The sequence below is a fragment of the Triticum aestivum genome, chromosome 1D (genome assembly GCF_018294505.1).
Source record: "Triticum aestivum cultivar Chinese Spring chromosome 1D, IWGSC CS RefSeq v2.1, whole genome shotgun sequence".
Lineage (NCBI taxonomy): Eukaryota > Viridiplantae > Streptophyta > Magnoliopsida > Poales > Poaceae > Triticum > Triticum aestivum.
The window spans coordinates 5,877,786-5,949,874 of NC_057796.1; the positions used below are offsets into that span (position 1 = coordinate 5,877,786).

General features: G+C 45.1%; 3 protein-coding genes, 1 long non-coding RNA gene and 1 pseudogene across 4 annotated transcripts; 4 read left to right on the forward strand and 1 right to left on the reverse strand.

Moving 5' to 3' along the window:
- The first annotated feature begins 9,782 nt into the window (after positions 1-9,782).
- On the forward strand, positions 9,783-10,793 carry LOC123162148 (RING-H2 finger protein ATL70-like). The gene has a single exon (XM_044579943.1). The coding sequence runs from the start codon at positions 9,942-9,944 to the stop codon at positions 10,464-10,466; it is 525 nt and encodes a 174-aa protein (XP_044435878.1). The 5' UTR covers positions 9,783-9,941; the 3' UTR covers positions 10,467-10,793.
- A 1,298-nt stretch (positions 10,794-12,091) lies between these two features.
- Positions 12,092-16,019, forward strand: LOC780602 (60S ribosomal protein L2, mitochondrial). Its single transcript, XM_044591705.1, has 2 exons — positions 12,092-12,248; positions 14,885-16,019. Exon 2 carries the CDS (start codon positions 14,885-14,887, stop codon positions 15,842-15,844), a length of 960 nt encoding a protein of 319 aa, XP_044447640.1. The 5' UTR covers positions 12,092-12,248; the 3' UTR covers positions 15,845-16,019.
- Positions 16,020-17,564: 1,545 nt separating this feature from the next.
- LOC123179814 (uncharacterized) lies at positions 17,565-19,685 on the forward strand. Its single transcript, XR_006490595.1, has 2 exons — positions 17,565-17,775; positions 19,213-19,685. It is a non-coding gene; the product is annotated as an uncharacterized lncRNA (long non-coding RNA).
- Positions 19,686-20,124: 439 nt separating this feature from the next.
- On the forward strand, positions 20,125-23,620 carry LOC123162159 (uncharacterized). Its single transcript, XM_044579953.1, has 13 exons — positions 20,125-20,341; positions 20,750-20,820; positions 20,945-21,004; positions 21,110-21,188; positions 21,392-21,462; positions 21,630-21,731; positions 21,844-21,933; positions 22,419-22,493; positions 22,579-22,611; positions 22,717-22,797; positions 22,927-22,980; positions 23,108-23,179; positions 23,304-23,620. Exons 1-13 carry the CDS (start codon positions 20,305-20,307, stop codon positions 23,397-23,399), a joined length of 921 nt encoding a protein of 306 aa, XP_044435888.1. The 5' UTR covers positions 20,125-20,304; the 3' UTR covers positions 23,400-23,620.
- Positions 23,621-32,343: 8,723 nt separating this feature from the next.
- Positions 32,344-33,288, reverse strand: LOC123162167 (wall-associated receptor kinase-like 2; annotated as a pseudogene).
- Positions 33,289-72,089: the final 38,801 nt, after the last annotated feature.

A 72,089-nucleotide genomic window follows, 5' to 3' on the forward strand; every position in this document is an offset into this window, starting at 1 on the left:
GGCGGAGTGCAATGCGAACACCCATTGCTTCCTACAACCCGCACGGGATGACCCCATCGATGGATCCGGACTGGTCGAAGTCAGATCTATTGTCCGCCATGCCGGAGATCGCCGGAGGTGAGTTTGGGTCGCGGAGGGGAGTGACGTGAAATGGCTAAGGTTTGATCCGCCCAGCGAATGTGAATTCGGGTGGCCTAGCATGGGACGGGTCTGATTCGACGGACGCGTTCAGACACCCCATATTTGCGCCCCGCCCTGACTCGGGTGATGCATCCGGTGCGCCCCGCCCACCCTCGTACGTGGTGCTACCACTCCTTGGGATGCATCAGCACATTTCAAAATATCTGTTTTTTCCTGAAGAAAAAAAAGATCAAGCGCATCGAGACCGCATGTCAGTGTGTGCTGTCACAGAAGTTTTATGTGTGAGAAAAATGTTTGGGAAGCGATGTTCGAGATGCAGAAAAATGACACTGGCGCTACAGGGGACTGGGATCAGGTGACATTGCTTCACGCAGTCACGCCGTAACATGCGGCCGTGCATCTACCATTGAAGCAAAATCTAACGTCTCACAATGACCCAACTGAAAAAACGACTCGGACTTGGCTTTTTCAGTCATTTGACAGTAGCAAAACAGCGATCGGTTTGCCAAATAGTAGAAACTACATTCGTACACGTGGTACCAATCTACTCCCTCAGTTACCACGTGATATACGTGGTTAGCAATTCAAACTAATCAAAAAAAATATACTCCCACGGTTTCTAAATATAAGTCTTTTTAGAGATTTCAATATAGACTACATGTGGATGTATGTAGACGTAGTTTAGAGTGTAGATTCACTTATTCTGCTTCGTATCCAGTCCATATTAGAATCTCTAAAAAGACTTACATTTGGAAAATAAAATATTTATACATTGAGATTGAGAACTTGGACCAATCAAACTTGCATCAGCCAATTCATCAATGCATCCACCCATTAGAAACTGAAAAAATAAATCATACTTAGAGCATCTATAGTCGGGTGCCTCAAACCCTCTTAAACGTCCGGGCGAACGACCCGGTAAAAAAAACCCGACCCATCCGGACACCTCAAACCGGTCTCAGAAGCTCTGGCTGACCGGCACATCTCATATCCAGCCCATATCTGGGGCGGCCCGAGCGTGCCTGGGCGCATCCTATGTCGCATCCAATCCACGTCATCCTCCGTCGCGTCATCCGCCATGGGCGCATCGGTGTTCTCCTCCGCTACGTCCACCATGGTCGCGTCGGCCTCCTCCTCCTGCTGCTGCTCCACCACCACCTCCGCGTCGGCCTCTTCCTCCTCCTTGTCCTGCTCTGGCGATTCCTGGGAGCAATCTGGCTACGATCCTGGCTCCAAACAGAGCCCTAATCTCCTCGAGTAGCTCGAGGCGCCACTCCGGCATCCGCATCGCCTACGTGGTCACCCATTGCCTAGCCATGGCTATCGGGACCGGCGAGCGAAGAGGGAGGTGCGGGGCCGGCTGGCGGCGCGGAGAGGGAGGCAGAAAGGGAGATAAGTGGAGAATCAAGGGCTGCGGGTCGCCAATCGGTGTTGCCCCTTGGAGAAGATGCCCGTCGGACTGTTGGGTTTTCGAACGATTTTGCGTGGGACCGCAACGTCAGTCCGATGTGGCGGACACGTCCAGGCGCGCCCATATCCACCCCAGATATGGGCTGAATATGATGGGTGCCAGTCAGCCCGGGCGTTTGACCCTAGTTTGAGACGTCCAGATGGGTGAGGTTTTTTTGCCCGGGCTGTCCGCCCAGGCGTTTGAGGCGGGTTTGAGACGCTCGGCTGTATTTTTTTCTCGAGTATGCACGGTTAGTGCCACCAACCGGTACTAATGGGCTTTGAGGCATTAGTACCGGTTCATGGCACGAACCGGTACTAAAGGTCCCATTTTCAAACTCTACCCCCCCCCCCCCCCCCCCCCCCGTGGACCGCCTTTTCAGTTTTAGAAAAAACAAAAGAAAATGATGGAAATGTTAAAAAAATAAGTTTCCCATGTGATATGAGGTCTAGTTGTTGGGAAAATTTACAAATATGAATTTCGACTTTATTTGCAAAATCTCTCTGGAATTTGTAAAATGGGCATAACTTTTGCATACGAACTCGGTTTAAAAAGTTTTTTATATGAAAAATCATCTACTCGAATAGTTACATCCGAATTTAACCGGGGGAACCCCGTTAAACATTTTCAAAATCCTCAAAAACCTAACAGAAAAAAAAGTTACGGGGCTTTTAAGATCTAGAGTGGAAAAAAATCAAAAAAAAATCAAACTTACTAGTGGCGCACCATTTGCTAGGTGCGCCACTAGTAACAGAAAAAAATATAGTTTCAATTTTTTTTTGGAAAAAATGTGGTCAAACTAATTATTCTAGAATATTAGTGTTATTAAATAATTATTTCAGTTTTTTTGAATTTTGGTCAAATCTGGTCAAACTGTGGTCAAACTAATTATTTAAGAAATTTTAGTGTTACTAAATAATTATTGTTTTTAAAACTATAGTTTCAAACTCAAACAGTGAAATGTGTCACTTCATGCTCAAGCTAAATTATGAGGGTTAATAGGATTGACAACTTACTATTGTCAGGAAAACAACAAGTGCAGACTTGGAAACGGGGGTGAACAGAACCCGGAAGTTAAGCGTGCTCAGGCTGGAGTAGTGAGAGGATGGGTGACCGTCCGGGAAGTTATGCCCATCAGGCTGGAGCGGCGACATCTGCCTTGCGCCAGGACTCCGCGGCCGCCGCCCGGTCTTGGTCTGCCACCCCCCCCCCCCCCCCCCCCCCTAGCCTGCGGCTGGGGGTTTGAAGCCTCAGTACCCGCGCCCTGGGAGATCGGCCCGAAAGGCGTGCCCAGCACATCAGGGACGAGCACAAGGGAACGGAGCTGGGGTCGCGCCGGAGGGGGACGGGACGGACGCGGGGAGTCCGAGGAGAAGGAATCCGCGGAGAGGGAGACCCGGGAAGCCATCTGAGCGGGACGACGAGCGCCCTGTGGACGCCGGCACCGGAGTGGTGACCGGCGGTTGTGGTGGCCAACGGCGCTCTCAGAGGCTCAGGGCGCAGGGGAGGGGCAGCCTGTATCAAATGTGCAAATGGCACCAACATCATTCAGTGAGCTATGCCTGGTCGTTATTGGTGTCATTTGAGACGCTCGGCTGTAGACGCTCTAAGTACGAATGTTTTTTCAGTTCTCTAATGGGTGGATGCATTGATGAATTGGTTAATTTTGCTTCAATGGTAGATGCACAGCCGGATGTTACGGCGTGACTACGTGAAGCAATGTCACCTGATCCCGCTACAGGACACCACTGCAGGCAGCCCGCGGGTGATGATGACACGGTGGTGCTCTGGCTCGCCCTGGGATTTCGTGAAGAGGAGGCACAGCCGCAGGTGGCAGAGAGAGAGAGAGAGAGATCGACCACGGAGTGGAGTGGGAAACGGAAGGAGCTGCGGCTTTCGTTGAAAATGCATGCGCACGTAGACTGACGGGCGGACGCTCTTTCCCCTCTCCACCGCCCTCTTCACTGGCTTTTGGGTTTGCTTTTTTTCTTTGAGAATTTTTCATTCATATCATGAATCAGTATAAACAAGTTGATCCTTACAAACACACTGAAACGCAACACAAAGGACCATCAACACCTAGAGTACTCTAAGACAACCATAACACAAAAAGATCTCCGAAGCCCTGAATCTTGAGAGAAGACCCCTGCAGCACAAGGATCTGCAACCAGTCGCGAGCAGGTCATCATCTTCGACCACGGTACAACTGCCGCCACGCTGCTTCCTCCTTTTTTGACACCAGCACTGAGAGAGCATGGACATCAATCCAACACACCTGCAACAGCCGTCGCCATCTTTGGCTTTGAGTACCGCGAAAAGTATCCCTTCCGAAAGGAAGAGAACCCGAGTCATCCGACCGGTCCAGCACCGCGGTCGGGCCATCCGCCCGGACAAAGCAAGATCTCCTACCAGCATCAGCGCAGAGAAAGGAGAAGAACAGCAGCAGCAAGTCATACTAACAAGGGAACCCTCGTCGCCTCCCTTGATGGCCTCATGCGATCCTACTTTTCAGGGGGGTTAGAGGGCCGCAGGCTTTTGGGTTTGCTTCCTTAAATGGAGGCCTCTGCTGTTTTTTACCGTGTCAGTCGACCCAAGATGATTTTTTTTCTTTACCGCAGCAAGGACGCGGCCCAAAAGCCTACGAAACCGCGTGGTCGCCACAAATATCCCTAGGTTTTTAATTAATGTTTTTTACTGTGCCTGCCGACCAAAGATGATTTTTTTACTTTACAGCAGCAAGGACGCGGTAAAAAGGACTGTGCAACCGCGTGCTCGCCACCACAGCTGGCTCTAGCTGCTAGCTGCTAGCGCCATCGGCCTCGCCTGGGATTCCCGCTCTGCTCTGCCTCTCGGTGAGCGTTTTACCTCCCTCCCGTGCCATCTTCTGGCTCTGCCTGCCTGCGTGCGTCAAACACGCACGTGATCCCAGCCAGCCGCACGACATCCATTGCTGCGCCTGCACGGACGGATACATACAAGTTGGATTTTTTTTTGAGTGGTACCGACAGCACTAGGTGAGAACGCGGGCCGCGCCGGGCTGGGGTCTGGGAATAGGAGAACATATCCTGTACTCCCAGCGATGGAGTACTTCACCTCAAAAAAAAAAAAGCGATGGAGTACTCCGACTGCACCGTGCGTATCAGCGCTTTTGGATGAAACATGTAGGTCCAGGATTGAATGCCAACATCCCATCCTACAAAATTTGCAAAAAGCCCCCCATGGGAGTACAGAATAACTGTGACATTCCAATCATGCTCCAAAATATGTGCCACCCCAGTTTTGGAACAGAAAGAATATATACATCATGTACCTCGATAGCCTGTTGTTTCATGACAATGCAGTAAGCTTCATCCAAGCGATATAAAGTACAGTACAACTGCAGCTCGATAGTGCAGAGTATATCATGGATTTTCCGAAATGATAAACATGTGTTCCACAGGAAGTGCACACCACAAACATTCAAATAAGAGGGCAACGCATCAACGGCCATCTCGGCATTTCATAGCTCATAGTACGACAGTAATATCATCAATGCTTTGTGAACGGCACTCATGATAATATATAAATCTGCCATGATGCACATAACTAGAGTTGCAGCCTAATATTTACAACCCAAGGTAGGTATAGCAGAGTAGCAGGTGTACATGACTACATAGCGCCAACGGATTCAACTAGGCGTACTAGTTGTAGTAGAAATCATATAGGATTAGCTACATCTAACACATTCATCACATAGGGATGGTGGATTAGAAGCAAAATACACAACAAAACACAAGGTTGATACATCCAAAAGGATACCTGAAGGCTGGAGTTCCCTTCTCCGGTGTCCGCGAATGGCGGAGCTAGGCGTCGGGCGTGGTGAGGTGTTGGCGCCGAGGTGGAGAACGGCGGCGCGGGGATGGGGTGGTTTATCTGCTGGACATTGGGACACGGCGGGGTCGCAAGGCAGCACACGGCGAGGTTCGCCGCCGGAGATCCGACGCGACGCCCTATCTCGTGTTCGTTCTGTTTCTAACCTGGGGCAGCACATTGGAGTAACTTTTGGGCTATTTTGTAGTTACGGTGAGGTGATCTTTGCAAATTCTGAAGGGAGGGGACGTCCCGGTTCCATCCTGTCCCCATATTTTGCATCTAACGTGTGGGCTATGCTGGGTGCAGCCGGAGCACCGAATCGTTCGGAGCACAGGATATTTTCCCCTGGGAATAGAACCAGCAATGATGTGGTTTTATATTTATTCATTGACCAAGTTCACCAAACGAAAGCTCCTACACCTGTAAAATGTACAGCCTCAGTACGTTGTTTTTCTTTCAGATGGAAACCATACATGCACCTGCGAAACATGAGTGTTTACCTACGGGTGGGGTGGTTCCAAGCGGGGCCTAAAGCGCAGAAAAAACGATCCAGTAAATAGTCTCGAAAAACAGAGCGTGCTCCACCCTTGTCTTTATTATTCCTCAAGATTTAGGGGATGTTTGGTTCAGGGACTTTTTAGTTTCAGAGACTAGAAAAAGTCCCTAGAAACCAAACGGGAGGGACTTTTTCTACAGGGACTAGAAAAAGACTCTACTAGAAAGTCTTTTTCGATTAGTCCTTGGTATTAGAAAAAATTCTAGGATTCTGAACCAAACACCCCCTTACTACTACAGTACATTGTTTGTTTCCTACGTGCGCTGCGCTTTTTCACCTGCGCATGCATGCACCCGCGACTATTGTATTCTTCCTTGTGGCGGGAAGCGGGTTCACCTTTTATTTACCCCTCGTGAGCGTGAGGTCGCCTCGTCTCCGTGTCGTCTCTAGCCGTGTCCGTGTGCACTTGTGCGGTCCACATGGACGCATGCTCTATATTCTCATCGTCACTCATCAGGACGAACGAACTGAACCAGGCAAATACACTACTACTAATGGTTGGGGCGCCACTCTGTCCGCATGTTTTCATTTTAAAAAAAACATAGAATCCCTGCCTCCGTTTAAAAAAACATTTCAAAAAAAATTTCTCACATCCATCTAAAAAAGAAGTTAAAAAAAGTGCATAACCTTCATTTAAAAAATATCAGAGGTCCTCACCCTCATCTAAAAAGAACAAGTGCATTTAAAAAACAATCCACGCCTTCATCTAATTTTTTTTAAAGATCGGCCAACCAGCTTGCCGCGCCAGCCACATGACATATATAGCTGGTTGCCCACCCTTCACGTGTAGCTTAATGGGTTTATAATTTGCAACGACACCATATATGCTTTCCCTTGCCTTTGCCTACCTGGAACCTCCCTTTCCTGCTTCCTATTTCAACTAAAACCACGATAATAAACAATTATGAAACAAAGAGACTACAGTACAGTACAATATCCCCTCCGTTCTAAAATACTTGTTAAAAATGAATGTACCTATACATTAAAACATGTCTAGATACATCTATATTTTGACAAATGTGCTTTTGAGGGTGCACGGCTGCTGGCAGTATGCACACGAGTGCACTGAATTGAAATTCATTCAAGTGTGCCGAGCCGCGACCGCTCACGCTCCCTGCGTGCTCGCATTCATCTCATGCCGCCTCGCTGGCCAGCGTCCTGTTGCAAATTTGTTTTTTCCTTTTTCTTTTTTAACGTCCTGCTACAGCAGAGAGTGAGTTCGAGATGGCGTTTCTTCGGATGGCGCTAGTATTTTATTTCTCGTAAAATAAAGTGTATACTGCTCCCTCCATTTCTAAATATATGTCTTTTTAAAGATTTCACTATGAACTATATACAGACATACTTTAGAGTATGTATTCACTCATTTTACTCCGTATGTAGTCCGTAGTGAAATCTTTAGAAAAACTTATATTAAGCAAGGGAGACCGGGTACTGCCAAGAGGCCCACAAAATTCCATATGCTCACATGCACGCACGCATGTTGGTTGCTGCAGCTCACAAACTTCCAACCACGTGGATCCAGGAAACTTTATTCGCAGTAGCTGCATGACTCTGTCTAACTTTTAAATTTGGGTAAGTCGATTTCAGATGAAATGGAGGAACAGCCGGAGGGAGGAACGAGCTCACCGGCAGGTTATCGTTTATCTTAGGGTGGGTGGGGCAAGTTTGCTGGGAAATTCTTCGCCGAAGCCAGGGCTAGAGTGATGACCGGGGGCAGCGGCAGCACGTCGGTGGGAGGATGTTTCGAGGAGGGCAGGGCGGCGAGGCTGCGCGGACGGGCGATGGTGCCGGCGGTTCGGCCGGTCGTCCATGAGGCGGTTGGAAGAAGATGTGCCGGGAGGAAAAGAACGGTTGAAGGTGGAAGATGACTTGGTGGCTGTTAGATCGGAGATCGAGGGCAGAGAACGATCAGCAGACGCAAATTGGGATTTTCAATTTCTCTCAAATCAATAAAACGTCAATAAAATCGAAAGCCGTCGCGTTGGTCCTTAGTACTCCATCCGTTCGGAAATATTTGTCATCAAAATGAATAAAAAGGGATGTATCTAGAACTAATACTCCCTCCGTCCCAAAATTCTTGTCTTAGATTTGTCTACATACGGATGTATCAAGTCACGTTTTAGTATTAGATTCATCCGTATCTACACAAATCTAAGACAAGAATTTTGGGACGGAGGGAGTATAATTTTAGATACATCTTTTTTATCCATTTTGACGACAAATATTTCCAGACGGAGGGTGTAATAGGTACTTGAAAGCAAACAAAACCAGCGATTTCTCCAGACAAAGATTACAAATCCAGATGTTGCGCACATCTCATTTTTTTTAGAAAAGGAGGATGACCCCCGGCCTCTGCATCTGGGCGATGCATACGGTCACTTTATTAATTATTCTCACAAGACTTTACAAAGTCATACAACAGTAAGATTAAAGCCGCCGTCTAAGCAACAAACTGGCACTACACCTATCCAGTTGATGAAGGGGTGCAGATAGTCTGGGCCTAATACCAAACAGACATCGCAACCAAGCCTAACATATAAGACATGAGACCCCAACCTAGCCACTTGCTGGGTCTGGGGCACACACTGATCCGGCGTGCTCTCAGAGGCCGCCGCCGCCGCCAACTGCCACCGCTCCATCTTCAGAACTATACTGATGCATCAACCTTGCCCGGTCTAGCTATCGTCGACGCCACCACGGCGCCCAACGGCACCTCCTCCCTGCGCGCAAACAGCTGTACACGTCGCGGCGTCACTGATACACCTCAGCGCCATGCTGCCACGTACCACCAGCCGACACAGCTTGAAGCCCTTGGAGGATCTATCGTGCGTAGCACCTGCCGACCAGCCATGACCAAGCGTAGCACCTGTCGGCCAGGCATGACTTGACATCTCCACCGAAGCTCCGTGCAAGACGAAGCCGCTCCACCTCCTGCCTCTGACATCCAGCGCTGCTCCACAAAACGACGCTCCCAAGAGAGAAACGACACCGCAGTGCCGCCATCGTCCGGCCTGGAACACCAGATCCTAGGGTTTCCCTCGGAGCAATACGAGTGGGTCAACGGTAGTCACATGACGGTGCCTTCATCAAGGTAACGACGTGGAACGCCGCCATCGTCCGCCGTCGGCTCGGTTTTCACCGGCAACTACGTCTCCCCGACTCGCAGCTGGTGTGAGATGACGGATCCCGAGATCCGAGCACCCAGCCTCAGGCCGACCACCTCTGACGGAAGAGATGACCACCACCGCCGGCTGCACCGGTCAGAACAGATCTGATCGGAGGTGCCGCCGTCGCCAATCTGAAGGCAGCATGCACGCCACCGCAGCCAACGACCGCCGCCCGAAGGGCCATCCGCAGCGCCCGCAGCCCTGGCCTCCGCCGCGCCAAGCCGTCGCCGTTCGAGGACGGGCCGGCCTTCCGCCGCCTGCCGCCATCCGCCGCGCCGCAGATCCCAGATCGATCGCGCCACCACACGCCTTGGGGTTCGCCCCACCCCGAAGACGCGCGAGAGAGGAGATCCCCCGCCACCGCCGTCGGCCCCCGGGCTTAGCCCGGCGGCGTCTTCCGGCGGCGGCAAAGGGAGGGGAGGAGGGAGTTTGCGGCTAGGTTTCTGGCCGCCCGAATCGCCCTAGGGGGAGGAGGACGCGGGCTTCAGGTTCACTTTGGCTAGGCAGGGTAGCTATATCTCATGTCACCCTGGAATATCAAATTTGACTAAGAAAAGCCCAAGTAGACGAAGATGCACTTCCAGAAGCAAACAAACGTCAAATTAATCGAAACGCCGATGAACAAACCAGCCACGCTACGCTGACATTGACTAGACACGCCACGTCGTCCCCTGCGTCTCCACGCCTTCTACCTGCCCTGCGCCGGTCCTCGAGCTCAGCTCGCCACGCAAAAGCTCCTCCCCGTTGACAACGCCAGCATCCACGAAGAGCGATGAGCACCCGTGACCCGGCTTCGTCCGGCGCCCCGCACGGCCTGTTCGGGTCGAGCGGCGTCGGCGGGTTCGGCTACGGGCTCGCCGTCTCCGTCGGCATCCTCCTCGTCGTCTCCACCATCGCCTTCGCCGTCTACCTCTGCTGCGCCCGCGCCTCGTCCATGCCGGTGGCCGACGCCCGCGGGATTCCGGCGCCGGCGCCGCCCCGCCGCGGCAACGGCGACGTGGAGCTCGGCGGCATCGACGCGGCGACGCTGGAGGCGTACCCGGCGGTTGTCTACAGGGAGGCGAGGAAGCCGGCGTCAGAGGAGCAGCAGGCGGCGTGCTGCGCCGTGTGCCTGGAGAGGTACGCGGACAGCGACGTGGTCCGGGTGCTGCCGGACTGCGGCCACCTGTTCCACCGCGGGTGCGTCGACCCGTGGCTCCGGCAGCGGCCCACGTGCCCGGTGTGCCGGACGTCGCCTCTGCCCAGCCCCGTGCCGACGCCGCTCGCCGAGGTGACGCCGCTGGCGCTGGCGAGGTAAGGCCGGCGTGAGGCGATCGAGCGCCTGGTGTCTGTCCGCGCACGTGGCGTTCTTCAAATTTTCTTGGCTTGCTCTCTGTTTTCTTCCCATCTACATTAATTTATTTTTATACGGCTAGCTAGATGCCATATGTAATTAATTAGAAGGTGACACAGTAAGTTTTATAGCTTAGATGTTAGTGAAGGCTGTTTTTGCTGATGTAAATTCGTGTACGAGGTTAGTTTAGTCAGCAAATCGGTGATACTGTCGAAGAAGAAGACAGATTTGATCAGCCATATTTTTAAGATTCAGTAAATTACGGACTAAAGGGACATTGGAAGACATAGACACAGTAAACAATCAATTGTCTGCGAAATGGCAAATATCAAGTTTGATTTTTTGATTTACTATTTTCCTTAGATCTTGCAACTGGCACTCCTACGACCGTTGTGTCATCCAGATCGCCGTCTCAACCCCGTATCTCTATTATTCGTGAATCTCAAAAGATGATGTGTCGACTCAGTACCTTGTAGATGCTTTTAGAGGTAATAAGGTGTGCGTGCGTGCGTTCGTTCGTATGAGTGAATATATATGTGTATGTATGAGTGTATACATCTGTGCTAAAAAGTAAAGTCGTATCCCTGTCGGGTTCCTCATTACTCCTAAGACGGAATACATAAAAGCAGTTGAAGCAAATATCCATGTGCCGAATATATCACACAAGCTAGCATTAGGATTGCTATTGTCCATACTCGGAGAATGGCTCTCGTCCTGCTTTATTTATAGATAAAGCAATGACCAACATATAACCTGACTTATACAACTCGACACCACACCACAAACACTCAAGACAAGATACAAGCTTAAGGGTGTTCAAGAACAGCTACACAACCCCATACAACGTCAAGCAAACGACAAGTAGAAAGAAATGGCACCACTTGAAGTCATCGGAACCCTCAACCGTCAACAAATCACCGCCAAGGGAGGAAGCTGCACACGGCACACCATATACTCCATGGCGACGCCTTCAAGAAGCGCACGACAGCACCACATCGCCCGATCCAGGGATCAGGGTTTGCCCCGGAACAACACGGAGGACAAAGAAGACCGCGTTGACGCCTTCAAGAAGAAAATGACGCACGTAGGTGCCGCCGACGAGCTCGAAGGTTGGCCTGCCTCGGTGCGGACCTGATACCGGACGTCCGTGGCGTGTACATCCACAACAATTTTAGCCACCAATCGGCACGACCTGCCGCCGCTGCAGATGGTAGCAAGTCCGCCCGTTCCGTTCTAGCGAGTCTCAACCAAAGAAAACCGGCGCAACCCAACTTGCCGCCACGTGCGACGCCGGCAGGGCCCGCCACCACAGCCTCACATCGCGACACGCGGCATGTGTCGCCTGGCGCCAACGACAATAATTTTCACATGTGGCTTTTTCTGTAAATAAATTCGCGCATGTGGTCCAAGACACACACAAAATCCAACTCAACAACCCATGACTCCATGAGTGCAAAGCTACAACTCTCTCTTTTTTTTCTTCGAATGTTTTTTTTTCTTGAGATCCGAATGGAAATTTGGGTTTTATTTCGGCAGTAGACGGGCCAGAACGAGAGAGGGAGAAAGAAAGAGGTCGGGACGCCGCCGAAGCCGAAGCCCACTACCATAGAACGAGGAGGCCCAGCCCACCACACGACACACAGTCGCACTCGCACCACGGGGCTTCCCTTGCGCCTGCTTTCTCCTCCTCCTGCTCCTACTCCTCGCGCCGCCGCCGCTGCTCCGATCCCTCCGTCCGGCAGCCAGGTACCTCCTCCTCTCCTCCCCTCCGCTCCGCTCTTGTCTTCTCCCTCCCCGCGCCACCTCCCGGGCCACCGACGGCCGCACGCAAGCGCGCGCGCGCTACCAGATGCGCATTCTGCCCTCTACCACGCCCTCAAGATACCAGGCGCGTATGCTTGATTTTGAGGGGGTCTGCCCTGGATCCACGTTGTTGAGGGGTGTGATGGATCCGGAAAGCCGACGGCGTCCTGGGCTTCTTGTCCTGTCTGTTACAAGTCTCCAGCAAAACAAAGCAGAAGAAATTAAGCGAATTGCCAGCTTGTCTGTGACCTGTGAGCTCAGATTTTGCTATACAACTCATTTTATTTGCTGTCATGAATGAACCAACTCCTCCTTTAGAACCTTATATTATTTCTACTCCGAGCTCCCTGTGTGATGTGTGAACTCGGTTATGTCAATGTTGTTCAACTCATTTTATTCTTGTCAATCTTATGTGTGTGCTTTGGAACGTAGCAATGAAGTAGTCTAGGTGTCTTTTTGTTTGAGAACATACATAGCAAGGAACCAACTTGGGGGGTGATCAACAAATCTCCTGGTCATGTCTTTGGTGTCGACCTGTTCGTAGCTGTAGCGTTGCTGAGTTTTTTTTTCCTCTTCTTTTTCTCTTGTGAAAACCTGGTGGAACAATTAACCCCTGACCTAACCCTTTGTGCTTGACCTAATGCTGCCCAGCTCGAATTCCACAAGTAAATGGTTTTCTTTTCTTCTAGTCTTACTTTACTAGATATCCAGTTTCTCTACTTCTGCTTAGCTCTTAATTGTAGGGAGTTAAATGTTTTCTCTAGTGTAATTTGGGCAATTATATTGTAGTGTTCCTCGTCCTGCCAATCTGTATGTTGCTGAATAAGAAAACTAGAAGTTTGTAACTTCTCTTATGAATTTTGCCGCCAATCTTATTGGTTTGGGCCATAATCGAATTTAGTACTAGCTTGTGTCTAGTTTGGATTCAAACCTAAGCTGCTTGATCTTTTGCTCTGGATCAGATGGAGTAACATGATCATGATGTCTCTTTTTCATCAGCAAAGGCTAGGTGTTCGTCACCTGTGGTCTTAAGATCGATAGAAATGTATGTCGCTCTGTTTTGTTGATTCTTTGTGGTTAGTTGGTTCGTCCTTTAGGGCTTGATGACTTGATCTATGGAAGCTTATCTACGTGCTGCTAATACTTCCCTTAGGGCTTTATTCAGTTATATGTCACGATGCAAATAAGCTATGCTATGAGAAAAGAAACTGCATCACGTGTCTCTGAAATGCTTCCACCATTAGCTAGCGATGCATTTAGGTTTCCGTTTCGAAGTTGAGAAAATCAAGCTGGGCCTCGCTTGCTGCATTTTGCGTTGAAAAGCTCACCCAACACATGGCCCAAGCGAAGCTCTGAAACAGTGTGTTCTCATTTCCATGCGGTTTAGCTTGATTTTTTCTTTCTCCGGACCCGCCTAGCACCCTGAAATTGCTCACAAGAATTTGTGCAGACCTTGAGAGGCAGCTGATTGTTCGGGTTCGATACTCGAATTCTTGTTAGAGTTTTTTTGTATAGCTGAAAATCATCTCAGTAGGTTCTAAACAATATTTGTTTCAGCCGGAAAGGCTACTTGCTAGTAAATTTGTATTTTATATCTGAATTGCTGCAAATGGGTGTGAAATTGTATTGACGCCAGGGGTAATCAGGCTGGAGAAAGATACAAACACTGCATGCTTTAATCTCTATATTTCCAAACTGTCCCTGTAATGCCCAGGTCGAAATTGCACATAGACTGTATTGTGAAGTGGTGCCTTTGTAACATAGTACTAAAGAAATATAAGAGCGTTTAGATCACTAAGTAGTGATCTAAACGCTCTTATATTTCACATCTGTGTCCTCCGTTTAATTTGATACCATCATGTATTGGGGATGTTTTGATGTCTACCTGTTCATAGCTGTATTTTTTTCCCTTTTCTTTTTCTTACTTATGAAAACCTGCTGGAGTCATTAACCCCTCACCAAACCTTCTGTGCTTGAAAAATTGATGCTGCCCAGGCCAAATTCCGCATGTAAATGAGTTTCTTTTCTTTTATTCTTACTTCACTTGATATCCAATTTCTGTACTTCTGCTTAGTTCTTAATTGTACCCGAGCTTTTCTGTTGAGACTGAATTATGATAAGTTCTCTGGACTCAGATTGAAGGGAGCTAAATGTTTTTTCTACTCAATTGGGCAATTATATTGTAGTGTTTCTCTTCCTGCTAATCCGAGTTTTGCTGAATAAGAAAAATAATAGTTTGGAACTTGTCTTGTGAATTTTGCTGCCAGTCTGAGTGGTTTGGGCCATAATCGAATTTAGTACTAGCTTGTGCCTGGTTTGGATTTAAACGTAAGCTGCTTGATCTTTTGCTCTGGATCAGATGGAATAACGTGATCACAATGTTTCCTTTTGATCACTATAAAGCTAGGTGTTTGTCACCTGTGGTCTTAAGATCGATATAAATGTATGTCGCCACTTTCTGTTGATTCTTTGTGGTTAGTTCGTTCATCCTTTTAGGGCTTATCTACTTGCTGCTAATACATGCTGTTTTATCTCTAGTCCTTGAAGCTTACCATCTCTTTGGCTATTCTTATCTGCAGATGCAGAAGTTCAAGACCTTGGCCAAGGCCTTGACCGGCAAGACCGTCACCGCCGGGAGGAACTCTTCTGGGCGAATCACTTCTTTTCACCGAGGGGGTGGATCCAAGCGATCGCTTAGGGACATTGACCTCAAAAGGAACACTTGCTCGGTTGGCATTGTGGAAAGGATTGAGTATGACCCTAACCGTTCTTCTCGGATCGCTCTTCTCCGATGGATCGAAGGGGTACCACAGAAGGATCCAGCATACAAGGCCGAGCGTGCACCTGTCAATTACATAATAGCCAGCCATCAAATGGAACCGGGCAGCATGGTGGTGAACAGCGACTCCTCCAAACCCTCCACGACCGGCTCCTTGATGCGGCCTGCCCACAATGCCAATTCCATCCTTCGGTTCCAAGAGCTGTTCCGCAAAGCCAGCCAAGAAGGCGAAGAGGGCACTGATGATCAAGCAAAGGATGCGGCGGTTCCTGCAGCAGCACCGCTCATGCCAGCCGATCTACTGGACCTCAATTCCAAGGTGGGAAACTGCATGCCGTTGTCCGACATCCGCATGGGAACATGGGTGCACAGCATCGAACTGCGTCATGGCCAGGGGGCGAAGCTCGTCCGGGCCGCTGGAGCCTACGCCAAGGTGGTCAAGGAGTCGGCCACGCAGTGCCTTGTGCGGCTGCCGTCGGGCGTCGAGAAGCTGATCGACTCCCGGTGCCGAGCCACCATCGGCATCGTCTCCAACCCCACCCATGGTGCACGGAAGCTGAGGAAGGCGGGGCACAGCCGGTGGCTGGGCAGGCGCCCGGTTGTCCGTGGTGTCGCGATGAACCCGGTGGATCATCCCCATGGAGGAGGCGAGGGGCGCACCAAGGGCGGCAGGCCGTCGGTGTCGCCCTGGGGGAAGCCCACCAAGGCTGGGTATCGGACCGTGCCGAAGAAGCCAAAGGCTCAGCTGTCCCGGGACTGACGGTCTTCATGGAAGCAGCTTGTTGCTCCGAGGGAAAGGTACCGCATCTTTATGTGGCTATGGATGACAAAGCTGAGGATTATCATGCTTGTTTTTTTGTTTTGCAAAAACGGTTTCCGCCGCAGCACTTTGACTTTATTATTATGTATTAATAATAACAGGTGATGTTTGGACCTGCCTGCGCCCAGTTTGCATTCCTTCCTGGCATTTTGACATTAACTTGTTTAGGCATGTTCCTTGTGATTGATAATTTGCTCTGTCTGGTTAATCTAACTGGGAGGGAACAAAATGATGATGTGCATATATTTAGTTCCAGTTTCTGTAGCTGCTGTTCGGCCATCACAAGCATGCATGGGATGAGCTGCATACATATACAGTAGTTTATTCAGTTTATCCGAATTAGCTGATTCAGATCAGTGTAATTTCTGTTGGTGTAAAACCATTACATATGTTGAAAGTTAGCATGATTGATTGATTTGCCATTCATACTCGATACTAGGAATGCCTCTGGACCGAATGAACCCTGGTGGTATTCAGTCAGTCAGTACATTACCTTGCAGCAGTGCGTGTCAAGTCCAGTTTTGCAGAATTATGGCAGAGTTTAACTTGGCTGTTTGCTTTTTTTGCCTGGAGGGCCCAAATTTTTCATGATTTGTATAGCTGCTGCTGCTGCTGCTGATATTTGCTTTCTAGTGTCTGTAGCTGCTGCTCCGTCTTCAGAAACACGCATGCGTTGAGCTGCATATTTTTATTCAGTGCATCTATCTGAAGCTGATTCAGATCTTGTGTGCCTTTGCTAGTGTAAAACTGTAAATCCATCATGTTGAAAGTTATCATGATTAACTTGCCACTCATATGTCCTACTCCCTCCGTCCTTTGACACGCTCTTTGGTTGTTGCTTTTCCCTGGTTTATGATTTTCTTGGTTTTTTACTTTTCATAATATTTTCTGGCCATGCATCTGTAGCGTGTACTGTAGCCCTGGTGAAACACTAGTTAAAAGGAAGCACATGTGTGCTCTGAGAGTATGCACTAGTTGGCAATGCATGGTGAAAGCAGTCTGCAATTTGGATGCACGGTTCAAAAGATATTTCATTTCCTGTTGTAGAAAAAAAAACCCGCATCAAAGCTCTCTAGTGATGACGAATGGAGCATATGCCACTTGTTATCACCAGAAGCGTTGGAATGGCATCCCATAATATTTTTGGAGAGAGAGAGAGAAGGGCACACCGAAACTATTGATTTCATGGAAAATTTTCGAAAGCACTCTTCTACTCCTGAACTCAAATGCACTCGCCGATGAACATTAAAATATAAAAAATCTGAAATTTTATGGCAGCAAACATTGTTGAATTACAAATATTCTCGCGACGAAGGATCCTTCCTAACGATTTGAAAAAAAAGGGCAAAACATCAACGCGCCAAAATGCTTTTTAAAAAGCAGTCTTTTTTGGAGGATTGATTTTGTTCTATTCCCAGAGCATTACAAATATTTGTTTTATTCGCAGAAATCCGCGTCTGTGTGCAACGTTCAATATTTGTTGCGAAAAATGTTCAGTTGTTTTTTAAAAGAAATTGCCATTCTTTTTTATTTACTGTTCACAGGGATGCATTTGAGCCCCGGATCAGAAACTTCATGTCCAATATCGTTTTCCTGGAGCTATTTCGTTTTATTTTAGGCAGTGGGCCGAAACGAGAGGAGGAAGAAGTTGGGGGTGCCACCCGAGCCCACTACGACGGCCGAGGCCCAGCCCAGCCCAGCCCAGAGCACCTACCAAGACCGACCGGTTTTCCCCTTCCCTGCTCCTCCATTCCAACCCTTCTCCTCCTGCCCTGCCCTGCCCTGCCGCCGTCGTCGTCGCCGTCAGCCGTCGCCGCCGCATCTCCCCCAGCCGCAGCCCTCACGCTCCGATTCGTCCGTCCGACGGTCAGGTACGCCCTCTCCTCTCCGCCCCGATTCACCCCTTCTTGCATCAGGAGCGAGGGAGCTCAAGGCAGAACCAGGGGCAAGCGCTTGCCCGTGGAGAGGATCCTTCCGCACCCCGAGCCTCGATCCCTTATGGCGTAGGAATCCCTCTGCCCGTCTGCCGTCGCCGAGCTCCACGGTTGGTCGCTTGGAGATTTTTGACGGCGGGAATGAAGGTTTCAGTTGATAGATGATATATTTGTGGTCTTATGATCCAACTGCAACCAGTACAGCACATACATAGTTAACTGATGATCCATGTAGCAGCTTGCACTCCATAGCAAGGGAAGGGGGGAAGTAAATTGGGCTGAACATTTGATGACCCTGAAATCGTTGACGGTGGGGTGGGGTGGGGTGGGGTGTGGGGGGACTGTGCAAGGCCAAGGCTCGGCCGATGTGAATAATATAAATCCATGGGATTTCAGCCCAAGGATCTAGTCCTGTTCTGCACAGAGTACAGACACTAAACAGCCATGGAAGAATTCCACCTAGTACTATTATGAATCTTGTAACCTCTGGATAGTACTAGCACAACTTAATTTCAGTACGCTGGCTGTATCAGAATCCCAGTAAGCACTGCCAAGAGAAATAAATTGCGTTGCGTGTCTTTCAAACACCCGTGCAGAGCGTTGTATATAGGTTTTTTCCTTTTCAAGTTACATGTGTTGCATCGGAAGGGAGCTCCCTTTTCTGCACTCAGCTCAGGCAAAGAAAACAATGGAATTAAGCAGGGTGTAAACTGTTGCATTTTTTTTCTTAAAATAAATCACCCAACATGTCTCACACATATCCGTAGAGAATAGTTTTGCAACAGCAGTCTTCTTGTTTCCAACGGTTTTAGCTTGAATGGATCTCCCTGTGTCTCTGTTTCTGGGATCAGTGCATCATTGTCTCCGACAAGTCCCAGCACCAGATAGACAGGCCTTGTGAGACATAGATGATTGCTCAGGCCCGATGTTCTAGTGCTTCCTAGAGTGCTTTGTATGGCCGAACGAAGCCTCAGTAGGTCGTGCTGTGATGTACAGACAATATTTCGTTCAGATCGGGAGGCTACTCGCCATTGACCCCTATGTTTCTTGTTGGTGTGACAGTAATCGTCAGTTGTCGCAAAGCTGCTGAATGCCAGACTGCATAAGAACGAGAGGGGAGTCAGATTGTAGTATAACACAAATCTCTACATCTTCAAACTGCCCCCGCAATGCCCAGTTTGAAAGTGTAAAGACTGTATTTTCAAGTGGTGCCTAATTGTATATAACATATTTTCACATCTGTGCCCTGCCTTGAATTTGATATTAGTATAGAACCAGTCACTCGTCTCTTGAGTTTGCCAGAGGACCATTTTTCATGTCCCGCACCTTGGATTGGTAACTAGATGTAACATTTTCCACATTTCTGTCCTGCAGCAGCAGCACAACCGTAGTCGTCGTCGATGGCAGGGTTCGGCAGCCTGGCGCCCAAGACGAAGAACGTGGTGGTGGCGGGCGGGCTGACGGGGTTCGTCTTCGGGGTGTACTACTACACCATGTGGGCGGTGGGCAGCACCGACGAGCTGCAGGTCACCATCGACAAGTTTGAGGACCTGAAGAAGAAGGAGGAGGCCGCCTCCGCAAGCTCCTCCACCCCAGGATCATCATAAACAAGCACGCCCTTAACTTTGAAACTAGCTACTGCCTGCCTCTCCCAGGACCATGGGTTCGGTTTGTATTTGATAATAATGGGTGCTGTTAGTTAGATGGAGCATTTTCATTCATGGCATGGATGGAGCTTGGAGTTGATGATGCTTTTTGTTTGTGTGAATCGTAGCTGCGGTGTCTGGAAATTATGATATGATATTGCCTCCGCTTCAAAATATAAGGCGTATTGTTTTTGCCCCTCAGAATCAGGCTTTTCTATGTTTGATTGACCTCAGTTTTGCAGCGGAGGGAGCAGTAGTACCTGTTGGAGGCAGGGTCCTCTGGTCAGTCGTTGAAATATGTTGCCCGTCCCTCTCTCTCCCCGTCAGTTCGGTCTTTTGATCGGACGATGGTTGAATTTGGTTAATTCAATCGAAAGCCGATTTGCCAAATGGCCATCCACCTGAATAGTTGTAAAATAAATAATTTAAGTTTAGGGCACACGAATAGTTGTCGAAACAAAAAAGTTAAGGGCTTATGGAATTTACCGCTTTGCCCGTCGGATCGCGCGCGTCCGTCCATCTAAAACCCAACGGCCAGGGAAAATCCCGAGGGAAAAAGAGTCTCGTGTGATTGAATGAGTGAACGAAAGAAACTAAATCCAACGAGATTCTGCTTCCGTTTATTCGTTCGTTGGTTTTAACCGCCGCCAGACGACACAGACACGTACGTACGGCGAGAGAATAATAAACCAGCAGGGAGCGGAGTCGCCCACCGCCGGCCGTACGTGCGCGCCCGATCTCGCCGTCGCCGTCGAGGGCCGCCTGCTAGCTCCGGTGCTCGCTCCGGTGAGGTCCCGTTGCCCGGCTTGGCTTGGGCGCCATGGCGCTCGCCAACATCGCCGTCGTGCTCGGCTCCGGTGAGTTCCCGTGCTCATCACCCCTCGGCTTCGGTCCACATCTATCTACCATGCATCGATCTATGGTGCTCTCGGCTCTCGCCGCCGCCGGCGACTGTGGCGTCCTTTTGAATCTATCTGATGTGCTGCTCATGCTGGGGTTTAGCTTACATCTAGCTTCCTGCTTAGGGTTTAGCTTGCCTACTCGCTGGGTGGATACATACATACGGATTAACGGATCACTTTCGTTCCTAGTTTGCTTTGATGGCTTCAAGCAAAGCTTTGCAGCCTTTTTCCCCACTTTGATTGAGAATTGCAGCCTCTGTTCTTGAACAATCTGCCATTAGCCTTTAGGGGAACGCCGCAGGTTCTTGTGCAAAGCATGCTAACGGATTGCAAAAACTTTGTTTCTTCTCGGTCTGTTGGCAGGATATCTCAGCACTATTCTTACGGGAGGCGACGCCAAGAAAGTCCCTATCATCGGGGACACGCTTGCCCATGTAATTAGCTAGCTACTTTCATCGCTTACCTTGCCTCCGTGCCTTTATTCTTGATCAGTTTGATTCATTCGATTGTATACACGCCGCGTGACAATTTTGTAACTTTGTTTGTCTCCTCCTGTAGTTTGTGAAGAACAATGGAAAGCACGGCAGAGACGGCAGCAGCGATCAGTTGGCGTCTCAGGTTTGTTGTGGATGTGTTTGATAGTTTTCCGTGTCGGCCAAATTAATTGGTTTGACAGACTCTAGATCTAGAATGGCGGTGCTTGACTCTGCTAAACATTTTCAGCTCGACAGTATCAGGGATGAGATACAGCGAGCCGTACGCCGCAGAGACGAGAATGTTACGGTTATCTCCGACACATCAGGTCAGTGCTCGCTTGTTTTCTTGTCTCGATTCTCAACCAAATTGATTATGCAAATGTCTTATGTTGGATTCGATCAATTGTTTCATTATATGATTTTGGCCCTCTAGTTTGTACAGTTCTTACCTGAATATGTGAATTCTTATATCTGGCACATATTTAATATGTGAATTAATATTGTCATATCTTACCTTCTTTTTTTGTAGGGTCCGGTTCGTATACCATGTCAGCAATTGTTGTTGCTGGGCTTATCGGCTACGCATACGTCAGGTGGAAGGTAAACTCTCATTCTTTTAGGCGATCCAAGATCACGCAACACCGAGGCTGTAATACTATATATCCTAGATTATGTTCTAGTTGCAGGTCATTCTGCTTTTGAAGTCATATCCAGAATTACTTATTAGTCACCGTGCCAGTATCTAAAGTTCACGCATAAGTTTACAGGGTTGGAAGATTTCTGACATGATGTGGGTGACGAAGCGGGGTCTAGCCGATGCCTGCGATGTCGTGGGAAAACAGTTAGATGGTGTTTCAAATACAGTACAGGTAAGGTCTTTTTTTTTTTTACTGATATTACACATCGCTGTTGTGCCGAACCATGCTATACATCCATCTTGACCTTTTTATCTTACATGAAGAACATTTACGTCCATTTCAGGTTACTAAGAAACATCTTTCCGGGAGGATCGACCGGGTCGATGCTAATCTAGACGAAACACAAGAAATTATCGAAGGGACAAGGGATGAGGTTGGAACATTCTGCTGCATAAATATTTCCTTTTCTGGTACTTTTAGATAGCGAAACAAAACAACGATACCTCTAAAGAACCGTACATGAGATTTTCACCTCAAACGGCTCCTCGGTCAATTCTTTCGAAGGGATCCTTTATTTTGTTCAAGAGTCTCCGCCCTTCTTTCACTCCACCCCGAAGACTAACTAAGACCAACTAAGTCACGCTTTCATGTTCTAATTGAACACTTCCCATTTATTATATGATCAAAGAAGAAGATTGTTTACCAAACAAATGCAGATCAAACACGTCTTCTTGTAATAAGAAGAAATCTCTCTCGGTACCAATCCCCTTGCCCCTCATTCTCTGAGAATCAGAATGATCCTTTTCGAGTTTTCATTTCTTCATTTGGAATCTGGGCTCTTCTATCTTTGACTTATTTTGTTGGCTTTATTTCTTATTTATTTCATTTTGATTTTGTGCTAAATTTACTGTCTTGTAGGTCGCAGTGATCCATGTGGATCTGAGCGCCTTTCAGAAGGAGCTCCAAGAAGTCAGCCGTACTGTTGAAATATGGGTAGGTGCCTTGTACCGAAACATGTATACCTTGCTTAATGGAGCTACATATCACTCTGAAACATGTATTTATCTTGAATACGCAGGGGTCAAGGCTGTCCGGTATCGAGGACACCCAGGTAAGTACATGTCCATTATACACCCTAACCCTAAACCCTAACCCCCCCACACACCGGTTTTTCTTTACATGTTCCTGAAATTATCTACTTTCAAACCTCTATTAGGATCGCACTGTCCGTGCGACAGAAGCGTTGGTTGGGTTCAGCCAACAACTGGAACATGGCCAGAATCCCAATATTCGCCAGGCAAGTCGGCCTAGCTTATGCAATACCTGAGGGGCATGCATGTTGCTTACATGATTTGCTAATAATGGGTCTGCATCAGCTACCGTTCCTTCTACATTCTTACCCTGAAGAGACATTTTCAATTTTCAGGTCTCATCGTTCCTTCCAGCTCTAGGATCCTCATCAGAGCAAAAGATCAAAATTGTAAATAAGACTAACCTTTCTTTTCGTATTAAAAGTATTTTTGGTAAAAAAAAAGGCTCTGCCTTTCCAGCTCTTGCCACCGGGAATCTAATTTATGCGTTTCTTGCTGCATGTTACTTTCCTGCAGTTGCCGCAGTCTCCTCTTGTATCTCTTCAAACGGTCGCATCAGTAGCCGAGCCTAGCGAGGACGAAAGCCAGGTCTGGTTTCAGTTTCCGAACATTGCAAACAATGACCCCTTTTATCGATGCACTCTGTTTACACAAATCAAGTTGGTTTTGCTGCTTTGGATGATGATTTTAATTGGCTCTAGTTGCATTCCAGGACAACCACAAGGCGTTGCCCTCGAGTGAAGGAAGCATGAGGTGGAAGCTACCTGGACTTGGGCTTAGCTTTCTAAGGAGTTCATCCGATGTATAGATGATGTTACTGGCATGAGCTGTAGAACTCCACGGATTTTCTTTTGGAAATGCTCATCTGTATTTCCAGCGAGATAACATTTGTAGCGACAACTTGGATTTCACTTATAGTTATGTGTGGCCTTGTGTAAATAGGTATACTCGCAATAGTTGTCTTGATTATACATTTACACCATGGTAGAAGATGTAATCTTTTTATGCCAAGGGAGAATGATAAACTCATGTCGTTCCATTTACAGATGTAATCAACTAGTTAACTTTTTCAGTTATGCAATGAAGTGCCAATAGATTTCAAAAAAAAAAAAAACTAGTTAACTTCCAAGTTTGGATTTCGTGTCATTCTTGTTAGTGACTTCTTTTACTGAGAGGATTTGTACATTTTTTTACTAATCGTTCAGGAACTTCACACCATGAAAGCATCTTTTTCATTTCGATTGAGTTGCTGGCCAGAGATTCTGCAGTGTACTGATCACTTGCTAAAATGCCTAGCTTAACACTGTAGCATGGATGATATGCTGTTCTTGAAAGGGAGCTGGAATCTTAATTAAAATGTGTCGGTCGGTTCCAATTACACACTTCTTTTAGGATAACCGGAGTAAAATGATTACACATATATCATGATGCAACAGATTTGGACTACTCTCTGCACTATCTTCCTAGTCAAGTGATGATACACATAGCATACCATGCATGCATATTAAGTTCGTGTACTGCTTGAGGGATGGCTTATTTGGATCATGCAAGAGTAACCTACTTGTAAATCCGATTGCCGTTCAACTACTCACTCATTTAGAAACTTCTCGACATTCTTTTAGTGTGATCTCAACAACAAGAACACAATATTTCTCTTCACTTTGTTTTGTGGCTACGAAAACATGATTAATAAGACATGGTAAACAGATCTTGAATGACCTGCCCAACACATATCCCATGCTCAAAATTTATTTATTTATCCTAAAAAGAGCTAACAAAGACGAGATGTATATATAGAAGACCTACATATACTCCATTGTCTTAGGATGTCAAACTCTCCTTTCATGTGACGCTGCAACACGCCAACACCCGCCTCCCCCCCAAGGAGGCGCCGCACTTCGTTGATATGCCGACGAAGGCCAAGAACGCTAAAGCGGTCCTCTTTGATCTCTCCAAGGTGTTATCCAAGCTTCATGACGTTGTTGGTGCAGTTGGCGTTGAGCCACAGAATAGAACTCGCCGCCGACAAAGAAGACCAGCTACTGCCGCCGCTGCACACCCACCACATCGCCGAGAAGCCCACTGCCCACCTAGCTCCCCCAAACGGCGCCTTCAGGAAGGACACGACGCCGAGGGCGCCGCCGCCGCCCAACAGAGTTGAGGTTTTCACCCGGGAGACTAGAGGGATGGGGGGCGTCGGATCTGACCTGAACGGCGCCTCCAGGGAGGGGAACGACGCCACGAGCGTCGCCGCCGCCAAGACCGACGAGGCCGGCCTGGAATTTCTCCCGGTCTTCGAATCCCCGCCACCACCACCCAACGACGCAAGATCCGGGGGCCCGCAAAGAAGCCGGACAGATCTGGCCGGGGCGGAACTCTCGAAACAGGGGGGGCAGGGGCGGCCAGATCTGGCGCCACCGCGAGCCACAGCAGCCGCTGCCGGGGCTCCCGTCCACCGGGGCACCCGCCATCCACACGGCCAGGATCGCCGGCCCACGCCCGCGCCACCGCCTGTCGTCGGGCCGGTGACACCTCTCCGACCAGGGGCGCCGCCCTGGGGAACACGGCCCCCCCGCAGCAGAGGCAGGGGCGCCAGGGCCCCGCCGCCACCTTCCTCGGCGACGCCTCGGGCTTGCCCAGCGGCGGCGAGGAGGAGGGGAGAAGAAAGGGGAGGCGACGGAGCTAGGGTTTAGGGCCCCCGAGTCGCCCTAGCAGGGGCGACGCGAGGGGGGGGGAACTAAGGTAATATCCCCTTTGACTCTACTTCTGGGAATTAGTGAGAGCTACATTTGTTTATTTATATTTAGCCGCGCCGCCGGGGCCGAGGCCCACGCTGGCTGCTGGACGCGGCACTCCGCCAGGGCCACCACCCGCGCTGGCTGCGGGGGCGGTGCCGGCCGCTGGGCGTGGCGGTCAAGGCCTCAGGCCACCGGCGCCGGCTGTTTCGATGACGTCTACAGCTGCTTTGGGGCGCGGTACTACTCCGCAAAGACCGCCGACCCCCGGTGCGGCCGTGGTTGCACCTCGCAAGCAGGCTTCGGTGCCGGGGCAGCAGCCGCAAGCCGCGCCTCTGCCACATTACGTCGTTAGGCCGCCTCAGAAGCGTGCTGTGCCAGCGCAGATTCCGCGCAACCTGTGGCAGGCGAGGGAGGTGCGGATGCAGCTCGGGCGCCGGCTAATCGCGGCGGTAATGGTCCACCCCGAGGAAAGTGGGGTGATGATGGATACAATGCTTATGGGGACAGACAACATCGTGGCTCATCGTCTGCGGGTGGCAGGCGTGGCTACGCATGGCAGAGTGATGGGTCAGCTGAACGACCTTTCTACGGCCCTCCGGGAGGTTTTGTCGAGGGGGCGTCTGGCCCTGATTATAGGCAGCGAGGCGGTACCGAGGTCATCGTGGTGGTCGCGGTGGTAGGAACCGTTACCGCCAGCCTCCACCGCCTACTGTGGTGGATCCGACGGCATCCTCGGAGGTCGATGCTTCTGGTCAGGCGCAGGAGCTATCTGGGCAGGCTATGGAAGTGGTGACTGCACTGGCTTCCGCTGACGTGCCGCTGACGGAGCCCTTTGTGACGGGGGCTGTCGGGGCTACAAGACCGACGCGGATAGAGCTTCCAAGTGGGCGCATAAAAAGGAGAAGATGTTGTGCTACCGTTATGGAGAGCTTCCAAGTGGGCGCAGTAGATGTTGCTCACTGAGTTAGTTCAAGGTAACTTCGAGTGGGAGCTCACTCGTCTCGAGAATAACACTTATAAGGTTGACTTACAAAAGAACCATGTTTATCTTACTCGCAAAAAAAGAAGAAAAACAGAACCATGTTTATCTTACAAAGAAAATTAAGTAAACATCAGTATCGTTATCTTTTTTGGTGGGGTGTGTTGTTATCTACCTAAACACTAAAAAAATAAGCATAATGTAATTTAAACAGGAAAAGTTTGAAACATACATGCTTTGCTATCTTGATCTGATGAAAAAAATATGTATTTTGTGGCAAGTTGTCAAAGTCCAAAATGTGGCTAAAATTAAAATCGCCGGAAAAACTCATAAACCTAAAAACCTACGAAGATGCAAATCAGTTACACGACTACTACATGTTAAGACTCATCGAATGTACAATCGAAGATTCATTTCCCTGCGATCAATACCAATATTGGCAGTAGTTAAAATTGTTTAAACAGATGAAGTTTATAAATCCTATATTTTTTATCCACATACCAATATTACGATATATTAACTTTGCTCATATAATTTTTGTATTGAGACTTTTAGCGCGTAATAGGCCTGTTCAAATTCACGAGCAGCCAGCGAAAGGAATCCACTCGCCAATCATATATTCCCTCCGTCCCAAAATATAAGAACGTTTTTGACACTAGTGTAGTGTAAATAACGCTCTTATATTTTGGGACGGAGGGAGTACAATATATTAGACTGGGCCCATATAATATACAGAGCTGAAAACACACTAATGACTAATCGCACCTGCAGTATCAAGTCTGGCAGGATTGAGAAATAGCGTATGTTCTGTGGAGGAAGTTGTGGAATAACAATATATACCCATTATGCCACCTTACTATATATATAATCAAATTAGAGAGCAGCAGTCACTGAATAATCCTCCTGCATTGCCAATCGTTTTCTGGGCTCCTACACCAATAAGTAGGAAGAAATGAGTCAAATATTTCTCCAATTAGAAATGCAGAAACAACGGTGCAGCAAACAAAACCAAAACCAAACAAAACCAATTAGAAATATTTCTCCTCGCACGTATAGCTCCCTCTATCGCTGGAGATTGGGTGGATGGCCCCGATCCAAAGACTGAGCCATTGTTGTTGCAACTAGATTTTTTTTTTGTTTTATAAAAAAAAGTGTACATTCCAATGAAAAAAACAAGAAATTTTGTTTTTTGAAAGTTTTGGTTGAAAAAAAACATGAATAGTTTTTGAAAGTGTGAATATTTTATAAAACATGAACATTGTATGAACCACAAACATTTTATAACACACAATCATTTTTTTAATTGTGGAAAAAACAGGATATTTTAAAAAAGGAAAAAGTCTAAAATAAACCTTAAGTTTGTAGACGGAAGCTAAATAAGACCCTGAACTTTGAATCTCTGAAATCAGCACACCGAACTATAAGATCCTGGTCTATTTTAAACCTTAAGCGTCTTTTCAAGGGGATTGTCGACGTGGCTGGTAAGGCTATGGCTGGGCCAGCCCATCAGGCGCGAAGCATCTTTTTCTTTTGAGTATATCGCGCGACTTAAAAATACCCAAGACAAAATAAATCGTGAACAAAGATTTGAACTTGGGACCTGCTGCTTCCAAGCTCATACCGCCAACCATCCTAGCTAATAAATTTTGTTGTAATTTGGAAGCGCGAACATATTTAATAAGACACTGCGGGGCCGAGATTTGAAACATTTAATTTCGGAACATTTTCTTGGAAATGGTCAACAATTTTGAAATGTTCTTAAAAGCAAAAAAGGAACACAAAGAAATTTTGAAAACACGAACCATTTTTTAAATCCCCGAACATTTTTTGACGTGCGAACACCTTTAGAAAAGCAAACAAATTTTTGAAACCTAAACAAATAAGTGCGAAGAATTTTCCAAGACGAGATTTTTTTGAAACAGAAACATTTCTTTGTAAAAATGTGAACAAATTCTGAAATCTGAATAAAATTTTAATGTGCGAACACTTTCTAACTCTTTAAAAATGGGAACAAATTTTCACAAAACTGTTCGCACTTTCATATTTTGTTCAGCTTCCGAAATTATTCCTTTTATAAAAGTGTTCGCACTTTAAAAATCGTAGGGGATTTCAAAATGGTACACGTTTTCAAAATTTGCTTGTGTATTCCACATAATTCCAAAAAATGTTCGGATTTCAAAATTGTTGACAATTTTCAAGAAAATATATCTAAAAATTTCAGAAATCTTTTCAAATCTCGACACTACTGTTTGTTGTTAAATATTTTCGCGCTTCTCTTTTATCATGAACAACTACGAGGTAGTGATTCTCAAAAGAAAAACAGCTACGAGGTAGAGTGGCTATCCTGACAAGGTCAGTAACGCGAGGTTGAAACTACGATTCCTTTTTTTTTGACAATGAAACTACGATTCCTGACAACATCTCCATTGTTTTGGTATTTTTAAGTTTACCTGGTGGGCTGGTCCAGTGCCGTCCAGCGGCAGATTTTAAATTCGCCTAGTGGGCCTGCCCAGTACAGTCCGCCTGTGGTCAGAAATCCCGGGTTTCACCTACATATCAACAATTCTTGTCTGGGAATGCACTCAAGGTTTAAAATAGACCGGAATCATATAGTTCGGTGTGCTGATTTCAAGGATTCAAAGTTCAAGGTTTTTAGCTTTCGTGTACAAGTTCAAGGTTTATTTTAGACTTTTCCCTTTAAAAAATGTACATAGTTCTTTGGAAAATTTCTGATTTTTTTAAAAACGTACTCTTTCTTTAAGAAAAGACGAGCATTTTAGAAATTGTTAACATTAAAAAAATGGGTTTTTATGAAATAGTGAACATTTTTTTATGTTTCCAAATAATTTTTAGAAGTGAAACCATAAAGAAAAATAAATAAAAAAGTATATAGAAAAAACCAGACTTGATCTTTCCAGAAGGTTGCCAAACTGGTAAAAAAATAGTCATGAATCTTCTAGGAAGTTCCTACAACCAAAACGTTGTGTACACTACTGCCGCTAAAATGGGACGGTAAATTATCACATCGTTTGTTTTGCTAAAAGCTAACGTCATGAGTATCCGAGAGGGTTGTAATTTCTATGACATGCAATGAAAATGATTTAAAAAATGCATCAGTTGTAAGTTGTAGTCAACACATATAGTTGTCAGGAGTTTTTTTTAGAAATTATATTTGTTAGGAGAGTGAGAGGCGGTTCATCCAACCCAGGTTGCGAGGAAGCAATCCAACTAGGGGTGAGTCTATGTCTCGCTTCACCTACATGGAGCTTCTAGTGGTTCGGCCCAGTAACCTTGTGGTAACGTCGTGTCGATGTCACTCTAAAAGGTAATAAAATATTCATTGCACATTGTTTTCTGTTTAAATTTTCATATAAAATACATATATTATGAGGGGAAATTTGGTTTGATTTTTAAGTGTTCATCACATTTCTAAAATGTAAACGCAGTCTAAATTTTTTTCGCTCAACTTTTTAAAATGTCTATACAACTAAAAAAGAACATTTTACGTTTCAAAAATGTTCAAATGTTTCGAAAAAATGTTGCACGACGTTTTAAAAATGTTTTATACAACTTAAATAATGTTCATTTGTTTCGAACAAAATATTTGTGAAAATTTTAAAATATATTTATGCATTATTAAAAAAATGTTTGCATGGTTAAAAAAACTTTCATATCAAATCAAAAACATGTGTCAACATGTACTTAAAAATTGCTTAACATTTATTCAGAAACAGAGTTCAATACAACTATTTCAAATTTTTTTAATCATGCATCTAAAAATGTAAACGTATATAACAATGTTTTAGATGCCTCCGAAAAATGTAGAAGGTGAAAAAACTTTGACATAAAAAACATAGATTTTTAAAAAAGTTAACGTGTAAAAAATAGTCCTAATGTATACAAAACATATACAATATGTATGAAAAATCATACCTTTGTCGAAAGTAAGAAAAAGTAATGAAAAAGAAAAAAATGTGTGAAACGCAAATAAATCAGAAGAAAAAAGGAAATCAAATAAGAAAAATCATAAGAAAACTGATTAAAACCTTAAGAAAAGTGACGCAAAACATGAAACCCCCCATAAAATACAGGGCAAAAATTATCGCGTGCAGCTACAGTATTGAGCCCGCCCAAATACCGCCAAGGCGAGCCGTAATAGAAATCAGTATGGGCGATATAGGTCCAGTGTCCAACTAGTCCCTTAATTGCGGATTTCATATTTGACATGCCTTGCGTCAAATAGATGCTTTTTAGCTAGCCTAGCTAGGTTTTTTATTGGTTTTGGGATCCTTCTAAAAAAGGTTACTGTGTTGTTTTTCTTTTTGTTTGTCTCTTTTTACTGGTTTTCATTTCTCTTTTTCCTTTTTTGTTTTTTTGTTTTTTCTTTCTTGTTACTTTTTCTTTTATTTTTTTCATACCCTCGTAATTTAAAAATAATAATTTATTTTTTTGAAAAATGTTTGGAATTCCAAATATTTTTTCGATTTTAAGTAAATATTCGGAATTACAAATTTTGTTCCCTTTTCAAAAATGTTTGAATGAAATTAGTCATAAAGAGAAAAAATATTTGCAGTTTTAAAAATATGTTCACATTTTCAGAAAATCTTTCACTAACTCAAAAATTGTTTGGAGATTTAGAGAATGTTCCTGTTTAAAATGTTTAAAATGTTTAAAATTTCTAATTTTGTTCTTGTTTTCGAAAATGTTCAAAAATCAATTTTTCATGTGTAACTCATCAATGCTATCTTTCCCAAGATAAGAGAAATACTGATTAGAAGCAGCAGCATTGTTGCACTCTAATTCAGCATAGCCATCGTCATTTTGGATCCCATTCTAGTAACCTAACAGGCTGATGGATAAACTTACCAGTGTTCTTCATACAACATACTACTACACTATATAGAGAGAGAGGTTTAATATTGTTCACGTCTACACTAGGAAACATATCAGTTGTGGAGACAACGTCATACTATATGTTCTACCAAAATAGAAGTCCATGACAATTTCTAGACAGAACGGGCTCAGGGCGTCGTCCCCATGGGCGCGTCGACAACCATTCAGCTCATCACAGATGAATTTGAGTGGCTTATATCGCTCGAGCCTGACTCGTTGGAAACAGCCGATTCAGCCATTCCTAGTGGGCCTAGCTGGGAGGTGCTTTAAAGTCCATGCGACGCGGCCCAAACAGTGAATGCAAGCAACCAATAGCCCAAAAACTGTGTGGTAGCAGTGTCAGTTCTTCTCTTACAAAAGATAGCACCGTTCAGTTAGACATGGAATCATTTTTCTTCTTCCATGTAGCGTCCTTTCTCTTGCGTTGTCATCGCCCCCCTCCTCGCTCCTTCTATCTTAAACCACTGTTCTTCATCCGCGCCACAGGGTTGTCACTTCTCCGGTGATCGGCGGCGGCAACCCACCCCACATTAATGCGCCTCTCAACTTCTGCCTCTAGAGTCCCGTGCCATTTAATCCTGTTTAAACCCACTTATGATCTAACAATTCGAAAAATTGTCTTTTTTGGGGGAAATGAACTATGGAGAAAGCTAAAGCTAACCCTGTTGGCTAGTGAGCTGGCACACTTATTATTCTACCTGGCACACTTATTATTCCATAATACCTGGAGTTGGCTAGTGAGCTGGAACGATGAGATGGCCGCATAAATGGTGACTTGGCACGACACCTGCTGGCCACGTTGGAACTGACCTGTGGGCCATGGTCATCAAATTTGCTTCAGCAGGGCATCCTTAAGCTTTAGACGAAAGGAATTTCACATACAAAATCAATGGTGAGGTGGCGTGTCTGTTTTTCTCGAAAACGGGGTGACCCCTACCTCTACATCATTGTGATGCACACCTTGCTGTCATGTCTGTTTATACCTCATAATAAATCCACAACAATTAGATCCTACATTTCCTGTCACCAAGGAAAATGTCACATGAATAAAATTGGTACATAGTCTAATGTCTTGATGTCTCAACGCAATCAAACCATCACATAATTGAGTAAAAAATGTAAAAACATTGGTAGAGGATAATTTATTCTCCCAAGCCTTTAAGCAAAGCAATATCATCTGGTGCCGGACTAAAATCTCCCTTGTAGTCCCTCTCCTGACTATGATCTTGTCGTTCTTCTGGATTGGGCTTGAGACAATCCACAGCAACCCTGCTAACCATTTCCAAGAGATCAATATCCGCCTCACTTGTAACATTGTTATCAATAAAGTTTCTTGCTCTTTTTGCTAGACAAGCTTCAACAAAATTTGCAACATAGCTCCTCTCAACATCATATGTTGCAGGCCTCCTTGTGATAAGTTCTATGAGGATAACTCCAAAGCCGTAGACATCGCTCTTCTGTGTGACAATTCCTTGTTCCATATATACTGGATCTATGTAGCTCATGTCCCCAATGACATGTTCTGTCATCTCGGCTTTTCCTCTTGCGAGTAGCTTTGATGTCCCAAAGTCTGAAACCATGACGGATTGTACTCTCCCCTGCTGAATGCATGTATGTTAAGCCTTCGGCTGGCCCAACGGCAATCCGCAATCGTGTACCTACTAGAATCTTATCTCTGCACTTGAAGAGGACATCATACAGACTCCCTCTCGCTACGAACTCGTACACCAACATGGGAACATCCAGCTCTAAGCAGCAGCCTATGAGCATAACAATGTTCTTGTGCCTCATTGCAGATTGGATTATAACCTCATCGGTGAACTCCTGCTTCATGTGCTTGTCAACCTTGATGGACTTCTTTATAGCAACATGTTTTTTTTGTCTTTGAGAGTCCCAAGATAAACCTTACCAAAGTGGCCCTCTCCAATTACACACCTGTAGTTATTTGTCATTTGCTTAATTTGTTTCCTTGTATAGATCCTTATACTCTTTACACCTTTTAGTACCGGACCACCATTTTGTTCATAGAACCTTCTGAATTTTAGCAGCTGATGTACCATAACCATGAGGACAAGGACAACAATCATGGCAAAGTGCAAAATAGTCAAGCTTCAAGTTTACTCATGTTAAGATCCTCATATATAAAATCACCAAAATAGCATTACACTTAAATGATAGAATGTTCAATTAACTTGACATGCTATTTCTCCATAATCAACCAAGTAACTAATTATACAACTAGTAAGCCAATTAATTTTCAAAATAGTATTCCCTCCGTCCCATACATGTTATTACATCGAATATGCTCACATATTGGTTGTAATAACATCTTATAGTATGGGACAGAGGGAGTATTTAAGGCCTTAATTATGTGATGAAACTGAAGGTACAACTACAGAAAGTACAGAAACCGAATAATCATTACCGGCACCCCAGAACCTGGATGGTATATGACTTGTCAATTATTGCTGGGCATAATTTTTAGTATTTTTACATCAATTCTCGAACTCAATTCATTAAGAAAGAAGAGCTCTCTTTCTGTCTTTCAGGCATTGCCATGGGAAAAATTATGCACAATAAGAAAAGGAGCTGAGGGGGTACTATTCGAGAGAAATATGCACGTTTGATTTTCAAGTACCAAATCTAATTATGTAAAATCATAACAACAATCAAAATTTCAAAAGTTTGACTACACCTATCCAAAATGACAATTCTGGGAATTCTTGAGGGGGTATTAAAAGAAAGAATAGCATGGCTCGTATATTCTTCAGCGTTCTGTCCATGAGCTCCAGCGGCACATCCCACGTCTTCTTCAGCGTTCTGTCCAACGTGCCTGCCATCTCGGCGTGTGAGGTTCCACTTGTCCTGTTGTAGTAAAGGAACAAACGAGGGGGGTCGAACGAGTCGTTGCAGGTGACCTGGAAGCCCTCGACGAAGCATCCAGTCTTCATGCCGAACGGGTAGGGGATGCTGATGTTGCCGCACTTGGCCTAGCAACCCTGATGATGCCACAGAGTTGCTGCCACGGCGAGTAGTAGCAACTTCAGAGTTAGCAATGGCAACAGCCAGGGTTGCGAGGGTGTCGCCATGGTGCCAAAGATTTTACCTAGCCAGCTACATACCTCTTCTGCTTTTGCTAACTCTATATGCATATGCCAAGTCTCAAGTTCTAATTGCAGCGAGGATTCTGGCTGACCATCCTCCTATGTACCATATGAGGTGGCAACATCAAGCATCAGCGTCTGCACATCACAATCACATCAGGACTGCATATTCCAACTCATGACCTCATGACTTACAATCAATCCATTAATCAAGATATATTTCTTTTGACGCCGGCCTGATAACAATTAAGATTAGGGGTATGAGGCCAGACTCGTTCAAGTCGCTGATGCATCAAAGATACTAGGCAGATTCTAGCTTGCCCTTGTCCTTGTAAACTAATTAACCACTCCCTTTGATTTTAAGCGTTCAGTTGTTTTGGACACTGAAAACAACATGAATCGATCAGCAGGTTTCAAAACCATGTACAATTTCTGGAGGGAGGCACTGTTCCAGACCAGGTCTTTTCAGACTGAAGACCATAGGGAGGGACATTTCATCATATACCTTGGAGGCGTGAATACACACACGGAAGGAGGAAGGGACCCGCAAAAAAAAAAAGGGAAGGAGGAAGGGAAATACTAGCAGAGAGAATCTTACCGTGCCACTGAGTAGCGAAAAGCACGTGACCGGAGCTATGCTGTTTCCACTCTTCAGTTAACGGAGGGTCAAGATCGAAGCTCACGTCAGGATCCAACGGCTCCCGTTGCTCGCCTAAGCCTGAAGCGTTTTTTTAAAAGAAAAACACACACATCGTTTTTTGAGAGGTAAAAACACACACATCGTTTTTTTGAGAGGTCTATTGTAAACACACACCAGGTTATGCATGGAGAGCCGTGGAAATTCCGGGACTATGCTGTGGTGATAGAAGAGTATGATGGCTTTACGAATGCACATGATTACAAACTCAATCGTATTCCTGTATGGGCCAGGATCATGGGAGTCCCGGATGGTCTGACTAAGAAGAAGGAAGTTGCTGAAAAAATAGCAAAAAAGGTTGGGAAACCACCTGTCAGGGTGGTTGTCAACGATGGAAGGATTATCACTACAAAGTACCTGCGTGCTAGGGTATTTCTGGAGCTAGACCAGCCACTGGTTCGCTTTGTCCCAATTACGCTTAAAGAGAGCAAAAAATACCCGGTTGAATATGAAAAGCTTCCTGATTTCTGTCACTTTTGTGGGCTGATTGGGCATGTTGTGTCCGAGTGTGGGGATGGACTACACCCTCCTAAGACCTGTGAATGGGGTGATTGGCTTCTAGTAAATTTTGATCGGCCTGATTCTGATGGCCAAGCGGGTCGTGGCAGGGACAGAACGGACAGTTTGCTGGCCGAGGAGGGGGCTTTGGCAGAGGCTGTGGTGTAGCGCCAGGAGAAGCAAATGCCGAGGAAAAAACTGACACTGATATAGGTGGCTCAGGCCGTGGGCAGATTGTACCCCAAGCTAGGAAAAGACTGGGTGGAGCTGATGATGATGTTGATGATGATAAGGAAGACGATGATGAGGATAATGATGAAGAGAATGATAATGTTGCTTCCTTAAAAATTAAGGGGGAAATGATTTTCAAAGCTCTTCATAAAAATAAAATTGCTCGTTCCAACTTCATGGAAATCATGTCTATTGCCATTGAGGGCAAGAAATACATTGAGGAGTTGGAATCCCATCTTGAGGAGCATGAGGTCACCATTGATAAAATGGAAGGTCATGAGCGTGATTACGCTAATGAGATCGCCGACCTCTCTCAAGCTCTTGAACTTGAACAAACCACCAAGGAATCTCTTGAGGAGACCTTTGCACTAGAATTATCTAGAATAAAGGAATCCCATGATAGAGCCCTTGAGGTGGCCAATGATTTCAAATGTAAAAATGATAAGCTTGAAGTTGCGCATGCTAAACTCCTTGAGGATTTTGAGCACCTCTAAAATGGCTCAAGGGTCATCAAGGGTGAGCTCATCAAACTCACCGAATCTCATGCTCAACTTGAAGCTTCATATTTAAAAGAGCTTGCCAAGTTGCCTTCTCCCCTTGTTGTTAATGATGATGCTTGAGCTACTAACTCTATTTCTTGTGAAGCATCCATTTTGAAGGAGAATGTTGACTTAAGGGCTCAACTTGCATTGCTATCTAGCAATTATGGGAAATTGGAAGAAAGTCATGAAAAGCTTCTAGCTCTCATGATGATCTTCTAGTATCCAATAATTTGCTAAAGTTAGCTAATGAGGCTATGACTACTAAGGTAACATATAGTGAGCCTCATGTGGATACTAGCACTACTACAAGTCAAAATGCCTTCTTGCCATGTGCTAGTCCTCGTAATTCATCTACTCATTATGTTGCTACATCTTGTGATGAATTGCTTTCCTTGCCTTGTTGCTCTAACAAGATGCTTAGACTTCCTCTAGTATGTGTGTTGATACTAACCATGTAGAGGAAATCAAAGAGATCAAGGCCCAAGTTACTTCATTCAAGAAAGACTTGGAGATGTGTCATGAAGGGAAGTCCACACTCAACAATATCTTGAGTGTGCAAAAATCCCCAATGACAAAGATGGACTTGGATTCAAATCCAATAAGAAGAAGAAGTCCAAGATGATCAAGAAGAAGGGCCAAGAAAAAGTCAACAATTCGGCCAAGATTGTTTGCTTCAAGTGCAAAATTGAAGGGCATCATGTTAGATCTTGCCCATTGAAGAAGAAGCCCATTAGTGAAAAGCAACAAGGAAAGCGGCCACAAGTTCACTCTCATGCTCAACCTCAAGTTGAAGAAAGGCCTCTTCCCAAGAAGATTCAAGCTAATGCTTCTCAAGTTGAGAAATCAAGTGAGAAGAAAGTGAAAAGTGGTCAAAGTGGTGTCAAGAAAAGAACCATTTGGGTAGCCAAGTCTATTGTGACTAACCTCTTAGGACCCAACTTGGTTGGGGACCAACAAGCTCAAACTTGATCAATAGGTGTCTGTGGAGGGCATTGGAGACTTGGCTACATTATGAAGAATTAAGGGGACTTCATCATTCTTATTGTCTCAAGCCAAGTCATTTGGGTTATCAAGTTTCTATTTTATATCCAATGTGCCCCCTTGCGGTAACTTGTACTTAAATTGTCTACATTGGAAGTTACTTGCCCCTTTGCATGTTTTGGTTATGTTCCTTGCATGTGGTTGTATATGTTGTGCCTCCAATTTGCTTATATTGAGTGATCAAGTATGTGTGTGTTGGTTTGCACATCATGTACGTGTGTGTCGTGCGTTGAGCCTTTGCTCATCTTGTTTGTATCTTAGTCGGCTCTTGTGAGAGATTAATGGAAAATCCCATTTTGAGGAAGTGATGTGCTTTGTGCACCTCACAATCCTATAAATGTGTGTACATGAAAAATACCGTCTAGTATGAATGTTACAAGATTATCTTCGCTATGTGGTATGTCTTCTCATGAGAAATTCAAATTCTAAATAGTCCATTAATTTTCTCTTGTTGGATCATTTTATGTGACTCTTGTTTATCTTTATTTGGTATCACATTATGGGGGAGTAATATTCTATGTGTATATTACTAGCCTAGAAAATGTGTACATTTGAGATATTGTCACCTAGAGTTGATATTGTAAATTATCTTGTTCCTAGGTGGCATGTTAGCTCTACAAGTTGCAAATTTGCTTGTGTTTGGTGTGAAGATGATGTTTGATATCCTTGCTATCTACCACCGGGAATTATTTCCAAATACTTCTTGTCTTTCGACAATTGGTACTCACTTGTGTGGTAGAAATTATTGATCATCTTTACATTGACTTTTGATTTTATTTGCCCCATCTCTTGCCAAGGAGTGTGTCAACTCCCATTGTATTCCATACCACTTGTGGATCTTGTTAATTCCTTGATCTTGTCTAGTGTTTGTTAGATATAGTGAAAGTGGCGATCCCATCTTGTGCTTTTTGTATTCAAATGAAAATTCTCTATAATGCACAATGCTTGGGGGGAGCTATCCTACTTTTCTTAGAACGCTCACCTTGTGATCCTTATCAAGTGTGTGTTGGTGGAATGCAAACCGTTTTCTTTTTGGTACTTTGTGCCATCATGAAACTTTGTAGAGAGCTTGGTTTGTTTGGAACCATCCTCTCTTTTGGGAGTTTGATATCTCTTATTTAGTATGTATCAATGGATATCTCATTCCTCGATGTATCTTTTATGGATATCCTCCAAGTGATGATTTATTCATTTGGTATCTTTTCTTCACTTGGTATTTCTTTGTCATTTGGTATCGGTTCTTGAAAGTCTTGAGCATGCATATTAACTTCTTGTAGTTTCTTTGGCATGCTTTCTTTCTTTGAGCCAATATATAGGGGAAACTCCACCAAGTCTCAAATTGGATGAGATGTGCATGAAATTCATTTTTATATCTATATGCACATATTTATGTGGAGTTTGTCCTATGTATTGTTGGTTCTCTAACTCTTTGGTCCCAATGAGTTTGGGTACCATTTTGTTTGTGTTGTTGGTCTAGGAACAATTGGGGATGCATTTGATGCTTGGCTCACTCACAAGGAAGGTAGTGTCACCATGTGCTTATTGGAGTCAAGCTAGGATGCTCAATGAACTACTATCTACTACCTTCAATTGGTTTCCTCTACATCCTTCCAATGATATCTCGGTAACAAGTATCTATTCATGCATTCTTTTCTTGCATTCAACCTTGTGTAGGTTGCATATTGGTATGATATTTATTCCATCTTGTGATACTTGTTTCCTTTCTCAAAGCATCCCAACGATGATCTCTTGTTGCTAGTTGTGATGTCTTTGATGGATTTGGGTTGGACTTCATTTATATACAATAAGACCATATCTAGCCAAGTGCTATGCTTTCACGCAGATATCTTATTGGTATATTTATGACTTCCTTGCAGATATCTTGTTCTTTCCTTTTTGTAACTATTTCGTGTGTACATCCTTCTATGTGGATTGATATCTCATGATTTCGTCTACCTAGAACATTATACACTTGAGAGAAATTACATCTCTAGATGATATCCTTTCTTTCACATCCACCTTGTCTTTCTTATGTTATTTCTTTGGTGGCTCCGTGAAAGCTTTTGCCTTGAGTGCGGGTCATATCTCGTTGCGTCTTGATGCACTCTTGTGTGGTGAAGATCTTGTTTTCCTCTTGCTTGTCATGATGAGGCTTTGCCAATTCAATTGGTATCCCTCCTCTTAACGAAGCTTCCTTTTATATCTTCACCACGGGTTGTCACAAGCATAGGTTCTTTATATGCTTATTAGTGAACTTGTGAACCCATTTGCTAGTTGTGTGTGGGAATGACAGGCGTTGCACCATGTGCCTCATTCATTCAAGACTATATTAATGCTTAATCCTCATCCGTACATTAGTCTTCTCAAGTGTATTGCCCTTGACTCACACACATCGGTTTTGGTTGAGCCTATTCTTAAGTTGCCTCTTTTACATGTTGCTCTACCATGTGTTTGTTGCAAGTGCTAGGCTTTGTTTCCTATATGCTCACTTGCACTTGTTGTAAGTTTCTATTGATTTTGGGGGAGCTATGATCCTATTTTGTGCACTTTGTATTCAAATACAATTATTCTTTTGTGCACAAATCATGGGGAGCTTCTCTAGTTTCTTTAGAACACTCCTATGCTCATATCATGATATCCTTTATTCATGTGGCTCATAGGATCTTTGGTCTAGTCGGTTCAATTGATATCTTCTGATTGCTTGCTTCAATTGGTATCTTTTGATTTCTTGTTTGCTTGTGTCTCTCTTTGTTATGCCTTTGTGGCATATAATTCTTTAGCAATCTTTGTGCCTCAATATAGTTTGTCTTCCTCCAAGTATTTACCTTTGGATATGTGTATGGCATTCCACTCTCTTGTTGAGAAATACACAATTTATGGAGGAACACTTTTTATATTGGCCTTCTAAGCTTTTCGCCCATTTTGGCAATCGATGCCAATGGGGGAGAAGTTTCAGAGAGTTTTGTGAAGAAGTTTAGAGAGTTATCTCCTCTTGCTTTGGTTTTGTTCCTTAGCATTTGCATCTCATACGCATTCACTATTGGTTGTTGCATTGCATGGTGATGCATAATTCCTTATATAAACTCTCTTGAAAGTGATTGTCATCCAAAATGGGGGAGATTGAAAGGACATGCGGTGCCCCCATGTGTGGTTTTGGTAATTGATGACATTCTCTATGGACTAATGGTTGCATTGAGTTATATTTGAAGGATTTGTCCATAGGCTTTTCTGGAAGTCCATGTGTTGGTTTCAAGGAGTTTATGAGTTGACCAAGGTGCTATTAAGGAATTATCCAAAGATTGGTCATATGAGTGTTGAGCTTATTGCAAGCACGTCTTGAAGAAGAAGATTGTGTGAACATTCAAGTTTACCTTCAAGACATCATCCTAATTAAGAGAGTTGAAAAGATTCAAGGTTGATCAAGACTAATTACAGAGAGTGATTCAAGTTGATCAACACACAAAGGGCACAAGTTGTACCGAGAGGGATCAAGTGATCCCATGATATGGTAAGCATTGTCCTTTATGCTTTGTGTACTAACCCATGGTCTACGTGAGAGTTCTGTGTGGGGTTAGGTATGTTTCCATGGGCTTGCGTCAAGAGGAAGATCTCATACAACCCATGGAGGATGACAAGTGGTGTTCGTCATCAAGTTTGCGGTGTGCAAGTTAGAGTGGAGCAACACGAAGAGTGGCTCACCCATAATGGAGTATGGGGGAGCAATCATGCTTAAAGCTTGATGTCCATTGTGGTGGCAATGAACTTGTGAAGATGTGTCGAAGAGTGGCTCACCCACAGTGGAGTATGGGGGAGCAATCAACTAGTCTTCATCGAGCCAACACAATCAAGAAAGGTGGTCCAACTTGAGGAAGTCAAGATCGTCATCATCTAGCTCAAGTGGACTATGTGCAAGGCAAAGGTTTGCCCTTGATAGGTTTTCTATTTTACTGGTCTCATGGTGATAGTTGGGAGACCGGGTTGTAGGATCGGTTGTCGTACTATCAAGGGGGGCTCTCTAGAGTGTAGCTTGATCGTATCGTTTGTCGAGAGCTCAAACCATTGCATCCTTGCATCATCTCTCTTGGTTCTTGTTTGGTTCTTCTCCTTGTGAGATTAGGAGCTTATGGTCATCTTCATGACAAGCTCGAGTTCATCGAAAACCGATTTCATATGCATCTTCTTTTGTGTTTTCGGTGTTGGAGTTTTTAGCAGTCTTATTTGAGAAAGGGTTCTCACCATTTTATTATGGGTATTTTCTCAATTGCTATTTCTTGATATTTCTATCAAGATTATGTTTGCTCTTGTCTTTAGCTTTCCAACAAACTTGATTTCGTCGAATTCTGAGCTCGTATGCGAAAGTTGTGGCTATTTTGATCTTACCTGTTTTACATAGAGAGGTTGTACCGCCCCATAGAGTGGTTGTACCAGTTGACCGGTACAACCGGTGTTTGGAGCGGTTGTACCGCTTCAGAATTGGTCCGGAGGTTGTACCGGCCATGTACCGCTCTATCACCGGACTAGTTTCTGTTGTGGAGCGGTTCTTGGGCGGTTGTGGGCCGGTTGTACCGGTTAGTTCAGTTTAACCGGTACTACCGGTTCCCCGGGCTGTTGTACCGCTTAGGTTTTTTTTCCTACAGGTAGGTTTTTCCTCTGGTTTGACCGGTTGTACCGGTCCTACTGTTTTCTGCACATAACGGGCAGATTCGTGGGGACCTATAAAAGGGGATCTTCTTCCCCATTGGACCCTATCTCTTGTGCTCGTGTTCTTCCCCCATTGTTGACCTTCTTCGAGCTTGCTATCTCTCAATCCCTCCATGGATTCTTGCTAGTTTTTGGGGGAAAAGAGAGAGGAGATCTAGATCCACATTTCCACCTATCACTTTCTCCTCTATGTGAGGGGAACCCCTTGGATCTAGATCTTGGAGTTCTTGGTGTTCTCCTTCTTGTTCTTCCTCTCATTTTCCTCCATAGCTTTCGTTGCTTTGGTGGGATTTGAGAGTGAGGGACTTGGGCACTCTCTGTGCCCTTGCCATTGCATTTGGTGCATCGGTTTGAGTTCTCCACGGTGGTACGTGGAAGTTACAAGTTGAGAAGCTTATTACTCTTAGGTGCTTGGTACCCTTGAGCTTGTTCCTCTCGGGTGCTTGGGTGCCCTAGACGGTTGGTGGTGTTCGGAGCTCAATTATTGTGGTGTAAAGCTCCGGGCAAGCGTCGGGGTCTCCAATAGGTTGTGGAGATCGCCCCGAGCAATTTGATGGGTACCGGTGACCGTCCCCAAGGGTTGCCAAAGTGTACGGGTTCGGTGACCGCCCCCAAGGGTTGCCATTTGTACGGGTTCGGTGACCGCCCTCAAGGGTCCTTAGTGGAATCACGACATCTTGCATTGTGCGAGGGCGTGAGGAGATTACGGTGGCCTTAGTGGCATCTCGGGGAGCATTGTGCCTCCACACCGCTCCAAACGGAGATTAGCATCTGCAAGGGTGTGAATTTCGGGATACATCGTCGTCTCCGCGTGCCTTGGTTATCTCTTACCCGAGCTCTTTACTTATGCACTTTACTTTGTGATAGCCATATTGTTTCTTGTTATATATCTTGCTATCACGTAGTTGTTTATCTTGCTTAGCATAAGTTGTTGGTGCATATAGGTGAGCCTAGTCGTTTTAGGTTTTGTGCTTGACAAATTAACCGCTAGGTTTATTTCGCATTTGTTCAAGCCTAAACCGTAATTATTTAAAATCGCCTATTCACCCTCCCCCTCTAGGCGACATCCATGATCTTTTACCAAGTGATGTGGTTGTTCAGATGGATACAAACATGATATCGGCGACCCCAACATCGGGTTATCGGGAGCCATGAAAATCATTAGTTGGAACTGTCGGGGCTTGGTTGGGGCTCCGACAGTTCGCTCGCTTCTGGACATCCAGAGGCGACATGAGCCGGATGCGTTTTTCTTGTCCGAGACGCATTTGGATAAAGATAGGGCAGAAGTATTGATGAAAAAACTCTGAATGGATCACATGTTAGTAGCTGCAAGTGTCGATGGAAGGAAAGGTGGATTGCTCATGGTCTGGAAGAAGGAGGTTAGGATCTACTCCCGGATCACCACTCTTGACTTCATCGATGTTTCTGTGGAAGAGGCAAATGGCGACATCTGGAGGCTCACAGGAATATATGGTGAACCTAGTTGGGAGCATAAGGACCGTACTTTCCGTATAATACGGGATTTACATGCCCAGTCTGGTCTACCATGGGTTGTCCTAGGAGACTTTAACGAGATACTATTTTCTCATGAGAAGGATGGCGGGGCCCCTCGCCAACACTCACGGATGCAAGCCTTCCAAGATGCCTTGTCGGATTGTGGGCTGGAAGACATTGGGTATACAGGGGACACTTTTACCTGGTTCCGAGGTGGCCTCCGTGAGAGGCTCGACAGGGCAGTTTCAAACCAAGATTGGATGCTGCTGCATCCCTTTGCGGGCCTCTCCAACCTTGAGATGGGCAAGTCGGATCATAGACCGATTTGTCTTGACACTGAATACTTGTCAGGTGTAGCTGCTAACACGCCGGCACGGGGGAAACAAATTTGAAGCGTGATGGTTAGCAGAGGAAACTGTAGAAGAAATCGTAAAGACGGCTTGGCAGAAGGCTGTACAGCAAGGGCTTTGCCCGACAGCTAAGGACAAGCTAGATTCGGTACACAAGAATTTGCACCAGTGGGATAGAAGGGTGCTAAAAGAGCCACGCAGCAGGCTTAGAAAAGCACAGAAAGATCTTGACGATCTTATGAAGACGCCCCCAACCCAGGAGGTGAGAATGAAGCAGAGGGAACTAGCAACCTTTATTGAAAATTTGTTAGAACAAGATGAGATGTACTGGGCTCAGAGGGGAAGAGTAAGCTGGCTGCGGTGTGGAGATCGTAATACCGCATTTTTCCACCACTTTGCGTCAGCTAGGAGAAGAAGGAATTTGATTAGAAAACTGAAGAATGACACAGGTGGCTGGGTGGAAGGAAATGATAACCTGGGACCGCTTATCAGAGACTACTTTAGCAATCTCTTCACATCCAGCGTTGGAGATGTTGATCCTACTATTCTGGAGTCTATTAAACCTTCTGTTTCGAGCTATATGAATGATCTCTTGACTGTTGATTTTACTAGAGATGATGTTAAAAAGGCCCTTTTTCAGATTGGTGACATGAAGGCCCCAGGCCCAGATGGGCTTCATGCGATTTTCTTCAAAAGATTTTGGCACATCTTGGGAGATGAACTCACTGATGGGTTCTGGACGCAATTCATAAGAAGAAGATTCCGGCGGGGTGGAACTCAACTAATGTGGTTCTCATTCCCAAAGTTGAGAACCCTGAGGTAATCACACAATACAGGCCCATCTCCTTGTGCAATGTCGTCTATAAAATAATCTCTAAAATGCTTGCGAATAGACTGAAAAAGATCCTTCCGGATATTATTTCACCTACCCAGAGTGCTTTTGTGCCAGGGAGGCTTATCACTGATAATGTACTTGTTGCTTATGAATGCTTTCATGCAATAAAGAAAAAGACCCACGGGTCTAATGGCTACTGTGCGGTGAAACTTGACATGGACAAGGTTTATGACCGTGTCGAATGGGGTTTCTTAGAGAAGGTTATGCAGAGAATGGGCTTCCACGAGCTTTGGGTGAGAATGATCATGGAGTGCGTCTCCTCGGTCACCTACAGAGTAAGATTTAATAATACCGATACGGAGGAATTCACCCCCACAAGAGGATTGAGGCAAGGGGACCCCCTGTCCCCTTACTTATTTTTGTTATGCTCTGAAGGACTGTCTAGCCTAATAGCACATGAAGAGGAGATTGGAGGTATAGAGGGGATTCGTGTCTGCCGCAATGCCCCATCTATCTCACACCTTTTGTTTGTAGATGATTCCTTGATTTTGATGAAGGCTAATACACATAATGCTAGCACTCTACGGAGGGTATTGGAAACATACTGTTCTAGTTTAGGACAGGTTGTGAGCAATGCAAAGTCGAGCATATTTTTCAGCCCCAATACCAATCTCATCACAAGGGAGAATTGTTGTATAGAGTTAAATATTGAGAATGAAACTCTTTCTGATACTTACTTGGGCCTACCAACCATGATTGGGGTGGACCGATCCGATTGCTTTCGACACTTGATTGACAGAGTCTGTCAGCAATTGAAGGGATGGAAGGAGAAAACTCTATCAAGGAAAGGTAAGGAGATATTAGTTAAATCCGTTGCCCAAGCAATACCTTCGTATGCTATGTCTGTTTTCAAGTTACCAAAGAATATTTGCAAGGCAATTACAAATGAGATAGCTGGTTTTTGGTGGGGTGATAGCGAAGACCAGAAGAAAATGCATTGGTTCGCATGGTGGAAGTTGTGTGTGCCGAAGAAGAAAGGGGGATTGGGGTTTAGGGACCTTCACAGTTTTAACCTTGCTATGTTAGCAAAGCAGTGTTGGCGACTTCTCCAGAACCCAGACTCTCTGTGTGGGCAAGTTCTCAGTGCTAAGTATTATCCAGATGGTAATTTATTGAAGGCTGGACCAGAAAAGGGATCTTCATATACTTGGCAAAGCATTGTCGCCTGCATTCAAACTTTCCAGAGGGGTTGCATTTGGAGGGTTGGCTCGGGGTCACAAATTAACATTTGGCAGGACCCATGGGTTCCAACCAGTGTAACTCGGAAAGTAATCACACCAAGAGGGACGATGATGTTGTCAAAAGTAGAAGAACTAATTGATCCTCACACTGGAATGTGGGACGAGGTGCTTCTGAGAGACTGCTTCTTTCTTGTTGATGTGCATAGAATACTACAAATTTCGCTAAACCCGCACATGACCGAGGATTTTATCGCATGGAACTACACAAGGCCCGGCACCTTTTCTGTACGCTCGGCATATTACAGGGAGTTAGAACACCAACTTGGTCCACGTCTGACAAGAATTGATGTGCAGGGAAACGCTCAAATCAATAATATATGGAAAGAGGCATGGAAGCTAAAGGTACCGGGGAAGGTAAAACACTTTGCATGGAAAGTACTCCATGGAGTACTACCATGTTATGGGGTTCTTGCTAGCCGGCACATTCCCCTGTCGCCCCAATCCCCAGGTGCTCGATCGGAGCTGAGGATATACAACACACATTATTCACATGTCGGGATGTGAAGGAAGTATGGGCGAAGCTCGGACTCTTGGATATAGTCCAACGATCAGTAGCTGAAGACAGGTCCGGCTCTATTAATCTGGAAATTCTGATTAAACAAAACTTCTCTGTAGATGGTATCCCAGAAGCAGAACTATCAACTGTAGCGGCTTGGTTCTTATGGTGGCAGCGCCGCCAACTAGTGAAAGGAGTGCAGATTCAGAGCCCGGAAAAAAACGGCAATGTCAATTAGAGTTTTGGCTACAAACTATATCAGATCTTTGACACCAAAAGTACCAGCAAGGACCAACGCACAAATGTGGAAGAAACCCAGTCATGGGATGGTGAAGGTTAATGTGGACGCATCATTTCATGCAGAGACATTGTCGGGGTCTAGTGGTGCAATACTTCAGGATGATCGTGGTGATTTTATTGCCGCCGCATCGTGGTTCTTCCCGCACGTCAGGGACGTGGACGCTGCTGAATTGTTAGCGATAAGGAATGGCTTGTATCTCCTCTCAAGCATGGGATGCAACATGGCAGAGATAGAATCTGATTGCTCTTTCGCTATTGAATCAGTACAATCGCCAGATGATTACCTGGGACCAGATGCTGCAGTCCTGGCTGAATGCAAACAACTATCGCTAGATGTCTCAAAGATAACCTTCAATCATTGTTACAGAGAAGCGAACCAGGTGGCTGATATGTTAGCAAAACATTCCTATAATTCTAGATCCCCGGGCGTTTGGGATGGTGTTATCCCTGATTTTATTTCTCATCTCCTTGTAAACGATATGACCGTCATTTGAGAAATAAAGTCTAGTTTCCCAAAAAAAAAAAAACATCTACGGCCGCGTTCACCTAAGTTGGCCCGTTTCTAAAAAAAACCTAATTTGGGCCCTATACGCCCGGGGACGCGTCCGCTGAAGGTGACCGGACGAACCTCATTTCTCGTATTCCACAACCGCATCCCTTATGTGTCCTACCCCAAATAAACCATGCAAACATTGTTTCTACGTACCTCAACATAGAACATAGCAATCCGGCATAGATAAACATAGTCCGATACAAAAGTGCCGCCGAGTTCATCACTTAACACTACTAAATAGCAACTAAAACCGGGAGGGGAGAGGATTTTTCACCACTTCCTCCATGTCGGACGCTTCCCCTTGGGGTCTCGACGGCTGGACTTGGCGTAGGCGTTAACGGCTTCGGGCGCGTCATAGTCGTTGTCGATGTCCGAAGTGGAGGAGGAGGGCGACGAGATGTTGATGCCTACCATGAGCCGGGCTCCGCAGTTCTTCTCCCCCCGGAGCCGTGCGACTCTCACTGCCACCGTCGACCGCTGCCTCGCCAACTGCTCCGACTCCTCTAGCGCCACGCGGAGCGCCTTCGCATATTTTGCAGCGACGAAGGTGGGCATCTATTTCCGCAGACGTGTATGGGCGGCAGATGGCGGTGCAGAGGGCCTCGTCATCGTCGCTGGCCGGGGGAAGTGGCTGTGGCGCAGATCTACTCGATCCTCCCATGGAGCCGCGGCTGGTAGCCGGCTCTGCCGCCGCTTCTTTGCAAGGCGATATGCGCGGCCCACGGACTCCGACCGCGGTTTCGCCGGCGACAGCACCCAGCGGCGCCCCGAAGGGGCAGGTGCGGGTGGTGCTGGGTGCCGCCTGGCAGGGGCCGACAAGGACCGCGTCGGACGAGAGCGCGGCACCATGGAGCTATAGCTGCCCACCCGGCCCGTCCGCGATGCCCCGTAAGAGGAGTTACCACCCTGGTCCAGCAGCGACCGGCGGAGGGCAATGCGGAGCGCTAACTCCTCCTCGTCGGGCGCCGACGAGCCATCGGAATCCGCGGCAGCCTTGAGCCACTCCGGGAGGTCGAATTCACTGTCGGACATGGTGGGCAGGAGAAGACGAAGTGTAATTAGGGAGAAGCGGAGAGGTCGAGTGAGTGTGGACTGAGTTTGACTAGGGTTTGCTCGTCGGTCGTCTGATATTTGTGGGGGCTGGAGTGGGGTTGTTGCGGGCCATAGCGGGCCAGGCCGACGTGGCGAACACACCTGGGCACGTCGGACGCCCCATATCTACCCCAAGCTTGGGCTGGATATGAGGGATGCCAGTCAGCCCGGACGGTTGAGGCCCGTTTGAGGAGTTCGTTTGGGTCACTTTGTTTTGACCGATCACTGACCGGGCTGTCCGCCCTAGCGTTTGAGAAGGGTTTGGGATGCCCGACTGTAGATGCTCTAATTTCACTCAAAAACTCTTCAACCCAATCGAAAATATAGCCAACCAGCCATATTAGCCTCTGTTATAATGCTTGAAAACTAGTATTACGAAAGTCACAAGCCATATTCAAAGATTGCCGCTGCCGCACCCACAGATCGTCCCTTGATTCTTCATGGTGCCAATGTGTCCAAATTAGCGAAGTTAATTAACGAGACGATTATTAGAAACATGATCAATGAAATGTCACCTTAGACAAATGTCACCTTGCATGATCAGTGAAATATTCTGGCCTGCGTGCCATGCTTCCTGTTGCCCCTTGTGGCTCTCCCTTCCTTCCTTAACTGCTTTTGCACTCTTGTTGATTTGCGTTGTATGCTGGGTGTTTGTTAACTTTTGTCATGTTTGATGACTTTATTAATTTAAAGTCGGGCAAAGGCCTTTTATCTAAAAGAAAAGAAGAGGTCCATCGGGGCAGCTCAAAATCTGATCTCTCATGGCATGTTCCCGAGGGGACGGAGACTCAAGGCAGACCGCGCCTGCGAGTCGCCATAGGTCGATGTTGCGGCGCACCGTGGCCAGGATGTCTACAGTTGTTTCTTTCGGCCCAGATTTCACAAACCGTCAGCAACATCGGTGATCTAACTCCTTTCCTCATGTTTTGTTGTGATTTTGATTATTATATTTTTTTCCTCGCTCAATGGTCTGTAAAGTTTTGATTAATTTTATTCTTTGTAGGGTTTTGATTTGGTATTACAATTCAACTGAAAAGCTACCTTTGATAATTTCATGTTTCAAAATTCATAGGGAGATTGAAACTTTTATTTGCGGGGTAGTGAGATTAAAACTACCTTTGCCGTAATGGCAAGTTTGCTCCCCCCCCCCCCCACTCCCCAAAGAACAACAAACATGTACTCCCTCCGTTTGAAAATAAGTGTAATGGTTTTAGTTTAAACGGATGGAGTAGCATATTGGTGAAGGCTGTAATTGTTGCTCTAATCATAATGGTTGTTTCTCATTTGCAGATTAGAGGGGAGAAATGTGAAACACGAGTGGCATAGTTTATTAAATTATTGTATACTGAATAAGTTGACCGTAAGGCAATCAATAGTTTCTAGAATATGCCTAATACTATTTTCTCGCTAATGATTCACTTGGTAAATGTTGTGCATTTCTGTTCTACAAATTATTTGAGATGTGTTATTCAAAAAACAAACAATGAAAAAAACATACCGCTAATAGTTTTTGATTGTTTCCATGGTGTGGTTTCTATTCTACACCAGCTTCTGTGCCTTGAGGTTGCCCTTCCATCTTTCGTCGGTGCAGACGCCCGTGCTAGTCCCACGACAGCAGGGCCCAGTTCACCGCGAGTGTCGGGAGGATCCCCGGGATCGTCAGCAGGGAGTCGGCTAATGGTTTAAACAATAACCTACATAATTGGAACATAATGGGATCAACACGGTCAAAGTAGAAAGCTTTCTACACCTTAGGATTGACCTTGGATGCAGTGGCGGAGCTTGACATAGATTGTTGAGGGGGCCAAAAGGGCAAATGGTGCTTAAAATTTGAATCTTGAAAAAAAATAGCTTAACAAATGATAGTATTGCACATAATTTGTCTAGGGTGGGTGGGGGTGGGGGGGGGGGGGTGGGGGCGTGGCCCCCTTGGTCCTAGTGAAGGCACGTTTAGAGGTGCAACAAACTACAGACTTAATCATGGGTGCAAGCATGCACCATCATAGATTTATTTTAGGTTGGATCCACAGTTGGTTGCTTCCTAAAAACAGAATAGTTTCAACTCTATTAATGCAACTGGATATTCTAACCTCAACCTGCCTTTTAACCTCTCTCGATTGTCCCATCCAGACGGCACTCTGCTTACATTGAACTTCCCCATGTAAACTTTATTAAACATTTAAGATAACACATAAAAATAGCGTCAACATAACAAACTACAGACTTAATCGTGTCTGCAAGCATGCACCATGATAGATGTATTTTAGGATGGATCGACGGTTGGTTGCTTTCTAAAAACGGGATAGTTTCAACTCTACTAATGCAACGACATATTCTAACCCCCACCTGCCATTTAAGCTCAATCGATTGTCCCATCCGAATGGTACTTCACTTACATTGAACGTCCCCATGTAAACTTTCATCAACGTTTAAGAAACACAACAAACAAAATAAATAAATAGCGAACACATTTAGAGGTGCAACAAACTACAAACACATACCAAAAATTGATTTGTCAATGATTCCACAATGGCTATCACGGAGCAATGTACACCTTACACATATGCTATGATAATAACTAGTTAAAATGAAGCTTGATTCTGCCCCAAACGTCTCAAACATATACCAGATGTACCATTTATTAGTTATTTACAAGGCTGGCAATAGTTCCCGAAAATTGATTTGCAAATGATTCCACCATGACTATCATCGGAACAATATACACCTTACACACACCATCATGTTTCCTTACATATTATGAAAATCAAAAGGAGTAAAATACACAGGAAATATATAAACTTCACATGTAGTAACCCTAGTCCATCGCATGTCATATCCCTCATATGAGAAAAGGTTCAACAATGGGACGAAGTTACTGGTGACAACAGTAACTAGTAAGTGATGTCAACTATAGGGGAGTTTCCATGCATCAATTGGCAACAACTAGTTTTATACCCACAAACATTGTAATGTATAAAAATTAACTAGGCATATATGACTAATGGTTTGAAAAAGAACCTACTTGAACACAATGGGATCAACACGGTGAAAGTAGAATGCTTAACTTCCTCGTTGAAAGCTCTCTACACCTTAGGATTGACCTCAGACGTCTCTGGCATGTTGGTGTCTACATGGGAAAAGTCAAGTAATGCAAATAATTAATGTCAATTGCAGCAAAAACTAAAATTCACTTTTGTGAGGAGTGGAGTCCATTATTTTAGAAAAGGAAAAAAGAAAGTAAATAAGAATCACATTTATCAGAGCTCATAGGAGACACACTGTCTTTGGAGTATTTACTATATATACTCCTTACAATGTTATCAAGATCTAAATATCTTGGAAGCCCCCATATTAATTCTCACATCTAATAAATGTTATCAAGATCTTATACTACTATAGTCCTTACAACGATAAGTAGGTATTCGTAAATATCAATTTTAATCATTGATCAAAGCTATGTCTTATTGAACCAAAATGTGCCTTACATTTTAGGATGATGTCCGTCATGTCATCGATGTTAGACACCATCTGATCCAGCACCTCGTGTAGCTGTCTGGACAGTCGACCTGGCGGGCTAGAATGGCACGCGATGTTGAGGCACCTTCTTTGACAAGAGGTGACAAGCGCGTGGGCACGGGAGAAGGTCACGAGGAGCTTCTCTAGGGTACCCCGCATCGCCGGCTCGCCCACCACCTTTGTATCCTCAAGCAGCAATAGGACGGTGCTGACTTTGTTAACACGCTTGTTAATCTCAACACAATCATCTCTGTTCTGGAGAACCGTCTCCAATGCTTCTCTGATGTTGCACGCAGCTTCAGCAATTTTCTGTACCAGGCTGCGCGGTGGACCGGCCATCTGACCAACAAACGATGGTTGGGGAATGGACTATATTAATGTTACCATTACTTATATACTCCTTAGGACAAATTTAGTGTACCAGCGTAAAAATCATAAAAGTAGGGACTTATCTAGTGTACCAGCTACTACTTGGGACAAATCAAGGGCATTGTATTTTAAGCCATATCTTGTGCACTAAAAATATGTTTGGATACAACTATTTTAATGACTTGTGCCTTATCACTAGTAGAAAAATGTTTTTTATCACCGGTTCATAAGGGCCTTTAGTGCCGGTTTTGTAACCGGCACTATGGGGTGGGGACTAAAGGTCCCCCCTTTAGTACCGGTTCTGCACGAACCGCCACTAAAGGGCCCCCACGTGGCACGAGCCAGCGCCGAGGGCGGGGAGCCCTTTAGTACCGGTTGGTAATACCAAAACCGGTTGGTAATACCAACCGGTACTAAAGGTTTGGGGGTTTTTGGGTTCATGATTTCTTTTTCCTTTAATTTTGTGTTATCCATTTAATTCTTTTTCGTTTGCTGCTATTTTACAATACTACATATTGTACACGTTATGCATATATATAAATATAATTTCTCGTAGAACCGATCATATATATATCATCGAATGTCTCACAACCACCATTCACACCATACACATGTATATATATACAATTAGGTATATACAATTTCTCCTACATGTTGCCTTTGGAGCCAGTGGCAATTGCCTTGGTGCCTTCGGAGCACGATGACAATTGGGAGTGGTTTCATGTGGCATTTGCCTTAGCTTGGTTCCTGCGGTAGCGGCGGTAGTGGGTAATGGAATTCTCCTGTGGGATTTATGACCTGGTCGAGCAAAAATCCCGCTATTTCCTCTGCAATTGCTCGTACGCGATCCATTGGTAGGAGCTTCTGTCACACCTCATTGAACTGTTAAGAAGGAGATCAATATGCATGTATTAGTTGTGTGACTAGATATCGATAATGATGTAAAAATTGTGCATAGTGTTCTGTCAAACGTACCCATTGCTGTCTATCAGATGTGCTCCTTTCGGACGTCATCATGCGAATGTTCTCGCAAACGTAGTATGCACATAATTCAGTCCCCTGCTCCTGCTTCATGGCCTGTACGAGAATAGAGTTCAATCAGATAATAATTAATCAAACATGATAATTAATGGTATTGAAACTAAAATTAATTAAAGAGATTGCTAGCTAGCTAGTACTACTTATAATTAGGTCGATACCAATACAGTTTTTTCCTGAACGGACCTGGAACCGCTTTGGTGAACTTTTCCCAAGCCCTGCCCGCCGGCAAAGAAAATGAATAAAGGAATTATTAATTAGTTGATATCAGGACATATAGTTCAATAATGATTGAAATTACCTGTTGACTATCCCCTTCACGATTGAGTACTCTTCAGGTTTTTTAAGCAGTGAGTCCAGTACTTCAACTTTTCCTTTTTCAGCTTGAATGTCTAACAAGATCCAGTGAAACCTGCATGCGCATACGTTTGCATGTATAAATTAAGCGGGCATGTGCATAACACTCATCAACTAACCCTAAACCCTATACACTTATTAACATGTAGCTAGTAAGCAAAAACAGAATTTGTAGTACAAAATAGTGTGACTCACCTGAAGTTGTAAGGAAGTAGTATATCTTCATTGGTATTCAGGCGCTTCAAGAACTCTACCATGTTTGTCTCTACTCCTTGTTTATAATATTCTAATGTCCATGTCTCTTCATTAATGGTATTTGGGTCAATGAACCCAATGCCATAGCGTCTAGATTTTCTCATTTCGAACATCTTCATCCTGCATAATACCATAGAAAAGAATATAGTGAGGATAATTACAGGCAATGATCAACGAGAGCACTACAGCTAGCTTGAGACTTAAATTACAGAAAGAGAAATCACTTACAGACAATAGCAACTGACGATAGATTTGTCGAGTGCGTCCAGATTGAATAACTGAAACAGTTCTGTATACTCAATAGACAGAGCTGTCTCATGGAAGTAATCCTCTTCCTTGACTTTCACCATGAGGGACTCTCGATTGCTAGTCTTGGTAATTCGCATGTACCATTGATGCAATTCATGCATTCTCGTTGAGAGCTTCTCGACGTCCTCAGGCTTGACCAGAGGTTCGCCACGGACATATTTCTGTTTTATGTCCTCCTCTCTAAGCGGAGACATGGGTTCGATCTCTAGGAGTTGTCCAACAGTGATACCGAGCTCTTTAGCCTGCCTTCTATGCTCGTCGGTTATTACCAGCTGACCGGCGCCGGTACTCGCATGTGTTGGTACAACAAGCGGGGGGATCGATTGCACCGCCTGTTCTCCCGTTTCTATCCAGCAGTGCCTCACCCGGGGCGGAGCCCACGCCGCTTCTTGGCATGGATGGGACAGTGCTATCCAATGCTGGATCATCTGCTAGCTACTGCCGCTGCTGAGACCCCCTTTCTTGGCTAAGTGAGTCAATCTGCTGCTGCTGCCTCTAGAATTGGAGTGCCAACTCCGCGTGCGTTGATTCTAGGCCTTTAAGGCGTTCTGCTTCCTGCTTCCTCTGCTCCTCCTCCAGCTTCCTCTTCTTCTCCTCCTCCATCTTCCTTCTCGCACGGCTTCTGTAGTCGGCGTTCCAGTCCTCAAACCCCTCATACCACGGAACAACGCCTTTGCCTCGTGTTCTTCCCGGGTGTTCAGGATTTCCTAGGGCACGCATAAGCTCGTCGTTCTCTCTGTTGGGCGTGAACACCCCCGTTCGAGCCTCTTCTATTGCAATAAGTAACTTATCTTTGGCTCCATTAAGATTTGCCTTCTTCGACACATTGCCTGTCTTCGGGTCCAACGCCCCCCATGCGCATAGAACCAAGTCCTGCACCTGGGGGCCCAGCTCAATGTAACTGGAATGACCCCTGCATCCACCATCTCTTTCTCAGACGTATCCCACTTAGCATTGCCACCGCGTAGCCACCTGGCCCCAGCTTATGGAACTTATCCTTTTTTGCGGCATTGGCCTTGTTTATTCTCGACCATTCCTTAGATAATTCTGATTCCTTGAATTTCACGAAAGCGGGCCAGTGATCTCTTTGCTTCTCCAGTGTTCCCTTGAATTCTGGAGTCTTCTTTCCTTCTTTGACGTAGTTGGCCCATATAGTTTTCTTGTGGTTGTTAAATGCAATTGCCATCTTCCTAAGAGCAGCGGCCTTCACTTTCTGCACATCTGCATCTGTGAAATGATCTGGTAGGGTGAAATGTTCCATGAGAGATTCCCAAAGCAGATCTTTTGCTCTGTCGTCGACCCAAGTAAGATCTGGACGTTGCTTTGCTGGCTTCTTCCATTCTTGCGAGGAGATCAGGATTTGGTCCTTCACAAGAACTCCGCACTGACGAACAAACTTGTTCGCAATGTTCTTAGGCTCGATTGGTTTGCCATTAGTCTTGATGGCATCGATGTTGTACTTGACGCCCTCCTTCAACCTTTTTGCCGGGCCTCGCACTGTCCTACTGCCTGTAGAAGATTTGCTCGATCCGGAGGGCTGAAAGAAGAAAGATCGATTCGTTAATATTGTTGGGGAACGTAGTAATTTCAAAAAATTTCCTACGCACACGCAAGATCATGGTGATGCATAGCAACGAGAGGGGAGAGTGTTGTCCACATACCCTCGTAGACCGAAAGCGGAAGCGTTAACACAACGCGGTTGATGTAGTCGTACGTCTTCACGATCCGACCGATCAAGTACCGAACGCACGGCACCTCCGAGTTCAGCACACGTTCAGCTCGATGACGTCCCGCGAACTCCGATCCAGCCGAGTGTTGAGGGAGAGTTTCGTCAGCACGACGGCGTGGTGACAATGATGATGTTCTACCGACGCAGGGCTTCGCCTAAGCACCGCTACGATATTATCGAGGTGTAATATGGTGGAGGGGGCACCGCACACGGCTAAGAGATCAATGATCAATTGTTGTGTCTATGGGGTGCCCCCTGCCCCCGTATATAAAGGAGCAAGGGGGAGCCGGCCGGCCAAGGAGGAGGGCGCGCTAAGGGGGGAGTCCTACTCCCACCAGGAGGAGGGAGTAGGACTCCTCCTTTCCTTGTTGGAGTAGGAGAGAAGGAAAGAGGGGGAGAGGGAGAAGGAAAAGGGGGCTGCACCCCTTGTCCAATTCGGACCAGAGGGGGGGGGGGGGTGCGCGCCTCCTTCCTTTTGGCCTCTCTCCTCTATTCCCGTATGGCCCAATAAGGCCCAATACTTCTCCCCGGCGAATTCCCGTAACTCTCCGGTACTCCGATAAATACCCGAATCACTCGGAACCTTTCCAAAGTCCGAATATAGTCGTCCAATATATCAATCTTTATGTCTCGGCCATTTCGAGACTCCTCGTCATGTCCCCGATCTCATCCGGGACTCGGAACTACCTTCGGTACATCAAAACACATAAACTCATAATATAACCGTCATCGAACTTTAAGCGTGCGGACCCTACGGGTTCGAGAACTATGTAGACATGACCGAGACACGTCTCCGGTCAATAATCAATAGCGGAACCTGGATGCTCATATTGGCTCCCACATATTCTACGAAGATCTTTATCGGTCAGACCGCATAACAACATACGTTGTTCCCTTTGTCATCGGTATGTTATTTGCCCGAGATTCGATCGTCGGTATCTCAATACCTAGTTCAATCTCGTTACCGGCAAGTCTCTTTACTCGTTCCATAATACATCATCTCGCAACAAACTCATTAGTTGCAATGCTTGCAAGGCTTAATTGATGTGCATTACCGAGAGGGCCCAGAGATACCTCTCCGACAATCGGAGTGTCAAATCCTATCTCGAAATACGCCAACCCAACAAGTACCTTCGGAGACACCTGTAGAGCACCTTTATAATCACCCAGTTATGTTGTGACGTTTGGTAGCACACAAAGTGTTCCTCCGGTAAACGGGAGTTGCATAATCTCATAGTCATAGGAACAAGTATAAGTCATGAAGAAAGCAGTAGCAACATACTAAACGATCGAGTGCTAAGCTAACGGAATGGGTCAAGTCAATCACATCATTCTCCTAATGATGTGATACCGTTAATCAAATGACAACTCATGTCTATGGCTAGGAAACATAACCATCTTTGATCAATGAGCTAGTCAAGTAGAGGCATACTAGTGACACTCTGTTTGTCTATGTATTCACACAAGTATTATGTTTCCGGTTAATACAATTCTAGCATGAATAATAAACATTTATCATGATATAAGGAAATAAATAATAACTTTATTATTGCCTCTAGGGCATATTTCCTTCAGTCTCCCACTTGCACTAGAGTCAATAATCTAGATCACATCGCCATGTGATTTAACATCAATAGTTCACATCACCATGTGATTAACACCCATAGTTCACATCGTCATGTGACCAACACCCAAAGGGTTTACTAGAGTCAATAATCTAGTTCACATCGCTATGTGATTAACACCCAAAGAGTACTAAGGTGTGATCATGTTTTTGCTTGTGAGATAATTTTAGTCAACGGGTCTGTCACATTCAGATCCGTAAGTATTTTGCAAATTTCTATGTCTACAATGCTCTGCACGGAGCTACTCTAGCTAATTGCTCCCACTTTCAATATGTATCCAGATTGAGATTTAGAGTCATCTGGATCAGTGTCAAAATTGCATCGACGTAACCCTTTATGACGAACCCTTTTTGTCACCTCCATAATCGAGAAACATATCCTTATTCCACTAAGGATAATTTTGACCGCTATCCAGTGATCTACTCCTAGATCACTATTGTACTCCCTTGCCAAAATCAGTGTAGGGTATACAATATATCTGGTACACAGCATGGCATACTTTATAGAACCTATTGCCAAGGCATAGGGAATGACTTTCATTCTCTTTCTATCTTCTGCCGTGGTTGGGCTTTGAGTCTTACTCAATTTCACACCTTGTAACACAGGCAAGACCTCTTTCTTTGACTGTTCCATTTTGAACTACTTCAATATCTTGTCAAGGTATGTACTCATTGAAAAAACTTATCAAGCGTCTTGATCTATCTCTATTGATCTTGATGCTCAATATGTAAGCAGCTTCACCGAGGTCCTTCTTTGAAAAACTCCTTTCAAATACTCCTTTATGCTTTGCAGAATAATTCTACATTATTTTCGATCAACAATATGTCATTCACATATACTTATCAGAATGTTGTAGTGCTCCCACTCACTTTCTCGTAAATACAGGCTTCACCGCAAGTCTGTATAAAACTATATCCTTTGATCAACTTATCAAAGCGTATATTCCAACTCCGAGATGCTTGCACCAGTCCATAGATGGATCGCTGGAGCTTGCATATTTTGTTAGCACCTTTAGGATTGACAAAACCTTCTGGTTGCATCATATACAACTCTTCTTTAATAAATCGATTAAGGAATGCAGTTTTGTTTATCCATTTGCTAGATTTCATAAAATGCGGCAATTGCTAACATGATTCGGACAGACTTAAGCATAGATACGAGTGAGAAACTCTCATTGTAGTCAACACCTTGAACTTGTCGAAAACCTTTTTGCGACAATTCTAGCTTTGTAGATAGTAACACTACTATCAGCGTCCGTCTTCCTCTTGAAGATCCATTTATTTTCTATGGCTTGCCGATCATCGGGCAAGTCAACCAAAGTCCACACTTTGTTCTCATACATGGATCCCATCTCAGATTTCATGGCCTCAAGCCATTTTGCGGAATCCGGGCTCACCATCGCTTCCTCATAGTTCGTAGGTTCGTCATGGTCAAGTAACATGACCTCCAGAACAGGATTACCGTATCACTCTGGTGCGGATTTCATTCTGGTTGACCTACGAGGTTCGGTAGTAACTTGATCTGAAGTTACATGATCATCATCATTAGCTTCCTCACTAATTGGTGTAGGAGTCACAGGAACAGATTTCTGTGATGAACTACTTTCCAATAAGGGAGCAGGTACAGTTACCTCATCAAGTTCTACTTTCCTCCCACTCACTTCTTTCGAGAGAAACTCCTTCTCTAGAAAGGATCCATTCTTAGCAACGAATGTCTTGCCTTCGGATCTGTGATAGAAGGTGTACCCAACAGTCTCCTTTGGTATCCTATGAAGACATATTTCTCCGATTTGGGTTTGAGCTTATCAGGATGAAACTTTTTCATATAAGCATCACAACCCCAAACTTTAAGAAACGACAACTTTGGTTTCTTGCCAAACCACAGTTCATATTGTGTCGTCTCAACGGACTTAGACGGTGCCCTTTTTAACATGGATGCAGCTGTCTTTAATGCATAACCCCAAAACGATAGTGGTAGATCGGTAAGAGACATCATAGATCGCACCATATCTAACAAAGTACGGTTATGACGTTCGGACACACCATTACACTGTGGTGTTCCAGGTGGCGTGAGTAGTGAAACTATTTCACATTGTTTTAACTGAAGGCCAAACTCGTAACTCAAATATTTTACCTCTGCGATCATATCGTAGAAACTTTTATTTTCTTGTTACGATGATTCTCCACTTCACTCTGAAATTCTTTGAACTTTTCAAATATTTCAGACTTGTGTTTCATCAAGTAGATATAGCCATATCTGCTCAAATCATCTGTGAAGGTCAGAAAATAATGATACCTGCTACGAGCCTCAATATTCATCGGACCACATACATCAGTATGTATGATTTCCAACAAATCTATTGCTTGCTCCATTGTTCCGGAGAACGGTGTTTTAGTCATCTTGCCCAAGAGGCATGGTTCGCAAGCATCGAGTGATTCATAATCAAGTGATTCCAAAAGCCCATCAGCATGGAGTTTCTTCATGCGCTTTACACCAATATGACCTAAACGGCAGTGCCACAAATAAGTTGCACTATCATTATTAACTTTGCATCTTTTGGCTTCAATATTATGAATATGTGTATCACTACGATCGAGATCCAACGAACCATTTTCATTGGGTGTGTAACCATATAAGGTTTTATTCATGTAAACAGAACAACAATTATTCTCTAACTTAAATGAATAACCGTATTGCAATAAACATGATCAAATCATATTCATGCTGAACGTAAACACCAAATAACACTTATTTAGGTTCAACACTAATCCCGAAAGTATAGGGAGTGTGCGATGATGATCATATCAATCTTGGAACCACTTCCAATACACATCGTCATTTCATCCTTAACTAGTTTCTGTTCATTATGCAACTCCCGTTTCGAGTTACTACTCTTTAGCAACTGAACCAGTATCAAATACCGAGGGGTTGCTACGAACACTAGTAAAATACACATCAATAATCTGTATATCAAATATACCTTTGTTCAATTTGCCATCCTTCTTATCCACCAAATACTTGGGGCAGTTCCGCTTCCAGTGACCAGTCCCTTTGCAGTAGAAGCACTTAGTCTCAGGCTTAGGTCCAGACTTGGGCTTCTTCACTTGAGCAGCAACTTGCTTGCCGTTCCTCTTGAAGTTCCCCTTCTATCCCTTTGCCTTTTCTTGAAACTAGTGGTCTTGTTAACCATCAACACTTGATGCTCTTTCTTGATTTCTACCTTCGTCGATTTCAGCATCGCGAAGAGCTCGGGAATCGTCTTATCCATCCCTTGCATGTTATAGTTCATCACGAAGCTCTTGTAGCTTGGTGGCAGTGATTGAAGAATTCTGTCAATGACGCTATCATCCGGAAGATTAACTCCCAGTTGAATCAAGTGATTGTTATACCCAGACATTTTGAATATATGTTCACTGACAGAACTATTCTCTTCCATCTTGCAGCTGTAGAACTTATTGGAGACTTCATATCTCTCAATCCGGGCATTTGCTTGAAATATTAACTTCAACTCTTGGAACATCTCATATGCTCCATGACGTTCAAAACGTCGTTGAAGACCCGGTTCTAAGCCGTAAAGCATGGCACACTGAACTATCGAGTAGTCATCAGCTTTGCTCTGCCAGACGTTCATAACATCTGGTGTTGCTCCTGCAGCAGGTCAGTCACCTAGCGGTGCATCAAGGACATAATTCTTCTATGCAGCAATGAGGATAATCCTCAGATCACGGATCCAATCCGCATCTTTGCTACTAACATCTTTCAACATAATTTTTCTCTAGGAACATATCAAAAATAAACACAGGGAAGCAACAAACGCGAGCTATTGATCTACAACATAATTTGCAAAATACTATCAGGACTAAGTTCATGATAAATTTAAGTTCAATTAATCATATTACTTAAGAACTCCCACTTAGATAGACATCCCTCTAATCCTCTAAGTGATCACGTGATCCATATCAACTAAACCATGTCCGATCATCACGTGAGATGGAGTAGTTTCAACGGTGAACATCACTATGTTGATCATATCTACTATATGATTCACGCTCGACCTTTCGGTCTCCGTGTTCCGAGGCCATATCTGCATATGCTAGGCTCGTCAAGTTTAACCTGAGTATTCTGCGTGTGCAAAACTGGCTTGCACCCGTTGTAGATGGACGTAGAGCTTATCACACCCGATCATCACGTGGTGTCTGGGCACGACGAACTTTGGCAACGGTGCATACTCAGGGAGAACACTTTTATCTTGAAATTTAGTGAGAGATCATCTTACAATGCTACCGTCAATCAAAGCAAGATAAGATGCATAAAAGATAAACATCACATGCAATCAAAATATGTGACATGATATGGCCATCATCATCTTGTGCCTTTGATCTCCATCTTCAAAGCATCGTCATGATTTCCATCGTCACCGGCATGACACCATGATCTCCATCATCTTGATCTATATCAATGTGTCGTCACATGGTCGTCTCGCCAACTATTGTTCTTGCAACTATTGCTATCGCATAGCGATAAAGTAAAACATTTACATGGCGATTGCATTGCATACAATAAAGCGACAACCATATGGCTCCTGCCAGTTGCCGATAACTCGGTTACAAAACATGATCATCTCATACAATAAAATATATCATCATGCCTTGACCATATCACATCACAACATGCCCTGTAAAAACAATTTAGACGTCCTCTACTTTGTTGTTGCAAGTTTTACGTGGCTGCTACAGGCTGAGCAAGAACCATTCTTACCTACGCATCAAAACCACAACGATAGTTTATCAAGTTGGTGCTATTTTAACCTTCGCAAGGACCGGGCGTAGCCACACTCGGTTCAACTAAAGTTAGAAAAACTGACACCCGCCAGCCACCTCTGTGCAAAGCACGTCGGAAGGACCAGTCTCGCGTAAGCGTACGCGTAATGTCGGTCCGGGCGGCTTCATCCAACAATACCGCCGAACCAAAGTATGACATGCTGGTAAGCAGTATGACTTATATCGCCCACAACTCACTTGTGTTCTTCTCTTGCATATGACATCTACGCATAAAACCAGGCTCGGATGCCACTGTTGGGGAACGTAGTAATTTCAAAAAATTTCCTACGCACACGCAAGATCATGGTGATGCATAGCAACGAGAGGGGAGAGTGTTGTCCACGTACCCTCGTAGACCGAAAGCGGAAGCGTTAACACAAGGCGGTTGATGTAGTCGTACGTCTTCACGATCCGACCGATCAAGTACCGAACGCACGGCACGTCCGAGTTCAGCACACGTTCAGCTCGATGACGTCCCTCGAACTCCGATCCAGCCGGGTGTTGAGGGAGAGTTTCGTCAGCACGACGGCGTGGTGACGATGATGATGTTCTACCGACGCAGGGCTTCGCCTAAGCACCGCTACGATATTATCGAGGTGTAATATGATGGAGGGGGGCACCGCACACGGCTAAGAGATCAATGATCAATTGTTGTGTCTATGGGGTGCCCTGCCCCCGTATATAAAGGAGCAAGGGGGAGGCGGCCGGCCAGGGAGGAGGGCGCGCTAAGGGGGGAGTCCTACTCCCACCAGGAGTAGGACTCCTCCTTTCCTTGTTGGAGTAGGAGAGAAGGAAAGAGGGGGAGAGGGAGAAGGAAAAGGGGGCTGCACCCCTTGTCCAATTCGGGCCAGAGGGGGGTTGCGCGCCTCCTTCCTTTTGGCCTCTCTCCTCTATTCCCGTATGGCCCAATAAGGTCCAATACTTCTCCCCGGCGAATTCCCGTAACTCTCCGGTACTCCGATAAATACCCGAATCACTCGGAACCTTTCCGAAGTCCGAATATAGTCGTCCAATATATCGATCTTTACGTCTCGGCCATTTTGAGACTCCTCGTCATGTCCCCGATCTCATCCGGGACTCCGAACTACCTTCGGTACATCAAAACACATAAACTCATAATATAACCGTCATCGAACTTTAAGCGTGCGGACCCTACGGGTTCGAGAACTATGTAGACATGACCGAGACACGTCTCCGGTCAATAACCAATAGCGGAACCTGGATGCTCATATTGGCTCCCACATATTCTACGAAGATCTTTATCGGTCAGACCGCATAACAACATACGTTGTTCCCTTTGTCATCGGTATGTTATTTGCCCGAGATTCGATCGTCGGTATCTCAATACCTAGTTCAATCTCGTTACCGGCAAGTCTCTTTACTCGTTCCGTAATACGTCATCTCGCAACAAACTCATTAGTTGCAATGCTTGCAAGGCTTAATTGATGTGCATTACCGAGAGGGCCCAGAGATACCTCTCCGACAATCGGAGTGACAAATCCTAATCTCGAAATACGCCAACCCAACAAGTACCTTCGGAGACACCTGTAGAGCACCTTTATAATCACCCACTTACGTTGTGACGTTTGGTAGCACACAAAGTGTTCCTCCGGTAAACGGGAGTTGCATAATCTCATAGTCATAGGAACAAGTATAAGTCATGAAGAAAGCAGTAGCAACATACTAAACGATCGAGTGCTAAGCTAACGGAATGGGTCAAGTCAATCACATCATTCTCCTAATGATGTGATCCCGTTAATCAAATGACAACTCATGTCTATGGCTAGGAAACATAACCATCTTTGATCAACGAGCTAGTCAAGTAGAGGCATACTAGTGACACTCTGTTTGTCTATGTATTCACACAAGTATTATGTTTCCGGTTAATACAATTCTAGAATGAATAATAAACATTTATCATGATATAAGGAAATAAATAATAACTTTATTATTGCCACTAGGGCATATTTCCTTCAAATATATCTTCAAATCATCTAAAACATGTGATGGTCACTAGATGCTACTTATATAAATATACCTCGCGGGTCTTTGTTATTTCAAGATCAACATTTTCTTCGTCATCATAATCATAGTTCCGGACTTCATCAATTCGGTCGTCTCGATCGAATATCATATCATCACCCTCCCCGGTATTGTTCAGATATTGTGGGCCTCTTCTCCTTCTCTGCCGGTATTGTCCGCCATAGCTTTTATTTAACTAATCTAGAAGAAATATAAAACAATTTAGTACGCATTTCAAATAATAGTAGATAATTGATATGCATCTCTTGAATAATAGTAGATAATATATATGCATCTCGAAAGACAAAACTGAATCATAGTAGATAATATGCATCGAATATAATTAATCTCGAATACATCGTCTCGAATAATATATATAATCTCGAATACATCGTCTCGAATATTATATATCGAATACATCACTAGCTACCTAATAAAGATCGAATACTACCGAATAATCTAGTTCACTCGCGGTTCCTGAGGCGCGGGCGGTGGACACCCAAAGAGAAGGAACCATCACAGGATCATAGCTCGGGTAAAATCCCCAAAGAACCTGCCAGGTATTAGAGAACCTGACGTCCATAGCAGCCATGTAGCGACGGACGTGCTCGTCCTCCTCCCTGACATGGTGACGGACCACCTCCGGCGGGGCCGGCTCCCTTCGCACCGAAAGTGGCCCACGCGAACGCCACCAAAGGAGCTCAGGGTCGACGATGGGACCCGGGGCCGGGTTCCTCACCAAGCGGCGCGCCCCGGAAGGTAGCGCCTCCCAGTGCCAGCACGGCGGAGCCCAGTCCCGGACATGGGTCCTCTGAAGCAGGACGTCGTCGCGAACGGGTCGACGGCGAGGATGCGGGCCGGGCATTGTCGAGAACAAATACTATATGCAAATGTTACATTTTTTAAATGATTAGATTGTGATATACAAATTTAAAAAATGATATCGTTGCATATGTCAAAATTCTATATGCAAATTGTAGCTAATTTATCTAACACTAATATATATATCTAGCTAATTCATCTAACATTTTGACAAAAGTATCTAATTAATTAATTCATCTAAAACCTTTGTATAAAAAACAGAAAAACAGAAAAAACTAAAAACAGAAAAACATCTAAGTGTGTGTGTGTGTGTGTGCGCGCGCGCGCGTGTGTGTGTATGTGCGCATGTGTGCACCTACGGCGGCGGCGGCGACGGCTTCGATTGGAGGGAGGAGAGGGGGGAGAGGGGCTCACAACGCGGGCGAGGTCGAGGCGACGGCGACGGCGAGGCGAGCGGACGGCGACGACGACGGCGAGGCGAGGGGACGGCGACGGCGCGGAGTTGACGGGGACGGCGCGACGGGGACGGGGGCGGCGACGGCGACGGCACGCGACGGGGGCGGCGACGGGGTCGAAGAAGCAGAGAGGAGAAGAAAACTGACGAAATTTTGAAGTGTGAGTATATATATGAGAGACCTTTAGTACCGGCTGGAGCCACCTACCGGTTGGTGGCTCCAACCGGTACTAAAGGTGGTGTGCTGCCAGGCGAGGGGCGCAGAAGTGTAGTCCCACCTCGCCTAGTGAAGGGCAGCCGCACTGGTTTATAAACCCAGCCGCGGCTGCTCCTTCGAGCTCCTCTCTATAGCAGGCCTTCTCGGCCTACCTAATCTGCGATGCCCTGTGGGCCTTCTGGGCCTGCATCCTGGCCCAATTGCAGGTTGGGTTTTTAGTCGTATGCAGGCCGTTGTGGCCCAGTAGACGGGCTTATTATTTTTTTATTTTTTTATTTTTTCTTCATTATTTATTTTTTTCACTAGTTTGTGAATAACTTTACTTTAAAAATAGATTTTTCAGTGATTCTTTTTTCTTCTGTTTAATATTAGTGTTTTTTATCATTATATTCAACTTGGTAACACTTAGGTTATTTAAAAAATGAAATGCCTTTGTAACAGATGAGTTTTCGTTCGAAACCTTGATACTTCGAAAGAGATTGTCCATTTTGTACACGAAGTGCATCCGGTTTTTGCCGTAACCCTCTCAACTTTTTTGCACATGCTATGTGGGTGAAATGATGATACCATGCCAACTTTCAACATTTTCAGAGTTCATCTGAAGTGTTTTTCAATTTCAGGGTCATTTAGCTAAAAAAACAGTAAATTTATGGAAAATAGCAATTGAAGTTAGAAAGGGTTGAAAATTGATGATGTGGCTTTAAATGGTGCATACTGAACGGACGAAAAGTCTGGAGTTGTAATAAGTTAAAAAAAATGAAATGTCTCTGTAACAGATGAGTTTTCGTCTGAAACCCTGATACTTCGAAAGAGAATGTCCTACATAATGCATGAAAGAATTTGTTTGCACATAATATTTCTTCGCGTTTCAAATGCCAAAACACATAATTACCCTAACTATTACAAAGATTCCCTCCAGTTTGTTCCAAGTGGGACTCTCCAGATATATAAGTCCGGAAACTCACTAGAGAAGAAAGTGATGATAGTGAAGCCGATCACATCCCAGAATGGGATCTTTGGGTGTGAAACTTTTTCTTCGCGTGCGTCCCTTTGCGCCGTAACCATGGACAATCTTCATCATTTAACTGGATGCTCGGGTCCATATTCACTATGAATGGAGCAATTTCATCAAACTTTTCATAATCTTCTGACATGTTTGTCTTGTCATCCACTCACACGATGTTTCTTTTTCCTGAAAGAACTATGTGGCGCTTTGGCTCATCGTATGATGTATTCGCTTCCTTATATTTTTTTCTTGGCTTGGTAGACATGTCCTTCACATAGAAAACTTGCGCCACATCATTGGCTAGGACGAATGGTTCGTCTACGTACGCAAGATTGTTGAGATCCACTGTTGTCATTCCGTACTGCGGGTCTTCCGTTACCCCTCCTCGTGTCATATTGACCCATTTGCACCGAAACAAAGGGACCTTCAAACCACATCCATAGTCAAGTTCTCATATCTCCTCTATGTAACTATAACATGTGTCCACTCCCGTCTTGGTTGCTGCATCAAAGCGGACACCACTGTTTTGGTTGGTGCTCTTCTTATCTTGGGCGATCGTGTAAAATGTATTCCCATTTATCTCGTACCCATTTGAAAGTCATTATATTCGAAGATGATAACTGGGACAGCAAGTACAGGTCATCTTCAATAGCGGCGTCATGCATGGCACGTGTCTGCAACCAACCGGCGAAAGTCCCCGTTTGCTCACGTGTAATCTAGTCGTCAGACTGCTCCGGGTGTTTGGAGCGTAGAAAATTCTTGTGTTCCTCCATAGACGGAGCCACCAAGGCGGAATTCTGTAGAACTGTGTAGTGTGCTTGAGTGAGAGAATGCCCATCCATACATATTATTTGATCCGCTCCTAGTGTGCCTTTTCCATCCAGTCTGCCCTTATGCCGCGATTCAGGAACACCAATCGGCTTAAGGTTAGGAATAAAGTCAATACAAAACTCAATGACCTCCTCATTTTCATGGCCCTTGGAGATGCTTCCTTCTGGCCTAGCACGGTTATGAACATATTTCTTTAAGACTCCCATGAACCTCTAAAAGGGGAACATATTGTGTAGAAATACAGGACCCAGAACGTTAATCTCTTCGCATAGGTGAACTAGGACGTGCGTCATGATGTTGAAGAAGGATGGTGGGAACACCAACTCAAAACTGACAAGACATTGCACCAAATCATTCTCTAACCTTGGAATGATTTCTGGATCGATTACCTTTTGAGAGATTGCATTGAGGAATGCGTATAGCTTCACAATGGCTAATCGAACGTTTTCCGGTAGAAGCCCCCTCAATGCAACCGGAAGCAGTTGCGTCATAATCACGTGGCAGTCATGAGACTTTAGGTTCTGGAACTTCTTCTCTGCCATATTTATTATTCCCTTTATATTCGATGAGAAGTCAGACGGTACCTTCATACTAAGCAGGCATTCAAAGAAGATTTCCTTCTCTTCTTTGGTAAGAGCGTAGCTGGCATGACCCTGATGTATGCCGTCTTTTCCGTGCATATGTTACTGGTCCTCCCGTGCCTCCGGTGTATCTTTTTTCTTCCCATACACGCCAAAGAAGCCAAGCAGGGTCACACAAAGATTCTTCATCACGTGCATCACGTCGATTGCGGAGCGGACCTCTAGGTCTTTCCAATAGGGCAGGTCCCAAAATATAGATTTCTTCTTCCACATGGGTGCGCGTCCGTCAGCGTCATTCGGAACAGGTTGTCCGCCAGGACCCTTTCCAAAGATTACCTTCAAATCCTTGACCATATCATGTACATCATCACCAGTACGGTGGCGAGACTTCGTCCGGTGATCCGCCTCACCTTTGAAATGCTTGCCTTTCTTTCTTACGGGATGCCTGCTCGAAAGAAATCGGCGATGTTGCAGGTACACATTCTTCCTATAATTATCCAAATATATACTGTCGGTATCATCCAAACAGTGTGTGCATGCGCGGTATCCCTTGTTTGTCTGTCCTGAAAGGTTACTGAGAGCAGGCCAATCATTGATGGTCACGAACAGCAATGCCTTTAGGTCAAATTCTTCCTGTCCGTGCTCATCCCACGCACGTACACCTTTTCCATTCCACAGCTGTAAGAGTTCTTCAACTAATGGCCTTATGTACACATCAATGTCGTTGCCGGGTTGCTTAGGGCCTTGGATGAGCACTGGCATCATAATGAACTTCCGCTTCATGCACAACCAAGGAGGAAGGTTATACATACATAAAGTCACAGGCAAGGTGCTATGGTTGCTGCTCTGCTCCCCAAAAGGATTAATACCATCTGCGCTTAGACCAAACCATATGCTCCTTGCGTCACCTGCAAAGTCCTCCCTGTACTTTCTCTCGATTTTTCTCCACTGTGACCCGTCAGCGGGTACTCTCAACTTCCCGTCTTTCTTACGGTCTTCTCTGTGCCATCGCATCGCCTTGGCATGCTCTTTGTTTTGGAACAAACGTTTCAACCGTGGTATTATAGGAGCATACCACATCACCCTCGCAGGAATCTTCTTCCTGGAGCGCTCACCCTCGACATCACCAGGGTCATCGCGGCTGATCTTATAGCGCAATGCACCGCATACCGGGCACGCGTTCAAATCCTCGTACTCACCGCGGTAGAGGATGCAGTCATTAGGGCATGCATGTATCTTCTGCACCTCTAACCCTAGAGGGCAGACATCCTTCTTTGCTTCGTACGTACTCTCGGGCAATTCGTTGTCCTTTGGAAGCATCTTCTTTAACATTACCAGCAACTTTCCAAATCCCTTGTCAGATACACCATTCTCTGCCTTCCATTGCAGCAATTCCAGTGTGGTGCCCAGCTTTTTCTTGTCAGCTTCGCAATTCGGGTACAACAATTTCTTGTGATCCTCTAATATGCGCTGCAACTTCTTCTTCTCCTTTTCACTTGCGCAGTTTCTCTTTGCATCGGCAATGGCCCGACCTAGATCATCAGCGGGCTCATCTGATTCCTCTTCTTCATCTTCTTCCCGCATTGCCGGCTCAACTTCTTCCCCCATTGTTGTATCCTCGTATTCAGGGAACCCATGGCCAGGATAGCTATCGTCGTCCTCTTCTTCTTCATTGTCTTCCATCATAACCCCTCTTTCTCCGTGCTTGGTCCAAACATTATAGTGGGGCATGAAACCGGACTCAAACAGGTGGACGTGAATGGTTCTTAAGTTAGAGTAATTGTGACCATTCTTACAGCCAACACATGGACAAGGCATAAAACCATCCGCCCGCTTGTTTGCCTCAGCCGCAAGCAGAAAAGTATGCACGCCTTCAACGAACTGGGAAGAGCATCGGTCATCGCACATCCATTGCCGGCTCATCTTCATTACACAACACCGAATATACCAAATTAATAAAATTTCATACATAAAATTCATACAACACTTATTCTCATAAAACAAACTTACAAATAACTCTCTAGCTAAAGCATTTAAATGCAACAACAAATGCGATCCAGATCGCAACCAAGGTAACAATTGATCTAGCAGCATAATGATACCAAGCCTCACTATCAATGGCATATTTTCTAATCTTTCTATTCTTCAAGCGCATTTTCTCCATCTTGATCTTGTGATCATCGACGACATCGGCAACATGCAACTCCAATTCTATCTTCTCCCCTCAATTCTTTTCAATTTTTCTTTCAAATACTCGTTTTCTCTTTCAACTAAATTTAACCTCTCGACAATAGGGTCGGTTGGAATTTCCGGTTCACATACCTCCTAGATAAAAATATCTATGTCAACTTGATGGGCATAATTTGACATAAACACGAAATGCAACAAATAGTTTTAAAAGTGAATATACCACATCCGAATCATAACATGGACGAGGGCCGACGGGACGGATATCAAAACCATGGCACTATGTATAACAAATAACGTACGGGTAAAATAATTATACAAGTAACTATATATCTAAATCACAGGAACATGGTTTTTATATATAAAAAAGATAAGAAAACAAGAGGCTCACCACAAGGTGGTGCCGGCGACGGGTCGGTGCGGACGATCAACGGTGGTTAGGACGGAGACGGGAAGGCACTAAGTAAACCACACCTACATATGCAGACTAAGAGTTATTTTGAGCTCAGATTGCATATAAATCAAATAAACTACCACATATAATTCCTCCCTAATTACTAAAACCCACAAATCACTATACTTATAGAGCATTGCAAGAACTAATCTAGCAATGAGAGATAAAAGGACAAAGTTACTAACCTTTGTGATCACTTGGATGGATGGGGGTGCCTTCAAATCTTCACAAATTTTGGCAAAAATGAAGGTGAACTCGAGAGGAAGAGGAAGAAAACAGAGGAGAGGAAAGGGGAAGAACAGAGAGCTCGGGCTGAATGAAGGGTTTATATAGGACGACCTTTAGTACCGGTTCGTGGCACGAACCGGCACGAACCGGTACTAAAGGTGCTGGAGGGGGCCAGACTGACAACATCCTGCCACCACTCTCTTTAGTACCGGTTCGTGACACGAACCGGTACTAAAGGTGCTGAAGGGGCCCCAGACTGACAACATCCTGCCACCACTCTCTTTAGTACCGGTTCGTGGCACAACTGGAATTAGGGGCACAACTGGAATTTGCCCATACTTCTAATTAAGTAGGCATTAAGAAGCATCCGATATGTCATTGAGATTCATGCCAATACAAAGAGATGAAAATATCTCCATGGCACGTCTAGGAATATCGACTGAGAAATAACTATTTCTAAATCAACACAAAATAGTCACTCATGGACATGTTTACATGTGCAAGTGGGAGTCATACCTGTTGGGGCTGAACTCGGTTGTTGGCTTCATCTTGATTTTGTTTGGTCATCTGGCAGTCAGGGATTCAGACATATCTACTATCATTTATATTATACATACACATATATATGGCGTAGGGGGTATCCACATGTCTGGTAGAAAAAATTCAGCATACTATCGTTCAATCGTTTATATATGCTCCATATATGTCATATATGTACGGTAGCAGCATCATCCTTACTACCTTTTGTGCCAGAGTCGGTGATTGCAATGGTGTGTGTGTAGCACGAGAGTAAATCTGAAAGTTCCAAAATGCACATCTCATGCATGGTGCTA

Coding starts and splice junctions, on each gene's coding strand:
- LOC123162148 (XM_044579943.1), top strand. CDS start 9,942: ATGAGCACCCGTGACCCGGCTTCGTCCGGCGCCCCGCACGGCCTGTTC.
- LOC780602 (XM_044591705.1), top strand. CDS start 14,885: ATGCAGAAGTTCAAGACCTTGGCCAAGGCCTTGACCGGCAAGACCGTC.
- LOC123162159 (XM_044579953.1), top strand. CDS start 20,305: ATGGCGCTCGCCAACATCGCCGTCGTGCTCGGCTCCG. Junction 21,189..21,391: donor GGTTATCTCCGACACATCAG/GTCAGTGCTCGC, acceptor CTTTTTTTGTAG/GGTCCGGTTCGTATACCATG. Junction 23,180..23,303: donor CTAGCGAGGACGAAAGCCAG/GTCTGGTTTCAG, acceptor GTTGCATTCCAG/GACAACCACAAGGCGTTGCC.